Consider the following 72,089-nt stretch of genomic DNA (forward strand, 5'->3'; position numbering starts at 1 on the left):
TTGCTAGTTACTTTTCAGTTTCAGATGAATAATACAAATGTGATCAACAAATAAATTGAGTTATTCTTGTAGGTTAAGATAAAATTGATCCCCAGGAGGAAATTCACAGTAATTGAAATTAGCCCCACCTTTGTAAGGTGCAATATTAAAGTTATGTACATATTCATGCATGAATAATTATAATCCAATAAAATAATAATCATTATTCTGAAATGGGCCATTCTGTATAATGAGTAGTTTTATTTGTGGTACTTTAAGTATATTTTGATGTTAATACTTTTGTACTTTTACTCAAGTCAAAGTTTAAGTGCACAACTTGTAATATTGCTGTTTTACTGAGATCTGATGTCTTCCAACACAGTCACCAGGGCCAGTATACAACAGTGCATGTATACAGTCACTCAAAGTCAAAAATTAGGTCCTAAACCTGTCAAAATACCTTTGTTCTTATTCTTAGAATTAACAGCAGTCCGTTTACAGTAACCAGCAGGGGCAGCAAATACACACTTTCCATATTTTCCATATTTTTTCAATGTATGATGATCAATCAAATGTTTACATGTTAGTGTGATTCCTATTGATGTTCACAGTAAACGCATTTAAATGCACCCTAAAAAGTGCAATAATTACTATATAAATTGCTGAGCTGTGAAATACAAGAATTCAGCTGAGTTTGAAATACAAAGAATAATAAAACATAAAAATTACAAATTAAACAGGTAAATATATAAACTTCTCAGTATAAACTTTTCATGGTTTTCAGGTCAACCCCTGAGTTCTTAAACATGCATCTGATTGACATCTGTCTTTAAATGGTTACTATATCCTCCTTTAATCTTGTATGAATAATATCTCGTACAGCATACACTGATAATGTCAGCATAACTGTTGGGGAAATATCTTTCACAAGCTTCTTGCATGTTTCAGTATATTGAGGCATATGTTGGATACAATGAATAATGGGTACTGTTAATACACGCATACGCATGAAGCTGTGATGCAGCTCTGATAACCTTTGGAGGCTTGCTATTGTCTGATTCAGAGGGAGGTATTGTGGGTAGACATAATTGTAGTCCTTATTTAGCAGCACTTAATCAGCACTTACAATCAACGTTGATCAGAATTAGTTTGGGTTTGGCATTGTGAGATGTTTTGACTCATAAGTCAAAGATTAAGACAATTCTTTTAACACCATTTCTTTGAAGTTTTATTCTTTTTTTTTTTTTTACCTAAATTTACGTTCTGACTCAAATTTCTTTAGATTTAAAGCATTCTTAAATTTTAGAAAGGTCTTTTAAGTTGGTTAGTTTACAGGCTCTTAGATGGCAGAGGTGAGCACACAACTTATATGACATTATTTGGAAAGACTACAAAATATTATTCATGAAGAACAATACATCATCTGCAACCAAATGTAGAATTTAGAATACAGCTGTTTAATCTTAATATTTGCAGCTGCTGCTTTCTTGTGAGCTGTTATCCTATCTCACACATCTGATAGGATGTTACATCAATTTTTCATTCCTCGGAGGCTGCAAACAACAAGAATGAAGCTGGCACTGCTTTTCCTTATAATTACAGTCCATTCACCTTCATCATCTGCACTTGACAACATGGTACAAAATACTCCTCATTATAAGTTTGTTCTGATACTTACACTATACCAGCAGCAGAAATGTGCTGCAGCATCCACATTACCATATTTCAGTGATATACGGTGTGTGTCCACATTAGCTGTCCATGTGAAAGTAATTCCAAAAAGTACAGCCAGGTGGCAGCATAACACAACAGAATGTGCCTCCTCTACACGGTGCATTTTAAAACCGAGCCTGCACAAAAACTGGCTATCTATATGTTTGCACAGATTCACTAAACAATTAGTTTTTGTTCAGTGCTAATTTACCTTTGATGTCTATAATCTTGCAAGATTTGAAACTGCTTAATTAAAAAAAAAAGTGGAAATAACATGAATTGCATAACTTGTATGGAGTAAAGTATGGTGCATAGTAAGGGACTACATTTCCCATCAATCTTTTTTTTTTTTTTTTTTTTTTTAACGTCACATGAAGATGATCCAAGCAGGTCTACAGTGTGGAGTGACCCAGAAGCTACTTCATTTGCATAAATGTAGTATTCAAAACCATGAAATACAACGTAATACACAAAGTAAAGGAAACCAGACGATACACTTTTTCAGAATATGTTTGATTTCACATTATAGGAACAAATTATGTATTTTATGTTATTAAAGCTAAAACACTCTACTCATATTTAGAATGTGTTTGTAAGCTGTGACATATTACTTACATGCTCACAGTGCATACATGTAATGAAACTGTAGCCCATCATCACTGGAGATGCTGTGCTGGTAATCACACAGGGCAGTGTAGTGAATCAGCAATATGCAAAGCTCCCATGTATCAAAATTATACAGATAAGAATGAATGTATTCTGTGTCTGCCTGGTTTGCCTAATGTTCACTGTCAGGGTATGAGGAACAGGGAGGCATGCTGGGAAAACCTACCCATCACCAAAAGGTCACAGGTTTGATTACAGCAACAGACACATGTTCTGGTAGGATTTAACTGAGGATCATCTCTAGGTATGATCATGCATCGCGAGGACATTATTCAACCTTGTCATTGGATGATCATATCTGCTTATGATCATCAGTCATCATATTTGCGTGGCTCTTTATTTACTCTGTGTTTGGCTGGTGTACATAGAGCGCCCTCTAGTGGATAGCTTCTCAGAAAAAATGGCTTTCATTTAGCAGTTAGCTCCACCTCACTGACATCATTGTCATAAATCCAGACATGGAGGAAACCTGATTGCTTCGTACTTCCTGTATGGTTGATTCTTCCACACTGCAGTTATTTGTAGCTGAATAAAGCCAGAGTTTTTACAATGTGCACAGTATATAGATAGTTGTTAGTTATTGGATTTTGGATGCATGATCATTTCATCTGCACACACAGTGAAGATTTTATTTCAGTGACATTGGTAAGATATAATAAGCTGTATACATGTGTAAAGGTAGTAAATATACTGTAAGTACTGTAATACTTTACTACAATGAGTCAATATTTGAGAAATGAAGCAACATCTACTGTTGCATTGTGTTTAAATTTGTTTTTTTAATTAAATTTAAGTCATTTTAAATATATAGCACATTTCATTAGGCCTTATACTGAATGTGCTGTGCATTAAAATGAACACAGCAACAAGTAACATGTACAGAAGAATATAAGTAATAAAATACCAGTAAATGCAACAATAACAAAAGAAAAGAAGGGAGATACAATAAAAAAAATATGTGAAAAACCAACCAAAACCCCCCAAGATAATGACAAACCCCACAGAATATTTTTTTCAGTTTTTCATAACCAGCTTCAGATATGAATGCTCTCATTTTTGATTGAAAGTTGCCATAGTTCTGTTTCTGATTTGACTTTCACAGTCACATCCACATCAGTGATTCCAAGCTTCCTGACTTGATCGCTGTATTTCAGAGACAGACTCAAAGTGTGAATACATTCTGCCTCTGATTTTCTTCTGTTTCTAATTGAGACCACATTTCCCATAAACCCTGTTGCTTCCTGATCCCTCCCCTTTGCTGGCATTTGAAAGTGTTTGGGGAAAGTGGTTTCTCAGTCAGCCTCCAGCTGCCAGGATCTCTGCAATACAGCTCTGTGATCATTAGAGGCTGACAGTCTTTTTGCTGATCACATTTTGGTGATGGATATGATGTGATTTATAGATGCTAACATGCTACATGCAGCAAATTTAAGCTCATCCCTAAAACAGTGTTAAATACAGTCAGTGAGAACCAGAGATGTAGACACAACAGTAGATGCTGAACTAGTCTCCCGCCCCCCACCCCTGGTGCAACGCCCCAATATCATGACACTGGTGTATTTCCTGCAGTTAGGTCCACTTTTTGGCATCTGTCTATTTATCTGTCTAACCAGCCACCCGACCTGTCAGGTGGACCCAAATGCAAAAGACAGCAGGCAGATGTGATCAAACGCAGAATATTTATTGAAAAAGTCAACAGAAGTTGAGACACAGGAACAAAGCAGACTAAGCAGAACAGATCAAACTGTACTTCAATACAAACTGATAAGATAACTAATCAGACAACAAGGAACAGGTGGCAAGACACAACGGCAGGTTGGGAAAAAGACACTGGAAGCAGGGCAGGGCAAACGAACATGATCAAGGGCAGGTGTGAAGGTGACTGTAGTGCAAAGTATTTTATATTTCCAGGGATTGTTGCTAAAACCAAGCAGCTTATAAACATAAGAATGCAAACCGAGAAGACGTTTACAAAGAAAAGAAATGCAAGCAAAGAGGCTTGGGAGTAATTTTAGTATTATAATATTGTTTTTTTTCATGGGCTTAAGTCTGCCACCTCACTGCCCACATTGGGGGGGTGTTGAAGTCTACCTATATGTTATAAGTCTACCTATGTTTTAAAGTGGTGTCATTTTTTATATGTATACATAATTGGTTTGGACAGGAACTTCTATAAGTTGTTTAATTGATTCACAATGGAAAATTGATACATTTAAAAAAAAAAAAAAGTTTGACAGAGACAAGGATGTTCACAACCTCCAGTTGTTATATCCCAATTAGTGGAATGAGCTAACTATACTTATGACTACCGACTTATAAAGGAAAAGGTAAACACATTTATTGTTTCAGTGGAAAAACATTCATTACTGTTTGTACAAAAAGAAGAAAGGCATTGTTGATGATAAAAACATTAAAAAAAAAAAAAAAGAATGACTTGGTTGTCTGGAAGATCTCCTCCTCTCATCTTGCAACAGCTGGTGGATGATGGTAGCCGTTGCTGTTCCCGACATTGACTGTAGATAAAGAATTATTATGTAGTATATAAATATTTTTATACAGTCAATGATCCCGACAGATGCTGATCAGAAACCATGGTGATGAAAAGTTATGACAGTTGCTGTTTCCGCTGGAGAGAGTGAAGTTCGTCCCGTATTTATACCCTACACATTAAAGAGGGGAACTTCATTCAGCTGTGAGTGTGACTACAAACAGAGTGCACTTGGTGATGAACCACAACCATAACTGTGTCTGCAGTTTCACCTCTGACAAAGTACATCTACCATCACAGTAAAATCATAGAATACACAGTTCAACACCCATACTGTACATAGAGGGGCACAGGGTCAGCAGTGGCACCACACCTAAAGAAGTCATAAAAGCTATGAACTAACTAGTCTAAATTTCTCATTTACTGTCACAGAAAGTTTACTAAGCCACATTGAGCTTTGTTTTGGCCACTTGTATTTCAGTCAGTATAAAATTACAGTTCAGCTTGCTCTACAACATCACAAGTCTTGTGCCCTGCATGTGGGAATATGTCTTTTATTTTCTTCAGAGTTGTTTTTCTTGGAAGGGTCTCCATTCCAAGAAAAACAACTCTGTCTCTTTAGAATCAGTTTGTTTTCACTATTGTTCTGCAGCTTTATCTCAAAATCACACTTAACTCTCTGCACTTCATAGAGAAATAAGATTAAAAAAATAAACATGTTTCTCTCTTCTTGCACCTGACTTCTTATGCTGGTTCACTTACCTGCAGGTGTGTCTCCTGTGGAGGAAAAAATGACATTAGAAATGATTACAATATTATTGTATTAATACTTTGATAATCATTAATCCAGTGTAGAAGTATACTCAACAGATCAATTTTGCCTTTAAAAGAACATGATACACTCTTGACATTATCAATGAGCTTTTATATGCTGTAACCACTTTGTTCTGTTTTAAGTAAGATGTCTTTGTCGAGATGTCTCGCACCTTGTTTGTGTAGATGAAATAAGTGTCTGTTAGGAGCGTAGACTGTAAAATTTATGGACGTAGTCACTATGATGTCACCCACTGGTTTGTGGACTGCCATTTTGAAGCCTCGAGTTTAGCGATTTGACCGTCACCATCTTGGGTTTGACCATCACCACCATATTTGGAAGAAAGGGTGGAGTTGACCCTAGAGCTAGCTGCTAACTTGGTTAGCACAGAGCATTTACAGTCTATGGTTAACTGTGATAATGCTAATGCCAATTTTCACTTTTGAAAAAAAGGCCTAAAACCATTACAACAAAATGTACTTACTGGAAAAACTGAACATCCGACTCCTTAGAGGGTCTTTTATCACAACCAAACACTGAACAAGACTTTTTTAGGCGACCAAAATGTTACAATTAACCTTCATGAACTGAAAACACTGTGAAATAGCAGCAGGCTATGCCTATACTCTGTGAATCTGGGGTTATGCATTGGTTACGTTACATAATAAACATTTTCGCCATGGTAGCGACTTCTCAATCAAAAGTTAACCACATCTTAAAGCATACACTGCTTTATCTCTATTTTACTTTAAATGTGGCCATCATTTACAAAATGAACATCATGATGTATTGAAGAAGACTTGAAACTAGCGATTGAACCATAAACTCATTGGCAAAGTGTTTACTGGGGTAATAAATTAAGTGAGAAGCAGGGTCATTTTCTCATAGACTTCCATATGATCAGACATCTGGCCATTAGAGAGAATGCAGGTTTAAGGCACTTCCGAATTGGTTTCACTTTTAAAACCAGGCACTACCATGGATGTATTATAAGAGCTGGATACCGAACCGAAAATGGTGCCCGTTCAGCTCAATAAGAATTGCTCGGCTGGCACCAAAAAAAGTTTCTAGCTTCCGGTTTTGCTTCCACATTATACAGCAAAAGAATACTTTGTCCCTGGTATTTAGTTGCCTTTCTCACTTAATTAGACAAGTTGATATTTCAGCTACAATGACATTACTATCTGTTTTCATAACTAGAGGTTCCCTGCACGTTCATACTTACGTGGAAGGCACACAAAGATCGGACCACTTGAGTACATGTCTTTCCTCCACTAATGTGGAGGAATGTAATCTGTTAACTGACAGAAACCTTGTCCAAACAACAGTGAGTACTGAAAAACAACTGGAACCTGACTATACCGGTTTCATATAGATATTTCTCCCTCTCAGGCAGTTACTGTATCACAGAGATAGCCCTGTGCAAAAATTGAATTTATCCAGATCAGCAGTTACTCTTGTAAAAAAACACTTCTGGTACTGTTATTTGCAGTGGATCCACAGTACTGCCACATTTTGATATATACAATATTTTGCATATAGATAAATATTGGTAAAATATTGGTTTCATTTTATACAGTTCATAATTTATGAGTTTGATTCTAGGGTCCATATGTGACGGACTTCACCATATTTTGCGGTCTGCTGCGGTCACACTATGATCAAACCTTTTTCATAGATAGTATTTTTTTGCTCAACCTCTTTGGCAAAATCTAGTCATTCAACTCAAGGATTCACAAACAGAAATATCTCTTTGTTTGAGGGTTGGGACTGAAATTAGAAACATATGGGTTCAGTGACAAGTCTCAGTTTCCTCTGCGGAAGTTTGAACAAAGCCTAATTGGCACACGACTAGAAAAGACATTTTTTACAGAATGAGGCAAAAGTATTTTTTGGATTCTCTGTGGGGGTGGTGTAAAAGAAAACTGAATCACATGTTATCATTTGATGTATTTCTTCAATATATCATACATGTTTCAGACAGTGTTTAAATTCAGTTTAGTGTTAGTTAGTGTTTCACACATGTTCTAAATTCCTCTGTGCTATATCTATTCTAAACTTAGTTCTTTGCTGTGTAAGATGAGGCAGTTGTGTGTTTAACAGTTAAGTCTATTCTGTTATACCCTTACCTGAGCCAGTGATAAGATAAACTATATATATATATGCTCAACAGCCCAATTGTTTTGGACAGGAATTTCTATAAGTTGTTTAGATTGTTATCCTTCATATCTCCAGACAAGGATGTTCACAACCTCTGGTTGTTATATCCCAATTAGTGGAATGAACTAACTATACTTATGACTACAGACTTATAAAGGAAAAGGTAAACACATTCATTAATGTTTGTACACAAATGTAATTACCACAGATACATTCTATTAATGCACAACAGGCTTTCAATAATACTTGCAGTGTTACTGTGTATTGTATTGCCATTTGCTTGTGAAATTTGGCAAATGACAATATAACGCAGGATATTTCATGCACTTGTACAAAAGGATCACTATGCAAGGAATGTACTGATGTGGTCTATACCTAAGAAATGCATTTTGTGTTTTTGATAATAAAAAGACTAAATAAAAATGTCTTCACCTTCTGGAAGATGTCCTCTCATCTTGCAACAGCTGGTGGATGATGGCAGCAGTTGCCACCTCAACCATTGACAGTAGATAAAGATTAATTTTAAGTACATAAATATTTATCTACAGTCAACGATCCCGACATATGCTGATCGGAAACTATGGTGAAAAAAAGTTATGGCAGTTGCTGTTTCTCTTGAAATGGAGACTGTACCCGATACACAGTGGTGGAAGAAGTACTCATCCTCTCAGGTCTGGAGGATGGGATGCACCCACAGACGACGGGCAGAGCAGTGCTGTTACCGCCTCGAGTACATCAGGGCAATAGCTAGAGTGATGTTTCTCTCCATGCTGCAAATAATCTCTTATCAAGGAAAAAAATTATCATTTTAGCAGGATGACATCTCTTTGGCATCCCATCTCACTTCAGAGAACAGAGCTTATCTGATAGAAATTCACATTGGCCAAACAGGATGTTTCATTTTTGTGGTTTGCATTTCTGTGGGAAAATTAAAGTGTGTGGATTGATGAATATTAAATGGCATGTGAACCCAGAATGGCTAATTTGCACCAAGTTCAATACCAAATGTAAATTAGAGAGCTAATGCTCCATTTGATGAATGACAGCAAACAACAAATTGTAATCTGCCTTGTCAATTAAGTCAGAAAAGTATTATATAAGTACAGTCAATTTAAGATTTAGTGCTTTACAGACTTGTAGTAATGGCTACAGGGCATGAATTATGAATGATAGACATTAAAGCAGAGAGAGCTTTAATAGACACAAACATGTTGTCAAATTACTGACAGTGAGAGCAGTATTGCGCAATGCCACACACACCACCGATGGTTCAGACCAATCAGCGCCCTATGAGGATTCTTAGGAATCCAACTGCCTCACAAGATAAGATGGTGATAGACGGTGATAGAGAGTAATTCAGTAATCCAGACGATGACCTCTCAGACGGTTCTCTGTAACAAACCATCTGGTGCGTCAGGTTAAGCCCGAACAATGAACGGCCTGAATAACATCACCATCTACTGCATGAAAGGGCCACGAGGGGATGGTGGGGCCGTGTTGGTGAGATGATGAAATGTGATGAAGGGTGGCTGGTTTGAATAAGACATCCATGAGTTTTAAGCTCCAAAGAAGAAAGAAGAAACCAACACACTGCACATGGGTTTATGATAATATGAAATAGAGATGTACTGCAGTTACATTTTATCCTCTATGTCAACAGTAGAATTACATAATGCCTTGCAAATCCAAAAAAGACTAAATGTACTTCATTCTCAAGGTTTGATGTTCGTACTTGATCAACGGAAATCTTTGTTTCAACCAAAACTTGAGTGAGAACTGACTTTGTTTGTTTGTTGTTGATAATTTTAATATTTGTTCATTTTTAGTGTGTTTGTGTGTCTGTAAAATGGACGCTTTGTGTGACTGAATTCTTTTTGTAATGTTGTATACACTCACTGTGCACTTTATTAGGAGCATGTGCAATCTAATGCAATCCAATACAACAGCAAGCTTAATACCTCAATAATAAACATAAAGTAGAATTATCACCTTTCTGACAATGACCAAAGCTTCATAAAAGTAGAATTTACAGCAGAGCTGTTGTATTGGATTGCATTTGATAGCACAGGTGTTCTTAATAAAGTCTTCAGTGAGTGTATACAGTATGTCTGTTGTTTTTCAGTCTCTTTTGTAAAGGAGATCTCAATCTTAATGAGACTTCTCAAATATATAAACATAACTACATCATTTCCCAGCAATGTGCACTTGCATATTTGATTTGCCAATGCAGTGTATTGTCGGATGAAGTAAGTAGTGCTGGTCAACTCTGAATTCTTTTCTTTTCTTATTTTATTTTATTATATTCCATAGCGATCTGTGTCAGAGCCCTATTGTGCTAATCCAGAGGTTGCAAATAAATGAACGATGAAGCTCCATTTCCTGATGCAGTGTTACTTCTATTAAAGGGAAGTGTTCCTCACTTGGTGTCAAAACTCCCCTATAACACAAAACCGCAATTATATGACAACTTTACATCTTGTGAGCAAGCTACACCAATGATGCTCTAAACATTCAGAGTGAGAGTTCATTGTAGAGTTGTGGGGTGTGTAACTCATCCTGGTACTATGATTAGTGCAATATTCGTTGGATTTGTGGTAAACATAAGCATGCATTAAGGGCCTTGGAGTGGTTTTGTATAGCCAGCTAATGACAGTCATGTGCTTTTGTCTGTGTTAAATTCAGGCCTCAGTTTGTTAAAGCCACAACCTCTTTTACAATATCTCAACATGCCGTCACTCCTATGTCGTCTATTTACGTGTTTTCTCTGGCAAAAGATGTATACAGCTATGTAATTGCCTTATTAATCAGTTAAAAGTCACTTAGAGGGCGATAACCGAGACTGAGCAATACACAATACACCTGGTTATTATCTATGGATTAACACAGTCACGAGCAAATCTTAAATACCAAGAAACCAGAAATACACCTACTAATTATCACCTGCTTGAGTACCTTTCCACTGTCTAAGAACAATATTTTTTATGCACATTCTTTGCTAATGTCTCTGGGGTTTCTGGGGAATCTGTGATAGGAGAGACAAATATGACAAAAAGAATGAAACCGCATTTGTAGAGTGTGAGAATATCCTGCAAACAACACTGTGCACTCTGTGAGTTATCTCAAAAAGGATAAGTGGCCAGGTGAAATAATTACAGGCAAGGGCTAGCTGTCTGTCTCCTCCTATATGAAAATGAGGAGGGAGTTAGAGGTCCAACTCATGCATATAAATACAGGCTCCAAGACAGCTAGAGGAACTGTATCTTTGCAGACCTCAGGAAAACACTCAGGTAAGTGCTATCAGATTACTGTAGTAACAGGAAGGTATTTGTGTTTACTGCTGGTAGATAGGCCCTCCACATGATGAAATGACTCCTTTCTCACCACTAGACTCTGCCTTGGCACCTGACTGATACTTTGTGAATTTTTGACTTTTTTGCTACTAGATAAAAATCTGTTGGATTGTGTTTTTGTTGATTCTTCTCAACTGTATTCTTACTTCATTTCAGCCTTCATCACCACAAACACAATGGCAGGTTAGTGCACTGTTTATCACACTATAAGAACATAAAGGTATCATCATTATGGTGATTTGTATTATCATATGGCATGATTCATCCTGTCTATATCCACTATCTTTGAATATGCCAGCCTCAGTAATTGCACAGCATATTTCCTCTAAGCACTACAAGCTCATCCATTGATAATGTCTTTTTCTCTACAGATGCAAGCTTTAAGCAGGAGTTCCTGGAAACCCACAACACCTACAGGGCAAGGCACGGTGCGCAGCCGTTGACCTATAATAGTGAGCTGAACGCTGCAGCTCAGAAGTGGGCTGATCACCTGCTTCAAACCAACTCCAGTGAACACAGCAAGAGCGGAGAGAACATCTTTAATATGTCGAGCTCTGAACCCCTTAAACTGACAGGTGGATGATACACACAACCTGACTCTTTTGCATCCTTTCATCAATTCATTCTTTTATTAAACCTCTGCCTAATCACATTCATTCCAAGTTGATTGCTGGTTGATTCATTTGTTCACCTGCTAGCCTTTCAAAAACACAGCGCTTTTTAAAGTGAGACTGTTGCAAGAATAATATAAATATTCTCCTGTTAAAAATGAAAAGTTGAATTACTAAGCAATAAAACACACACCTTCGAATGTCAGCAAACTGGGGGGGTTTGCAACTACAGCCTAACTTGTTCTGCTATAACCAGTAGCTTATGGTGGCAGCTCTGTTTAAGCTGTAGAACTCAAACTCCCAAGCACCACTTCAAATGTGCATTTTGTGTTCATAATTTGCTATTATGCTTTTTTTCTCTCTTTCATGTTTCAGGAAAAGAAGCTGTTGAGTCATGGTACAATGAGATCAAGGATTACAACTGGGGCAGGCCTGGATTCAGTGGCAGTACTGGTAAAAACCCACCTGATGAGTTTCATATTCATGCCATAAATAGAGATTAAAATATGTAAATGAGTAAAAATGTATCACTTCATATTTATCACTTTAAGAATAAGACATGAGAAAAAGAAAGTTAAGGTACAAATGTGTTGCTCTGCAGTAATTTGTTGGGGATAGATTGATCAAAATCAAAGGTTTATGGTATTAACCTTAATTTTATGAATTACAAAAGTAGCTATACAACATTATGATGGCATGTTTTCCAACAGATGTAAAACATAGGTACAACTCCAAAATGCCTTTGCATTTAAAGCAGAATTAGTAGAAAATGAGTCTTCTTTTGCAATTTAGAATCACAGCAGCACACTCTGACAATACTGCACTGCTGTGTTTCTTCCTGCAGGTCATTTTACTCAGGTGGTGTGGAAAGAAAGCATTGAACTGGGTGTGGGCCTGGCCACTGATGGCAACAATGTCTTTGTGGTTGGGCAGTACCGGCCACCTGGTAACATGCTGGAATGCTTTGAGAAAAACGTTCTCCCACAAGGTAACATATTACCACAGTTTTACATATTTTACTGTCTGTACAGCAGAATAAATGCATGTTTCCAAAGGGAAACTATAAATGTATAAAATAAATGTATAGTTTAAAGAATACTTTTGTCAAATTAAGTACAATTTTAAATGCAGAGATGCAAAGATGTCTTTTTTATATTATTGTTATGGTTCACTTGAAGTTTTTGTACTGTTCACTGATACTAACCAGTATGAAATAACCAGCTTTGTATACATCTAAATTCATCCTCTGGGTTGCATACAGTGACTTTTCTCTCATGCAGTCGCTTTTCAGTCAGCTGACATATTGTTTTATTTTATTAATTGTATTTTATTTTTATCTGGTGCAGGTTTAAGAATATTCACATTTTTCCCGTGCTTCTCATGCTTTTAGCTGTAACATCTCACCTGTATTCACTGAAATTTTTCCAGCATAAAGGTTGTGCAATGTACAGCTGGAAGAGAGGCTGGTGGAGCAGACAACACCTCCAATGAGACAGCTGGAGTGAGCCCAAGAAAAATCTGCACGCTGCTGTAGAAGACCTGGACCATTCCTGCAACCATCAGACCCACATTACTAAATATTCCATGCTGTAAATAAGTTTGTTTTTTAAAGAACATCAAATAAAATACATTCTGTTTCTTAATTGTCCTGTTTCCGAATGATTTTAACTGAACTAAGGTGCAACATAAAGCTTGTACATCAATGTGTCTTGGTGTTTCTAAATATTTGAGAAAATCTCAAATTATGCACTACATTTTGTTTATATTTATGCACTAAAGTCCATAAATTCTGTTGAAAAATATAGTAGTTAAAGTTTATGAGCAATCAGTGTTGAGTTACGTTAACATTCACATTTTAATAGATCTACAGACAGATTAAAGGAAAGACCTGAAAACCCAAACTTTACTCATGCATGTATGTCCATTTTATTCTTGTACTCCACTACAATTCAGATGAAGTATTTTACTTTTTACTCCACTACATTCATCTGATAACTTAAATTGCTAGTTACTTTTCAGTTTCAGATGAATAATACAAATGTGATCAACAAATAAATTGAGTTATTCTTGTAGGTTAAGATAAAATTGATCCCCAGGAGGAAATTCACGGTAATTGAAATTAGCCCCACCTTTATAAGGTGCAATATTAAAGTGATGTATATATTCATGCATGAATAATTATAATCCAATAAAATAATAATCATTATTCTGAAATGGGCCATTCTGTATAATGAGTAGTTTTATTTGTGGTACTTTAAGTATATCTTGATGTTAATACTTTTGTACTTTTACTCAAGTCAAAGTTTAAGTGCACGACTTGTAATATTGCTGTTTTACTGAGATCTGATGTCTTCCAACACAGTCACCAGGGCCAGTATACAACAGTGCATGTATACAGTCACTCAAAGTCAAAAATTAGGTCCTAAACCTGTCAAAATTCTAATATCTTTGTTCTTTTTCTTAAAATTAACAGCAGTCAGTTTACAGTAACCAGCAGGGGCAGCAAATACACACTTTCCATATTTTCCATATTTTTTCAATGTATGATGATCAATCAAATGTTTACATGTTAGTGTGATTCCTCTTGATGTTCACAGTAAACGCATTTAAATGCACCCTAAAAAGTGCAATAATTACTATATAAATTGCTGAGCTGTGAAATACAAGAATTCAGCTGAGTTTGAAATACAAAGAATAATAAAACATAAAAATTACAGATTAAACAGGTAAATATATAAACTTCTCAGTATAAACTTTTCATGGTTTTCAGGTCAACCCTTGAGTTCTTAAACATGCATCTGATTGACATCTGTCTTTAAATGATTACTATATCCTCCTTTAATCTTGTATGAATAATATCTCGTACAGCATACACTGATAATGTCAGCATAACTGTTAGGGAAATATCTTTCACAAGCTTCTTGCATGTTTCAGTATATTGAAGCATATGTTGGATATAATGAATAATGGGTACTGTTAATATACGCATACGCATGAAGCTGTGATGCAGCTCTGATAACCTTTGGAGGCTTGCTTTTGTCTGATTCAGAGGGAGGTATTGTGGGTAGACATAATTGTAATCCTTATTTAGCAACACTTAATCAGCACTTAAAATCAACTTTGATCAGAATTAGTTTGGGTTTGGCACTGTGATATGTTTTGACTCATAAATCAAAGATTAAGACTTATAACACCATTTCTTTGAAGTTTTATTCATACCAGCCAAAGGTCTGTATTTATTTTTTTTTTTTTTTTTTTTTTTTTTTTACCTAAATTTACATTCTGACTCAAATTTCTTTTGATTTAAAGCATTCTTCTTCAGACTACAAAATATTATTCATGAAGAACAATACATCATCTGCAACCAAATGTAGAATTTAGAATACAGCTGTTTAATCTTAATATTTGCAGCTGCTGCTTTCTTGTGAGCTGTTATCCTATCTCACACATTTGCTGGGTTGTTACATCAATTTTTCATTCCTCGGAGGCTGCAAACAACAAGAATGAAGCTGGCACTGCTTTTCCTTATAATTACATTCCATTCACCTTCATCATCTGCACTTGACAACATGGTACAAAATACTCCTCATTATAAGTTTGTTCTGATACTTACTCTATACCAGCAGCAGAATTCCCTGTGAAAATGGATAATTTCATACTTCAAGTACTGTAAACCATGTAATGTGCTGCAGCATCTACATTACCATATTTCAGTGATATACTGTGTGTGTCCACATTAGCTGTCCATGTGAAAATAATTCCAAAAAGTACAGCCAGGTGGCAGCATAACACAACAGAATGTGCCTCCTCTACACGGTGCATTTTAAAACACAGAGCCTACACAAATACTGGCTATCTATGTGTTTGCACAGATTCACTACACAATTAGTTTTTATTCAGTGCTAATTTACCTTTGATGTCTATAATCTTGCAAGATTTGAAACTGCTTAATTAAAAAGTGGAAATAACATGAATTGCATAACTTATATGGAGTAAAGTATGGTGCATAGTAAGGGACTACATTTCCCATCAAGCTTTTTTTTTTTTTTTTTTTTTAAAGTCACATGAAGATGATCCAAGCAGGTGTACAGTGTGGAGTGACCCAGAAGCTACTTCATTTGCATAAATTTAGTATTCAAAACCATGAAATACAATGTAATACACAAAGTAAAGGAAACCAGACGATACACTTTTTCAGAATATGTTTGATTTCACATTATAGGAACAAATGATGTGTTTTATGTTATTAAAGCTAAAACTCATATTTAGAATGTGTTTGTAAGCTCTGACATATTACTTACATGCTCACATTGCATACATGTAATGAAACTGTAGCCCATCATCACTGGAGATGCTGTGCTGGTAATCACACAGGGCAGTGTAGTGAATCAGCAATATGCAAAGCTCCCATGTATCAAAATTATACAGATAAGAATGAATGTATTCTATGTCTGCCTGTTTTACCTAATGTTCACTGTCAGGGTATGAGGAACAGGGGGGCATGCTGGGAAAACCTACCCATCACCAAAAGGTCACAGGTTTGATTACAGCAACAGACACATGTTCTGGTAGGATTTAACTGAGGATCATCTCTAGGTATGATTATGCATTGAGTTATTCAACCTTGTCATTGGATGATCATGTCTGGCTATGATCATCAGAACATCATATTTGCATGGCCCTTTATTTACTCTGTGTTTGGCTGGTGTACATAGAGCGCCCTCTAGTGGATAGCTTCTCAGAAAAAATGGCTTTCATTTAGCAGTTAGCTCCACCTCACTGACATCATTGTCATAAATCCAGACATGGAGGAAACCTGATTGCTTCGTACTTCCTGTATGGTTGATTCTTCCACACTGCAGTTATTTGTAGCTGAATAAAGCCAGAGTTTTTACAATGTGCACAGTATATAGATAGTTGTTAGTTACTGGATTTTGGATGCATGATCATTTCATCTGCACACACAGTGAAGATTTTATTTCAGTGACATTGGTAAGATATAATAAGCTGTATACATGTGTAAATGTAGTAAATATACTGTAAGTACTGCAATACTTTACTACAATGAGTCAATATTTGAGAAATGAAGCAACATCTACTGTTGCATTGTGTTTAAATTTGTTTTTTTAATTAAATTTAAGTCATTTTAAATATATAGCACATTTCATTAGGCCTTAAACTGAATGTGCTGTGCATTAAAATGAACACAGCAACAAGTAACATGTACAGAAGAATATAAGTAATAAAATACCAGTAAATGCAACAATAACAAAAGAAAAGAAGGGAGATACAATAGAAAAATATGTGAAAAACCAACCAAAACCCCCCAAGATACTGACAAACCTCACAGAATATTTTTTTCAGTTTTTCATAACCAGCTTCAGATATGAATGCTCTCATTTTTGATTGAAAGTTGCCATAGTTCTGTTTCTGATTTGACTTTCAGAGTCACATCCACATCAGTGATTCCAGGCTTCCTGACTTGATCGCTGTATTTCAGAGACAGACTCAAAGTGTGAATACATTCTGCCTCTGATTTTCTTCTGTTTCTAATTGAGACCACATTTCCCATAAACCCTGTTGCTTCCTGATCCCTCCCCTTTGCTGGCATTTGAAAGTGTTTGAGGGAAGTGGTTTCTCAGTCAGCCTCCAGCTGCCAGGATCTCTGCAATGCAGCTCTGTGATCATTAGAGGCTGACTGTCTTTTTGCTGATCACATTTTGGTGATGGATATGATGTGATTTATAGATGCTAACATGCTACATGCAGCAAATTTAAGCTCATCCCTAAAACAGTGTTAAATACAGTCAGTGAGAACCAGAGATGTAGACACAACAGTAGATGCTGAACTAGTCCGCCCCCCAACCCTGGTGCAATGCCCCAACATCATGACACTGGTGTATTTCCTGCAGTTAGGTCCACTTTTTGGCATCTATCTATTTATCTATCTAACCAGCCACTCGACCCACTGTCACAAGGAGAGCGGAGCAGGTGGACCCAAATGCAAAAGACAGCAGGCAGATGTGATCAAACGCAGAATATTTATTGAAAAAGTCAACAGAAGTTGAGACAAAGGAACAAAGCAGACTAAGCAGAACAGATCAAACTGTACTTAAATACAAACTGATAAGATAACTAATCAGACAACAAGGAACAGGTGGCAAGACACAACGGCAGGTTGGGAAGAAGACACAGGAAGCAGGGCAGGGCAAACGAACATGATCAAGGGCAGGTGTGAAGGTGACTGTAGTGCAAAGTATTTTATATTTCCAAGGATTGTTGCTAAAACCAAGCAGCTTATAAACATAAGAATGCAAACCGACGTTTGCAAAGAAAAGAAATGCAAGCAAAGAGGCTTGGGAGTAATTTTAGTATTATAATATTGTTTTTTTTCATGGGCTTAAGCCACCTCACTGCCCACATTGGGGGGGTGTTGAAGTCTACCTATATGTTATAAGTCTACCTATGTTTTAAAGTGGTGTCATTTTTTATATGTATACATAATTGGTTTGGACAGGAACTTCTATAAGTTGTTTAATTGATTCACAATGGAAAATTGATACATTTAAAAAAAAAAAAAGTTTGACAGAGACAAGGATGTTCACAACCTCCAGTTGTAATATCCCAATTAGTGGAATGAGCTAACTATACTTATGACTACAGACTTACAAAGGAAAAGGTAAACACATTTATTGTTTCAGTGGAAAAACATTCATTACTGTTAGTACAAAAAGAAGAAAGGCATTGTTGATGATAAAAACATTAAAAAAAAAAAAAAGAATGACTTGGTTGTCTGGAAGATCTCCTCCTCTCATCTTGCAACAGCTGGTGGATGATGGCAGCCGTTGCTGCTCCCGACATTGACTGTAGATAAAGATTTATTATGTAGTATATAAATATTTTTATACAGTCAATGATCCCGACAGATGCTGATCAGAAACCATGGTGATGAAAAGTTATGATAGTTGCTGTTTCCGCTGGAGAGAGTGAAGTTCGTCCCGTATTTATACCCTACACATTAAAGAAGGGAACTTCATTCAGCTGTGAGTGTGACTACAAACAGAGTGCACTTGGTGATGAACCACAACCATAACTGTGTCTGCAGTTTCACCTCTGACAAAGTACATCTACCATCACAGTAAAATCATAGAATACACAGTTCAACACCCATACTGTACATAGAGGGGCACAGGGTCAGCAGTGGCACCACACCTAAAGAAGTCATAAAAGCTATGAACTAACTAGTCTAAATTTCTCATTTACTGTCACAGAAAGTTTACTAAGCCACATTGAGATTTGTTTTGGCCACTTGTATTTCAGTCAGTATAAAATTACAGTTCAGCTTGCTCTACAACATCACAAGTCTTGTGCCCTGCATGTGGGAATATGTCTTTTATTTTCTTCAGAGTTGTTTTTCTTGGAAGGGTCTCCATTCCAAGAAAAACAACTCTGTCTCTTTAGAATCAGTTTGTTTTCACTATTGTTCTGCAGCTTTATCTCAAAATCACACTTAACTCTCTGCACTTCATAGAGAAATAAGATTAAAAAAATAAACATGTTTCTCTCTTCTTGCACCTGACTTCTTATGCTGGTTCACTTACCTGCAGGTGTGTCTCCTGTGGAGGAAAAAATGACATTAGAAATGATTACTATATTATTGTATTAATACTTTGATAATCATTAATCCAGTGTAGAAGTATACTCAACAGATCATTTTTGCCTTTAAAAGAACATGATACACTCTTGACCTTATCTATGAGCTTTTATATGCTGTAACCACATTGTTCTGTTTTAAGTAAGATGTCTTTGTCGAGATGTCTCGCACCTTGTTTGTGTAGATGAAATAAGTGTCTGTTAGGAGCATAGACTGTAAAAATTATGGACGTAGTCACTATGACGTCACCCACTGGTTTGTGGACTGCCATTTTGAAGCCTCGAGTTTAGCGATTTGACCGTCGCCATCTTGGGTTTGACCATCACCATCTTTGATTTTTGGAGCCAGAAGTGACCATATTTGGACGAGAGGGTGGAGTTGACCCTAGAGCTAGCTGCTAACTTGGTTAGCACAGAGCATTTACAGTCTATGGTTAACTGTGATAATGCTAATGCCAATTTTCACTTTTGAAAAACAGGCCTAAAACCATTACAACAAAATGTACTTACTGGAAAAACTGAACATCCGACTCCTTAGAGGGTCTTTTATCACAACCAAACACTGAACAAGACTTTTTTAGGCAACCAAAATGTTACAATTAACCTTCATGAACTGAAAACACTGTGAAACAGCAGCAGCTATGCCTATCCTCTGTGAATCTGGGGTTATGCATTGGTTACGTTATGTAATCAACATTTTCACCATGGTAGCGACTTCTCAATCAAAAGTTAACCACATCCAAAAGCATACACTGCTTTATCTCTATTTTACTTTAAATGTGGCCATAATTTACAAAATGAACATCATGATGTATTGAAGAAGACTTGAAACTAGCGATTGAACCATAAACTCATTGGCAAAGTGTTTACTGGGGTAATAAATTAAGTGAGAAGCAGGGTCATTTTCTCATAGACTTCCATACGATCAGACATCTGGCCATTAGAGAGAATGCAGGTTTAAGGCACTTCCGAATTGGCTTCACTTTTAAAACCAGGCACTACCATGGATGTATTATAAGAGCTGGATACCGAACCGAAAATGGTGCCCATTCAGCTCAATAAGAATTCCTCAGCTGGCGCCAAAAAAAGTTTCTAGCTTCCGGTTTTGCTTCCGCATTGTACAGCAAAAGAATACTGTGTCCCTGGTATATAGTTGCCTTTCTCACCTAACTAGACAAGTTGATATTTCAGCTGCAATGACATTACTATCTGTTTTCATATCTAGAGGTTCCCTGCACGTTTATACTTACGTGGAAGGCACACAAACATCGGACCACTTGAGTACGTGTCTGTCCTCCACTAATGTGGAGGAATGTAATCTGTTAACTGACAGAAACCTTGTCCAAACAACAGTGAGTACTGAAAAACAACTGGAACCTGACTATACCAGTTTCATATAGATATTTCTCCCTCTCAAGCAGTTACTGTATCACAGAGATAGCCCTGTGTAAAAATTGAATTTATCCAGATCAGCATTTACTCTTGTAAAAAAACACTTCTGGTACTTTTATTTGCAGTGGATCCATCTGCAAATGTGATACAGTCTGAAGTTTTAATGTTCAATTCTACATTGAATATGAAATTTTCTGGTACAAATACTGCCACATTTTGATACATACAGTATTTTGCATATAGATAAATATTGGTAAAAAGAAATGTCAGCTATGGTCAAAAATATTGGTTTCATTTTATACTGTTCATAATTTATGAGTTTGATTCTAGGGTCCATATGTGACGGACTTCACCATATTTTGTGGTCTGCTGCGGTCACACTATGATCAAACCTTTTTCATAGATAGTATTTTTTTGCTCAACCTCTTTGGTTGTCATCCAACTCAAGGATTCACAAACAGAAATATCTCTTTGTTTGAGGGCTGGGACTGAAATTAGAAACATATGGGTTCAGTGACAAGTCTCAGTTTCCTCTGCAGAAGTTTGAACAAAGGCTAATTGGCACATGACTACAAAAAGACATTTTTTACAGAATGAGGCAAAAGTATTTTTTGGATTCTCTGTGGGGGTGGTGACGACTGGTTGGACATATTTGTTCTCACATGGTGACAGCGGGTGGTCCGCTGGATGGAAACAGATTTTAAGTCTGTATCAGTTGTAAACATAGTGATTATGAAGTTTGATTATGTACAGAAGAATATAGAACCTTTGCTGAAAATCTTTTGAAATGTTCAATAAAAAAATGGGCTTGTTTTTACTGTGGTTCTATGATCACCCTTTTAAACTTCATTTTGTGTTTTCCTGTTAGTCACATAACCTGATGTCAATAAAAATGCATCCATCATTCCATGATGTATATCAGCCCTTGACCTCCCACAACAACAGTGTCCCTGCTGCACAGTAGAGATTTCGATAGTAGTCTCCATTCACTCTCACACAAACAATCAAGAACAGAAAGACAAGACAAACAGAATTAACACCAACGTCTTAGAAGCAAAGTTAGAAGGTGCTAACACACAGATCTTACAGACCAGATGTTTGTCTGCTATTCAGGTTCATCTTTAAATGTTAATTCCAAACTTATTACAATTCATCACTGTGATTGTGAAGCAACAACAAATATATCACCTGCAAGATTTAGAGACACCTGATCCTGTTACTGAATAGGTCACATTAATCTTTTTGAATTCTGTTTTAATCCCAGCACGGTCACATGATCCAGCACCAGATGGGCTGGGGGTTAGTCAGGTTATAGCTTGATTGAAACACATTTTATGTTAGAATATGCTTTATATAAACATAATATTTACAGAAATATTTAAGATGCTAGAACTAGATTTTGAAAAAGGTCCATTCTGCAAGACAGGGCCTCAAAAATAGGTGGAAACCTGGGTGACATGATAAAGACTGGCCCATTTCAGTTTATATTGTTCTTTATCACATGTTACCAAAAATTTGCAATTAATAAAATGACTACAAAGTTTTTGCTGCCTAGTTGGTAATCATTGGTATTCATTATCATCAAGTTCCCTCCATATTAATTTCATTTCATTCTCACTTAGTGTTTGGTCATGAAGGTACTTGCACAAGGTTCAAGTCACACTAAACTTTTTAGGCCCCTTCACTTTCTATCCAGCATTATATTAGAATTAAGAAGTCCACCTTGGATGCAAGTACATTTAAGTACATTGTGCGGATAATGCCTCTCTTTCACTTCAAATTTGAATGCAGGACTTTTACAATATTTTTACCATGCAGTATTAATAGTTTTACTTTACTAACTTACTTATTGAAAGGTTTTGGTAGTTCTTCTACCATTGCCGATACAAACATTCCCATTTAGAGAGAGGGGGCCCCCAAATCACTAAATCCATCCCTGGGCAGAGGGCTGGAGGATGATGATGAATGAGGGGGAAATGGCATGGGTTGGCTGGTGGTGGCAGGTGGTAATGGGTTGGACAGCAGGTAGGCAAGTAGGCAGGGTTGTAAGTCCAACACCTTGTAACCTTGTCTGAAATGTGTACTACCAGTGTGCCTGAAACAACAAACTGGCGACGAATGGGCAAAGAGGCGGAGTAGATGGGCCTTTTCCAAAATAGCCCCTACACCCTCTCCCGACCCACCTCCACTCCATTTACACGTTAATGTGGAGGGTCCACCATATTAAGTGCCAGCCCAAACCAACGTGCAACACCTATTGTGTTCGTCATGGGAGACGCTCAGTACAAATGTTAAATTCCATACGACCACCCATACAAACATTTACTCATAAACTGCTCAAACTTACATAGACATTTAATATTGCCACGCAGGTGTTAAAAAATGAAAGGTTACATTGCATTTAAGATAAAATATACCGTTCTCTGGTCTAGAAAACAGTAGACATACTCATTTAATGGCAAAGTATTGTATATTTACAGGGATTGTTGCTAAACCGTGCAGCTTCAACATAAGAATGCAAAACGAGAAGACATTTACAAAGAAAAGAAATGCAAACCAAGAGGCTTGGGAGTAATTTTAGTATTATAATATTAGTATTTATTTTTTTCCATGGGCTTAGACCTACTGTGGAGTGAATGTAATAAGTCATCTCATCTCACTGCCCACACTGGGGGATGTTGAAGTCTACCTATGTTTTAAAGTAGTGTCATTTATATATATATATATATATATATATATATATATATATATATATATATATATATATATATATATATATATATATATATATATATATATATGCTCAACAGCCCAACTGTTTTGGACAGGAATTTCTATAAGTTGTTTAGATTGTTATCCTTCATATCTCTTAGATACCTAAGAAATGCATTTTGTGTTTTTGATAATAAAAAGACTAAAAAAAAATGTCTTCGCCTTCTGGAAGATGTCCTCTCATCTTTCAACAGCTGGTGGATGATGGCAGAAGTTGCCACCTCAACCATTGACAGTAGATAAAGATTCATTTTAAGTACATAAATATTTATCTACAGTCAACGATCCCCACATATGCTGATCGGAAACTATGGTGAAAAAGAGTTATGGCAGTTGCTGTTTCTCTTGGAATGGAGACTGTACCCGATACACAGTGGTAGAAGAAGTACTCATCCTCCAGAGTCTGGAGGATGGGATGCACCCACGACGGGCAGAGCAGTGCTGTTACCGCCTCAAGTACATCAGGGCAATAGCTAGAGTGATGTTTCTCTCCATGCCACAAATAATCTCTTATCAAGGAAAAAAATTATCATTTTAGCAGGATGACATCTCTTTGGCATCCCATCTCACTTCAGAGAACAGAGCCTATCAGATAGAAAGTCACAAACACACACACACATTGGCCAAACAGGATGTTTCATTTTTGTGGTTTGCATTTCTGTGGGAAAATTAAAGTGTGTGGATTGATGAATATTAAATGGCATGTGAACCCAGAATGGCTAATTTGCACCAAGTTCAATGTCAAATGTAAATTAGAGAGCTAATGCTCCATTTGATGAATGACAGCAAACAACAAATTGTGATCTGCCTTGTCAATTAAGTCAGAAAAGTATTATATAAGTACAGTCAATTTAAGATTTAGAGCTTTACAGACTTGTAGTAATGGCTGCAGGGCATGAATTATGAATGATAGACATTAAAGCAGAGAGAGCTTTAATAGACACCAACATGTTGTCAAATTACTGACAGTGAGAGCAGTATTGCGCAATGCCACACACACCACCGATGGTTCAGACCAATCAGCGTCCTATGAGGATTCTTAGGAATCCAACTGCCTCACAAGATAAGATGGTGATAGACGGTGATAGAGAGTCCAATCACCTGCCAAGTACTTTTTGAAAGTGCCTGCCTTTTTCCAAACAGTTTCCAAGGATGACCTCTCAGACGGTTCTGCACATTGGTTTATAATAATATGAAATAGAGATGTACTGCAGTTACATTTTATCCTCTATGTCAACAGTAGAATTACATAATGCCTTGCAAATCCAAAAAAGACTAAATGTACTTCATTCTCAAGGTTTGATGTTCGTACTTGATCAACGGAAATCTTTGTTTCAACCAAAACTTGAGTGAGAACTGACTTTGTTTGTTTGTTGTTGATAATTTTAATATTTGTTCATTTTTAGTGTGTTTGTGTGTCTGTAAAATGGACGCTTTGTGTGACTGAATTCTTTTTGTAATGTTGTATACACTCACTGTGCAATTTATTAGGAGCATGTGCAATCTAATGCAATCCAATACAACAGCAAGCTTAATACCTCAATAATAAACATAAAGTAGAATTATCACCTTTCTGACAATGACCAAAGCTTCATAAAAGTAGAATTTACAGCAGAGCTGTTGTATTGGATTGCATTAATCAGCACAGGTGTTCTTAATAAAGTCCTCAGTGAGTGTATACAGTATGTCTGTTGTTTTTCAGTCTCTTTTGTAAAGGAGATCTCAATCTTAATGAGACTTCTCAAATATATAAACATAACTAAATCATTTCCCAGCAATGTGCACTTGCATATTTGATTTGCCAATGCAGTGTATTGTCGGATGAAGTAAGTAGTGCTGGTCAACTCTGAATTCTTTTCTTTTCTTATTTTATTTTATTATATTCCATAGCGATCTGTGTCAGAGCCCTATTGTGCTAATCCAGAGGTTGCAAATAAATGAACGATGAAGCTCCATTTCCTGATGCAGTGTTACTTCTATTAAAGGGAAGTGTTCCTCACTTGGTGTCAAAACTCCCCTGTAACACAAAACCACAATTATATAACAACTTTACATTTTGTGAGCAAGCTACACCAATGATGTTCTAAACATTCAGAGTGAGAGTTCATTGTAGAGTTGTGGGGTGTGCAACTCATCCTGGTACTATGATTAGTGCAATATTCGTTGGATTTGTGGTAAACATAAGCATGCATTAAGGGCCTTGGAGTGGTTTTGTATAGCCAGCTAATGACAGTCATGTGCTTTTGTCTGTGTTAAATTCAGGCCTCAGTTTGTTAAAGCCACAACCTCTTTTACAATATCTCAACATGCCTTCACTCCTATGTCGTCTATTTACGTGTTTTCTTTGGCAAAAGATGTATACATCTATGTAATTGCCTTATTAATCAGTTAAAAGTCACTTAGGGGGTGATAACCGAGACTGAGCAATACACAATACACCTGGTTATTATCTATGGATTAACACAGTCACGAGCAAATCTTAAATACCAAGAAACCAGAAATACACCTACTAATTATCACCTGCTTGAGTACCTTTCCACTGTCTAAAAACAATATTTTTTATGCACATTCTTTGCTAATGTCTCTGGGGACAAATATGACAAAAAGAATGAAACCGCATTTGCAGAATGTGAGAATATCCTGCAAACAACACTGTGCACTCTGTGAGTTATCTCAAAAAGGATAAGTGGCCAGGTGAAATAATTACAGGCAAGGGCTGGCTGTCTGTCTCCTCCTATATGAAAATGAGGAGGGAGTTAGAGGTCCAACTCATGCATATAAATACAGGCTCCAAGACAGCTAGAGGAACTGTATCTTTGCAGACCTCAGGAAAACACTCAGGTAAGTGCTATCAGATTACTGTAGTAACAGGAAGGTATTTGTGTTTACTGCTGGTAGATAGGCCCTCCACATGATGAAATGACTCCTTTCTCACCACTAGACTCTGCCTTGGCACCTGGCTGATACTTTGTGAATTTTTGACTTTTTTGATACTAGATAAAAATCTGTTGGATTGTGTTTTTGTTGATTCTTCTCAACTGTATTCTTACTTCATTTCAGCCTTCATCACCACAAACACAATGGCAGGTTAGTGCACTGTTTATCACACTATAAGAACATAAAGGTATCATCATTATGGTGATTTGTATTATCATATGGCATGATTCATCCTGTCTATATCCACTATCTTTGAATATGCCAGCCTCAGTAATTGCACAGCATATTTCCTCTAAGCACTAAAAGCTCATCCATTGATAATGTCTTTTTCTACAGATGCAAGCTTTAAGCGGGAGTTCCTGGAAACCCACAACGCCTACAGGGCAAAGCACGGTGCGCAGCCGTTGACCTATAATAGTGAGCTGAACGCTGCAGCTCAGAAGTGGGCTGATCACCTGCTTCAAACCGGCTCCATGAAACACAGCAAGAGCGGAGAGAACATCTTTAATAAATGGACCTCTGCACCCCTTAAACTGACAGGTGGATGATACACACAACCTGACTCTTTTGCATCCTTTCATCAATTCATTCTTTTATTAAACCTCCTAATCACATTCATTCCAAGTTGATTGCTGGTTGATTCATTTGTTCACCTGCTAGCCTTTCAAAATCACAGCACTTTTTAAAGTGAGACTGTGGAACTTTTGCAAGAATAATATAAATATTCTCCTGTTAAAAATGAAAAGTTGAATTACTAAGCAATAAAACACACACCTTCGAATGTCAGCAAACTGGGGGGGTTTGCAGCTACAGCCTAACTTGTTCTGCTATAACCAGTAGCTTATGGCGGCAGCTCTGTTTAAGCTGTAGAACTCAAACTCCCAAGCACCACTTCAAATGTGCATTTTGCGTTCATAATTTGCTATTATGCTTTTTTTCTCTCTTTCATGTTTCAGGAAAAGAAGCTGTTGAGTCATGGTACAATGAGATCAAGGATTACAACTGGAGCAGGCCTGGATACAGTGACAGTACTGGTAAAAACCCACCTGATGAGTTTCATATTCATGCCATAAATAGAGATTAAAATATGTAAATGAGTAAAAATGTATCACTTCATATTTATCACTTTAAGAATAAGACATGAGAAAAAGAAAGTTAAGGTACAAATGTGTTGCTCTGCAGTAATTTGTTGGGGACAGATTGATCAAAATCGAAGGTTTATGGTATTAACCTTAATTTTATGAATTACAAAAGTAGACATACAACATTATGATGGCATGTTTTCCGACAGATGTAAAACATAGGTACAACTCCAAAATGCTTTTGCATTTAAAGCAGAATTAGTAGAAAATTAGTCTTCTTTTGCAAGTTAGAATCACAGCAGCACACTCTGACAACACTGCACTGCTGTGTTTCTTCCTGCAGGTCATTTTACTCAGGTGGTGTGGAAAGAAAGCACTGAACTGGGTGTGGGCCTGGCCACTGATGGCAACAATGTCTTTGTGGTTGGGCAGTACCGGCCACCTGGTAACATGAACATGCCGGGATACTTTGAGAAAAACGTCCTCCCGCAAGGTAACATATTACCACAGTTTTACATATTTTACTGTCTGTACAGCAGAATAAATGCATGTTTCCAAAGGGAAACTATAAATGTATAAAATAAATGTATAGTTTAAAGAATACTTTCGTCAAATTAAGTACAATTTTAAATGCAGAGATGCAAAGATGTCTTTTTTATATTATTGTTATGGTTCACTTGAAGTTTTTGTACTGTTCACTGATACTAACCAGTATGAAATAACCAGCTTTGTATACATCTAAATTCATCCTCTGGGTTGCATACAGTGACTTTTCTCTCATGCAGTCTCTTTTCAGTCAGCTGACATATTGTTTTATTTTATTAATTGTATTTTATTTTTATCTGGTGCAGGTTTAAGAATATTCACATTTTTCCCGTGCTTCTCATGCTTTTAGCTGTAACATCTCACCTGTATTCACTGAAATTTTTCCAGCATAAAGGTTGTGCAATTTACAGCTGGAAGAGAGGCTGGTGGAGCAGACAACACCTCCAATGAGACAGCTGGAGTGAGCCCAAGAAAAATCTGCACGCTGCTGTAGAAGACCTGGACCATTCCTGCAACCATCAAACCCACATTACTAAATATTCCATGCTGTAAATAAGTTTGTTTTTTTAAAAACATCAAATAAAATACATTCTGTTTCTAAGTTGTCCTGATTCCGAATGATTTTAACTGAACTAAGGTGCAACATAAAGCTTGTACATCAATGTGGCATTGGTGTTTCTGTTTCTAAATATTTGAGAAGATCTCAAATTATGCACTACATTTTGTTTATATTTATGCACTAAAGTCCATAAATTCTGTTGAAAAATATAGTAGTTAAAGTTTATGAGCCATCAGTGTTGAGCTACATTAACATTCACATTTAATAGATCTACAGACAGATTAAAGGAAAGACCTGAAAACCCAAACTTTACTCATGCAAGTATGTCCATTTTATTCTTGTACTCCACTACAATTCAGATGAAGTATTTTACTTTGTACTCCACTACATTCATCTGATAACTTAAATTGCTAGTTACTTTTCAGTTTCAGATGAATAATACAAATGTGATCAACAAATAAATTGAGTTATTATTGTAGGTTAGCCCCACCTTTATAAGGTGCAATATTAAAGTGATGTATATATTCATGCATGAATAATTATAATCCAATAAAATAATAATCATTATTCTGAAATGGGCCATTCTGTATAATGAGTAGTTTTATTTGTGGTACTTTAAGTATATTTTGATGTTAATACTTTTGTACTTTTACTCAAGTCAAAGTTTAAGTGCACAACTTGTAATATTGCTGTTTTACTGAGATCTGATGTCTTCCAACACCGTCACCAGGGCCAGTATACAACAGTGCATGTATACAGTCACCAAAAGTTAAAAATTAGGTCCTAAACCTGTCAAAATTCTAATATCTTTGTTCTTATTCTTAAAATTAACAGCAGTCAGTTTACAGTAACCAGCAGGGGCAGCAAATACACACTTTCCATATTTTCCATATTTTTTCAATGTATGATGATCAATCAAATGTTTACATGTTAGTGTGATTCCTATTGATGTTCACAGTAAACGCATTTAAATGTATCCTAAAAAGTGCAATAATTACTATATAAATTGCTGAGCTGTGAAATACAAGAATTCAGCTGAGTTTGAAATACAACGAATAATAAAACATAAAAATTACAAATTAAACAGGTAAATATATAAACTTCTCAGTATAAGCTTTTCATGGTTTTCAGGTCAACCCCTGAGTTATTAAACATGCATCTGATTGACACCTGTCTTTAAATGGTTACTATATCCTCCTTTAATCTTGTATGAATAATATCTCGTACAGCATACACTGATAATGTCAGCATAACTGTTGGGGAAATATCTTTCACAAGCTTCTTGCATGTTTCAGTATATTGAGGCATATGTTGGATATAATGAATAATGGGTACTGTTAATATACGCATACGCATGAAGCTGTGATGCAGCTCTGATAACTTTTGGAGGCTTGCTATTGTCTGATTCAGAGGGAGGTATTGTGGGTAGACATAATTGTAGTTCTTATTTAGCAGCACTTAATCAGCACTTAAAATCAACTTTGATCAGAATTAGTTTGGGTTTGGCAATGTGATATGTTTTGACTCATAAATCAAAGATTAAGACTTATAGCACCATTTCTTTGAAGTTTTATTCATACCAGCCAAAGGTCTGTATTTTTTTTTTTTTTTTTTTTACCTAAATTTACATTCTGACTCAAATTTCTTTTGATTTAAAGCATTCTTCTTCAGACTACAAAATATTATTCATGAAGAACAATACATCATCTGCAACCAAATGTAGAATTTAGAATATAGCTGTTTAATCTTAATATTTGCAGCTGCTGCTTTCTTGTGAGCTGTTATCCTATCTCACACATTTGCTGGGTTGTTACATCAATTTTTCATTCCTCGGGGGCTGCAAACAACAAGAATGAAGCTGGCACTGCTTTTCCTTATAATTACATTCCATTCACCTTCATCATCTGCACTTGACAACATGGTACAAAATACTCCTCATTATAAGTTTGTTCTGATACTTACTCTATACCAGCAGCAGAATTCCCTGTGAAAATGGATAATTTCATACTTCATGTACTGTAAACCATGTAATGTGCTGCAGCATCTACATTACCATATTTCAGTGATATACTGTGTGTGTCCACATTAGCTGCATTTGAAAGTAATTCCAAAAAGTACAGCCAGGTGGCAGCATAACACAACAGAATGTGCCTCCTCTACATGGTGCATTTTAAAACAGAGCCTACACAAAAACTGGCTATCTATGTGTTTGCACAGATTCACTACACAATTAGTTTTTATTCAGTGCTAATTTACCTTTGATGTCTATAATCTTGCAAGATTTGAAACTGCTTAATTAAAAAGTGGAAATAACATGAATTGCATAACTTGTATGGAGTAAAGTATGGTGCATAGTAAGGGACTACATTTCCCATCAATCTTTTTTTTTTTTTTTTTAAAGTCACATGAAGATGATCCAAGCAGGTGTACAGTGTGGAGTGACCCAGAAGCTACTTCATTTGCATGAATTTAGTATTCAAAACCATGAAATACAACGTAATACACAAAGTAAAGGAAACCAGACGATACACTTTTTCAGAATATGTTTGATTTCACATTATAGGAACAAATGATGTGTTTTATGTTATTAAAGCTAAAACACTGTACTCATATTTAGAATGTGTTTGTAAGCTCTGACATATTACTTACATGCTCACATTGCATACATGTAATGAAACTGTAGTCCATCATCACTGGAGATGCTGTGCTGGTAATCACACAGGGCAGTGTAGTGAATCAGCAATATGCAAAGCTCCCATGTATCAAAATTATACAGATAAGAATGAATGTATTCTGTGTCTGCCTGTTTTGCCTAATGTTCACTGTCAGGGTATGAGGAACAGGGAGGCATGCTGGGAAAACCTACCCATCACCAAAAGGTCACAGGTTTGATTACAGTAACAGACACATGTTCTGGTAGGATTTAACTGAGGATCATCTCTAGGTATGATTATGCATTGAGTTATTCAACCTTGTCATTGGATGATCATGTCTGGCTATGATCATCAGAACATCATATTTGCATGGCCCTTTATTTACTCTGTGTTTGGCTGGTGTACATAGAGCGCCCTCTAGTGGATAGCTTCTCAGAAAAATGGCTTTCATTTAGCAGTTAGCTCCACCTCACTGACATCATTGTCATAAATCCAGACATGGAGGAAACCTGATTGCTTCGTACTTCCTGTATGGTTGACTCTTCCACACTGCAGTTATTTGTAGCTGAATAAAGCCAGAGTTTTTACAATGTGCACAGTATATAGATAGTTCCTCTGTGTTGTGGGTTTGCCTTTTGTATTAGCAGGATTTTGGATGCATGATCATTTCATCTGCACACACAGTGAAGATTTTATTTCAGTGACATTGGTAAGATATAATAAGCTGTATACATGTGTAAAGGTAGTAAATATACTGTAAGTACTGTAATATTTTACTACAATGAGTCAATATTTGAGAAATGAAGCAACATCTACTGTTGCATTGTGTTTAAATTTGTTTTGGTTTTTTTTTTATTAAATTTAAGTAATTTTAAATATATAGCACATTTCATTAGGCCTTAAACTGAATGTGCTGTGCATTAAAATGAACACAGCAACAAGTAACATGTACAGAAGAATATAAGTAATAAAATACCAGTAAATGCAACAATAACAAAAGAAAAATATGTGAAAAACCAACCAAAACCCCCCAAGATACTGACAAACCCCACAGAATATTTTTTTCAGTTTTTCATAACCAGCTTCAGATATGAATGCTCTCATTTTTGATGGAAAGTTGCCATAGTTCTGTTTCTGATTTGACTTTCACAGTCACATCCACATCAGTGATTCCAAGCTTCCTGACTTGATCGCTGTATTTCAGAGACAGACTCAAAGTGTGAATACATTCTGCCTCTGATTTTCTTCTGTTTCTAATTGAGACCACATTTCCCATAAACCCTGTTGCTTCCTGATCCCTCCCCTTTGCTGACATTTTAATGTGTTGGGGGAAGTGGTTTCTCAGTCAGCCTCCAGCTGCCAGGATCTCTGCAATGCAGCTCTGTGATCATTAGAGGCGGACAGTCTTTTTGCTGATCACATTTTGGTGATGGATATGATGTGATTTATAGATGCTAACATGCTACATGCAGCAAATTAAAACAGTGTTAAATACAGTCAGTGAGAACCAGAGATGTAGACACAACAGTAGATGCTTAACTAGTCCCCCGCCCCCCACCCCTGGTGCAACGCCCCAACATCATGACACTGGTGTATTTCTGTAACATAATATCCTGTGCTTGCAGGGTGGGCGGATGCATCGTGGACTTCCCCCGGATCAGGCTTATGGACCATCATGCTCAGTAACTGTGGGGCTGTGGCTGTGCATAGCCTGCTGGTGACTGTCTGGCTGCATTAGCTTCCTGACTCAACTCTCTGGAGAGCAGCCAGAGAGATACAGCACTCTTAAAGACCCATTACACATAGTGAGTTATTGGGAAAAATCAATGGAAGGAAGGAAGCATCTCTAGATCATGGCTGATAGAAACATTTACTACATTTTTCATAGACAAATATGTATTTATCTTCTTTGGCCAAATATGGTATATTATCTTCCGGGAATGTGAGCAGGAAATACAGTATCTACAAACAAAATGTTCTTTCAGCTCTCTTTTCCATTTTAGCTCATGTTTTAAAGAAATTTAACTGTATTTTGATTATTTATGGTCCAATGTCTGCCCATCTACTATTCAGATGTATAATGAATCAATATGATAAATTAATCTACAATTTAACACATTTAAAGATGTGGCTTAACCACCAAATTGTATGATTTCCACAGAAGCAGTTATGGATACCCTGCTAAGCTAGTTAGCTTTAGCAGTAGTTTAGCTGTAGCTTAACTATGCTTCATTTAGTTTAAACAAATTACAATAATATTTTTTATTTACAGATGAAAAACTGCTAGCGAAAAATCAGCCTTTGCTAAGGCTAGCTGTGGCTATCTCTTGCTAGGGCTAGCCATAGCTAGCTTTACTCACTAGCTCTTTTACTGCATCTTCAGCTGTCACTATGTGAAGACAGAGCAGGATGTGTGATTCTGAACTTCTAGAGCCCACTAATTACCGAACCAGGATGCAGTTTAGTTTTTAGCTCCATTTTGTGGTTACTGCAAATACTGTGAGGCACAAAGATTATAAATCTCATTATTATACATCTCTATGGCATAACACTTGGTTAAATAGATGTCAAAAAGTCAGATTACTGGTTATTGTACTTGACTTTGTAGGGCAGCATTGGTTACAATGGAGTTTTTAAGTATCCATGTACCTCTAAACACTGTTAATGAGCTATCAGTGCCCTAAATCCAAAATATCAGTATCAAGCTTCAAACATACATCTCTGTAAAATGTCTATTCATTCTGCTTCTTTCCCACCTGAGCCATTGTATTTTCCATCCTCATTTACAATGCTAGCTCTGGGTGTAACCTGCATTCAAATGGACACAGTATGTCGTGACACACTGATTGTGTATAATGTGTGTCTGCAGACTGAAAGGACTGTGGTTCGCAGCAGAATGTGAGCTTGGCTGAATGGTGCTGCATTGGGGAGTCAGTAACCTGATATGAGAGTGAATCAGCACACATACTGTACATGAGTCCAGCTGTTCCTGTCTAACACCTGTCCATCCTGATAACCCGTTACCCACAATATCTACTGTATGTAACAGTGCCAGTCCCCCAGCTGGTACAAATCAATACTCTGTTGTTCTCAATATTCATTTAGGTGTTTTTCTGTGAGTTCCTGTGTGTGCATAACTATTCTTCACAAGCTGAAGTAACAATATTGCATTTAATATGTTGAAAAACAATTGACAGCAATATTATAACATAATATGGGGCTTCATGTCCACATCTGTATTTTCACTCTCTGATCTCTGATCTGTATTTAACTCTGTTTTGTATTTACTTCTGACCTGAGGCGTCGTTTTACACTACATACCAGCGCATTGTTCACACCCAGTGTTTCCCAGCCTCCAGGGCGTGCACACCATGAGGGGAGGAGACATTGCAGGGGAAGCACACATGACCAGGGGGGGAGAAATGTGGAACACAACAAAACTTGATTTATTTGGGAATAGAAACCAGCTTGATTTACTCAAAAAGCAAAACAACAATAACAGCGCAAGATGGGTTTTGACAAAGAAGAAAAGAAAAATTAGTGATGTTTATCAAGCAAACACATCAGTCCAATCCAAAATATGAAAAAGCCTCGTGTTTATTGTCCAAAAATATGGTATTTATGAGCAAAATTTTGGTGCAGTTTGGATTTACACAACAGACACAAATAAAAACATTAGTGAAACGAAACATGTTCATGTTCTTTATGATTGTTCAGTCAAATTCAACTTGGCTTCTTTGGTTACTAGCTGATGAGAATTCAATTGATTTCTACGTTGGAGGGGTGGTGGGGTGGGGGCCTTAAAGTCCCCCTCCTCTGCAAAATGTGTTTTGCTTATTGTTACTTCACTTTAATGTTTAAGCTTTAATGTATAATAAAAAATAATATCATTCATTAATCTTTACCTATCTGCACTTCCTACTATGTCGTACTGAAGTGATGTGGAGGTAAATTCCATTAGCTGGCTTTTTCACTTCTACAAAATATAGCAAATCTTGGATTCAGAACAACAATGAACACCTATAATGTAACGTGTTTAGACTCTTCATCATAATCCTGTGTTGTGTAAATATTCTGGAGCTGTGAGATACTGCTGGTTTATGTAATAACTTTATGGTCTGTCTGTATTAGCATATTCAAAGCAAGGTACATAAAATGAGGATGTTGAAAGTCCAATACCAATTTTGATCACTGAAAATATTAAAATGACATCTGAACACTATGTTCCCTCTCAGATCTCCTTCCTGTTAGACAGTGACAGTGTTTGTAATGCTTTCTGTGGACATATTGTATGATCAAATTACATCACTGACTTCACAGGTAATTTTGTTAAAGCATTACAACATTTGAGCAGGATTGATGTGGGGCGTGTCTCTCCCGGCAGCATCTGCTTCCTTTATGTAATATTGATCTGGCTGCTGGAGGCTGAGTGCTGAATGCTGCAGTGTCCTGACAGAAGCTGAGTCAGGGGGAGCAGCACTGGTTCAACAGGGCTTCACAGAGACACACTGCGTGTAAGCACACTGTGGAAAGTGCTTCATCATGAGGTACCGGATTCATAAAACGCATCAAATGGCAAAATCTCCTCCCAGTGCACTGAAAAGGTTTTCATGCATTAAGCTCTAGCTCACCTACTCAAGCTGTCACCACAAACCACTCAATGTGCACACATCATCCTCCCAAAGAACAGGTTCAATGAATAATTGATCAGTTATGGCACAAAGGCAACAGACTGCAGAGGAACAAAACTGAGCGAGATCAAAGAAAATATCTACCAACTCTAGAGACTCTGTCTACAACAAACACATAACTGTCTGGCTCAGTGCTATTACTGGAATATGTTTTATTGTTTGTCTTATAAAAATAGAACAGGTCAGATCTTTTATCTTCATACAAAAAGACAAAGAGGCAGTTTTATAAAGCAACCACATTTCATACTCTAAATGTCTACATACTTTTGTTCATGGTTTGGGCCCCTTAGTTCCAGTGAAGGGAAATCTTAATGCTACAGCATACAATAGTATTTTATACACCAGTGTGCTACCAACTTTGTGGGAACAGATTATGTTTGTTTGTTTCCTATTTTAACATGACAATGCTCTGAGCACATAGCCAGATTCATGGAGAAATGGTTTTCCCATTTTGGTGTGGAAGATTTTGACTGATCTGAGACAACTTTCATTTTTGGGATGAACCGGAATACTGATCATAAGCAGCATATTAATGCCCTTAGCAGTAATCATATATGGGTGTAATGTTCAGGCATCTGCATACTTTATTGACCATGTGTAACTCATGAGCAGAAAATTAATTCTAAATTAAAACTAAATTAATTCTAAATTCAATTAGAAGGTGAATTAATAAGATTATATGACAAAATTATCATTTGACATTGTTACATGAGAAGAGCTCAGGTGACAGAGTAGGTCTGAATCAAAGGCTTCAGCAGCTGCACATCAGGAAAACCAGTAAACTCATTTGGTCAAATATTTAAAAATGTGACAGTTTGAACCAGCTAAGAACATACTGTAACACATGCTTGGATTATATGAGGTAGCCAACTGCTAACAGCTAACATCATTGGTGATGCCTTTCATGGATGTTCCCTTCAATCCAATGTTGTAGCCTTTGGTTTAGGCCTTCATGCCTAAATTGGCTAACTACTCTTTTGTTACAGTACCAACAGATAATTTTAGAGTATATTTCCTTTTAAATGTTGACTTGAAGACAGTGTATTTCCAGTATGTTTTGTTCCCTCATGTCAAATATGGCTGATGTTTAACAATTACATTATACTGAAGATTTCTGAAAACTGTTTAGGGAAAGATCATTGTGTTGGTTAAATATATTATGTATATGTTAAATGGTTTTGTAGAAATTGGTTTGTGCTGTGTGAATAAAGCACATCCTTTCTCTGGCCCCAGGGACAGAAGAGAACCCCTGCAGCTGGTGGCAGATTCAGTGACTGCAGCAGTGATGGGCTGTGAATCTTGGTCCTTAGCTAAGAGGTGCTCTCCAGACCTACTATACCTCCCAGCGACATCCAATAATTACACATCAGCTGTTGCAGGGTTATAATTCATCAGCTTCCGTCGCAGGATAGTTTTGCCAAATCCTAATGGATAAAATCACTGACTACAGTGCAAGATAGCAAAGCTGAACACTATGGGTCTGTATAACCAAATGTCTGCATGTCAACTTAATACAGTGTCGGCAATACAGTGACACACCTGAAAACATAAAACTACAAATCACAAGGCCTAGATTATAGACAAGGGAGCAGCACTAAAAGCTAGATGATCATGCTTGCATCAAGACTCATCCTCTGTGTGACATATCTGTCATGGAGCACACAGAGGAGGTCTTTGTGTGTCATATTACAATGCACACACAGTAGAGACTATGAGAGTGACCTACATACAGTATAATATGATAAGCATAGCAGTGGTGTTCCTGTAAAAAACACAAAGGCCCAGGCTGATGAATTTATAATGACACTACTTAGATTTAATGAGAAGCACTCAGTGAATCACTATTCATTTATCCCCAGAAAGCCTTCACTAGTCTGCAAAAGAGCTAATCTACATAAAAACTCATGGCATGCATCGATACTGCTCTAAGGGCTGGGTAGGTCCATGGAAAGCTTATTTAAAGCCCTGTACTAATGCACAGAAGTCTGCAACACCCAGTGGGAAAGCCTAATCATCATGGCGACAACCACCTGGGAGTGATGTTTCCCCCCGCAGTCCTTAGAGACACAGCCGTGGCAACTGCACCATGCAGGAGAGCTGGCGTCGCAGCCACATTCTTGCCTGGCATTCAGATTAACTATTAATAAGCTCATCTGCCCTCATTCCACAACTCTGCTTTACAGCAGTCAGTGCAGTCCACACCTATCTACAGCCTTTTTCTTTCCTCCAGACATCCGGTGTCTGAGTCAGCCCCTGTACAATGTTATGTTTGATCTTCACAGAGGTTGAATTCTTATATTGCATTTCACATATTATAATCAGAATTGAGCAAGAATCTGCAAAATGTTCTGTCTGAGATGGAGTCTGACAGGTTAAGGGCTCATATTTAGACTGGACAAAATACGGACTATTGGTAGTATGTTCATCTTGTATAGAAGTGATCCCCATGCTATTAGTTTTAGAGTGACCTGGCTCTTGATTTTGATCATCAAATCTGTCTTAAACTACTGCAACCACATATGATGATTACCATTATGTGTCATATTTATCAGGGAATTGCGGGTCTCTTTTTGTTGGCTCCCTTGTTGATAATCCTATAGGCCTACTGTTCACTGTGATATAAGCTCAGTGCCTAAAATGTATACATTCCTCAAATACTTATTTTTATCTTTACTTTGCCATAACACCATACAATTCTATATTCATTGAGATTTACAGTACATATATGTCATTGCTTGTGGTTTCTGTTATACACCATCAATGCTGACAATTTAGCTTTACATTCCAAACATGTACCCAAGCTCATTACTGACCCATGAAAAAGGAGACCTAATCTGTGAAATGAGCTGCTGCTGTGTTTAGCTGGAATGAAAAGCTGCAAAATCTCTGAGGCACATGACTGAAAATCAGTGCTGTAGCCATGCACACTCATGGCCAGTTCTGGTGGGGCAGTTTCCGCTAGCGAAACTTCTGCTAAACTGGACCATTGTACTCAATTAGTCAGCCACGTGGACTATGGATAACTAGCAGACAACGAGGGTTACTCCCTTATAACTGATCAAAACGAAATATTTTCAAATGATCGACGAGATAAAATGTTTCGCTGTCTATATCATAGTCTATACCGCGGATGTGACATGCAGAATAAAATCTGTTGTCAGTGTCGCATTTTCATTCCGCCATCATGAGGGAAGTAGGCCAACGTCTCTACATTATATATTAGTCACACGTTTGAGATGAAAGTGATTGACAGTCGAATTTGGCCAATGGTGAATAAGCCTTTAAAATCTGATTGGTCTAAAATTATGTCTGCAAAGGATCCTTGCGAGTATCAGCCAATAGATATTCGAGCTGAGGAGCAGAGGGCGGGCCTAGATCTGATATAAAATAGAGAGCTGAGGTACTGAGCGCGCACATAAAGAAATCCGAAGTCATTCGTTGAAGGGTCCATCCTACCTCCAGACAAAATGAGGGAAATTGTGCATCTTCAAGCCGGCCAGTGCGGAAACCAGATTGGTGCCAAGGTAAGCAAACCTATTTGTGTATTATGAGTACTAAATTTAGTTATTTTATCCCGAAACACCGTGTTTTCTGCTCGATGAGCCGGTGCTTTGTGCCAGTTGGCGTCCCAGAAACCACACCCTAGGAATATGAATGTGCCCTATTTATGAAAACTGCCATCTAACCTTAAATCTAAACATAATGTGTTTTGGAGATGCATTTAAGACACTAATACGTCGAGATATAGCCGAATTAAAAACAATTTAAGCATTTTTTTGGCATCTTCTAAAATGTATCTGTTGAAATCAGTTAGCCAGCTCATCTGTATTAAACACTCGTAGTTAACCGTTAACGTTACTGGCAGGATTAACGGTAACGTTAACTGAAATGGCTTAACGTCACCATTGTTCATTCGACAAACGTTGCTGCAATGCGAAAAAAGGAAGTGGGGATTGCAGATTGGAGGGAGGAGGGAGGGGGGTGGGGGGGGGGCGTAATAAGCTTTGTTGTCGGATGAAATAACGTCATGAGAAATACAACTGTATGTGTGAAACAATTTTTCGACGGTAAATTCAGCTGCTTTTGTAACATTGTTCCCGGCTGGCTGAGGCCTACTTGGCGTTGCTTTTTGAACAGCGCCCGGCTTTTGCCGGGAGTGGGCGGTGTTGGCGGTTAGTGACGTAGCAAGGAATTTTCAAACTCATAACCCATGGGTCACAGCCAATAGGGGGTCAGGCCGCGCGCGCTCAAAGCGGCACGGCGGGAAATTTAAGTTTGAGCTAGTAAACATTAATCTTCACATATGCATTAAACCCTACTCTAAAAAAAAAAAAAACACAATTAACGCAGTAAATAAACCAGACTTGATTATGGAAAAAATGTTTGTTTCTGATATTTTATTTATTACTCGGAGCTAATTTTATATATCTGATTTCTAATACAGTTTTGGGAGGTGATCAGTGATGAGCACGGCATTGACCCAACTGGTACATACCATGGTGACAGTGACCTGCAGCTGGACAGGATCAATGTCTACTACAATGAAGCCTCAGGTATGTTGACATCAGCTGTGATTTTTTGTTTTGTTTTGTTTTTTTTTTTAAAATTGCATAGACGATACAGATGTGGTTTTTTGTTTTTTTTTTTCTATCTTCCCTCACCTCTTCTTTGCATTTGTAGGTGGTAAATATGTGCCCCGTGCCGTGCTGGTCGATCTGGAGCCAGGCACCATGGACTCTGTGAGGTCTGGACCTTTCGGCCAGGTCTTCAGGCCAGACAACTTTGTTTTCGGTAAGTTTTTCTCTTGTGTACATTAGTTCAGAAACTTTCGGCCATTACCCATGAGGCCCCCAGAGTGCTGCAAAGCTTAATCTTGATTCTTCTCTTGCAGGCCAGAGTGGTGCTGGCAACAACTGGGCCAAGGGTCACTACACAGAGGGTGCAGAGCTGGTGGACTCTGTCCTGGATGTGGTGAGGAAGGAGGCAGAGAGCTGTGACTGCCTGCAGGGCTTCCAGCTCACACACTCCCTGGGTGGTGGTACTGGCTCCGGTATGGGCACCCTGCTCATCAGTAAAATCCGTGAAGAGTACCCCGACCGCATCATGAACACCTTCAGTGTGGTGCCTTCCCCAAAAGTGTCAGACACAGTCGTTGAGCCCTACAACGCCACACTATCAGTCCACCAGCTTGTAGAAAACACAGATGAGACCTACTGCATCGACAATGAGGCCCTATACGACATCTGTTTCCGCACCCTCAAACTCACAACCCCCTCATACGGTGACCTCAACCACTTGGTCTCTGCAACCATGAGCGGTGTCACTACCTGCCTCAGGTTCCCCGGACAGCTCAACGCTGACCTGCGTAAGCTGGCTGTAAACATGGTGCCATTCCCCCGTCTGCACTTCTTCATGCCAGGCTTCGCTCCCCTCACAAGCCGAGGCAGCCAGCAGTACAGATCACTCACTGTCCCAGAGCTCACCCAGCAGATGTTCGACGCCAAGAACATGATGGCTGCCTGCGACCCACGCCATGGCCGCTACCTGACTGTGGCTGCTATCTTCCGTGGCCGCATGTCCATGAAGGAGGTGGATGAGCAGATGCTGAACGTGCAGAACAAGAACAGCAGCTACTTCGTTGAATGGATCCCCAACAACGTCAAGACCGCAGTGTGTGACATTCCTCCCCGTGGCCTCAAGATGGCCGCCACCTTCATCGGCAACAGCACAGCCATCCAGGAGCTGTTCAAGCGCATCTCCGAGCAGTTCACAGCCATGTTCAGGCGCAAAGCTTTCCTCCACTGGTACACTGGCGAGGGTATGGATGAGATGGAGTTCACCGAGGCAGAGAGCAACATGAACGACCTGGTGTCTGAGTACCAGCAGTACCAGGACGCCACCGCTGAGGAGGAGGGAGAGTTTGAGGAGGAGGGTGAGGAGGAGCTGGCCTAAATGTATCATTTTTACAAAGTTCTGCTAAATCTTTGCAGTGAAATGTAACGTTCCAAGTCTTTCCAGTTTTCAGTGTTCTGTCTGCTGTTCATGTTAATAAAAGTCCTGCATATTTGAGGTTTGTCTCTGTGGTTTTAATTGAATATCGCAACTCTCCATGACTTAGCATTTCTATCTGGTTAAAGGTTTATTTTACCAAATGATCTACACTGTACATAAAGTGTAGGTGCATTACTGCTTTATTTACATAAATGCTACATTTCCTGCCATTAGTTCTAACTGTAGATGAGAAAACAATTAGCTTCAAGTAGGCTTGAACTCCAGTGTACTTGGGTCTTACTTGATACTTTAATTTACTTCCTTATTAGTCTGAAGAAAACATACTTGGCCTAATGGCAATCATACTTGAGGATTTCAGCCTGGTGACACCGCAGCACTAATCCTGAGTACATGGTAGACTTTGTACACAGCTGACATGGAGCTCAGAACAGATTTAATTTATAATACCAGATCAAAGTACATATACTGCTGCAAACATTGTTAGCTCACTTCTCTTCAGCATGTGATTGGCTTAAGTGCTCCTTACAGCAAAGGTTTGTATATCTGGTACAACATTAGCTACATGCTACAAATTATATTTACAGCAGGGTATGGAGTACTGACATATTAGTGTTTGTGTGTGTGTGTATATATATATATATATATATATATTGGAATACATCCATGGTTTATACAGATTTTAATGATACAGCAGGCCTATAAAACCTCAGTAGACACTGATATTAGAGCAGCTGTTTGGAGAGTTTCTGGTTCTGGCCACTAGATGGCAGTGTTGGCTAAGCCATTCTTTTCCACAGGCAGTAGGTGAGGATGCTTATGGCCAATGCTACGAGTGTCCAACAGCACACTTTCTTCACCTGGCCCTCCAGGTTCTGCTTCTCTCCAAAGCGTGACACAAAACCACCCTGCCAGAGACAAGAAATAGATTTGAGTGTCAAGTAGTATGAAATATTGCATGTTTTTTACAAAATACTGAGAGAATATGGCGTTAACATTTTTTGGAGTGGAGTTCCATTCTTAATGCATAAAGAGGTCATTCACATATCAGTAAAGACAAGAGTGTAATCTGATGGAGAGAAAACTCTGTGATCGATTGTTTTGAATTGTTATTTTTAATTGTTGAAACAGAATGAGGAAACCAATAATGATTCTTTTGTTTGTTTTTTCAGAAATTTTTGTATCTGTATTTTTAAATCAGTGTTTTTGACATGGAAATTTGTCCAAAGAGGTCAATTTTTCACACAACTGGCTTCATTTAAAAGTCACCACAGACCAGCATTTTTAATGGCATCTTGTTTCTAAACTGAATGTATTTCAGTGTATCTATTTTAAACAGGTTGCTGATGTACAACAACGCTGGACATGGCACAGCACAAAAATTCTGGGCCCCAGGTTTCAATGTGTGACAGTTTGTTGTAATTTCATTAATTGTAAGTTTGTTTGGAACTATAAACTGAAACTGAAATAATAGGGGCCTTTCGTTTTAACAGACGGGGTCACAAAACAACAGTCAGGTTACCAAATGAACAGTGAAACCTGTTTTTCTTGCTGTAATCATTCCTCCTGTTCATACTGACCATTAGAAGATCCCTTCATAATGACCTTACAATGGAAGTGATGGGGGACAAAATCCACAGTCCTCCTTCTGTGCAAAAATGTATTTCAAAGTTTATCTGAAGCTAATATGAAACTTCAGCGTTCAAATGAGTCAAATCAAGTAGATATCTTTCAATGTAACAATCTTTTTAGTGTCAAAGTCCCTCTTTTTGTTACTATACTTCCACCTGCAGCTCAACAGGGAAACACAAAGAGGGAATTTGATGCTAAAAAGACTGTAACTGTTTCAGATATCCACTTGATATGACTAACTCAGACTGCTGAAGCTGAATATAAGCTTCACATCAACTTTTAAATGACTGTGTGGACACACTGTGGATTTTGGCCTCCATCACTTACATTGAAAGCACATTTGAAGGATCTTTTAATATCTAGTATGAACAGGAGGAATGATTACAGCGAGGAAAACCTCTTTCACTGACATAAAAATTGTGAATCTGTCCTTAAAGTAATTTTGATGCACTGTCTTGAGGCCCTATGTCATAATCTACTTTTAAAACCTTCATTAATTCAGCTGACATTGTGCTTACATTGTGTATATGTATACATTTGTGTATGTTTAATCAAATTGCCACAGACTAATTGACACACAGCAAACCTGGAGCAGGATGGTACTCCGCAATAGTAGTCCCAGTTGGTTTCTGGGGGTTTGGGCACAATGGGTTTAAGTAGGTTTGACATGGTAGAGCAGGGCTGTAAGGCTGTGGATGGGTGAATTGTTCCAGTCTGTGTTGTATAAAGGTCATCTGGTTGCTTACAGGTTTAAATACATGTGTGCTGTATAAAGGAGAATCAGCTCATATTTTCACACATGAACTCTTACCCATCCTCCCTTGTCTTGTATCTCAGGGCAGATGACCCTCTCCACATATGCCCCCACACACTCCTTCAACCGGGGCAGGACTGCAACCATGCCCCTCTCATGGCAGTGCAGGGCCATCTGGCCAGCCAGGACATACACTGACAGCACGGCACTCCAGGCCAGGTCCCTGCGCCGCCCCCCTGTGATGGGGGGGAAGAAGTGTTCATCCAGGAGGCTCATGAGCATGGGGCACGCTGTGTTCTCCGTCACATCCTGGAAGACACGAGGCCAGCGCCTGAAGAAGATGGGGAAGCGAATGAGGAGTTCGTCGCCTGCGTGGCGCAGGGCTGCAGTGCAGGCTGTAGGGGCTGGACCCATGGTGCCATCTGCCCCCCCTGTGGTTACATAGTCTATGTAGTCATGAGCCATCAGGAAAGCCTCTCTCACCAGTGGGTCAGGACTGTTCAGGCCAAGCCTGGCCTCTGGCACTTCAGACTGACACATGGCCACCTCTGACAGCCACTTCACTAATCACCAAGCTGTATTCTCAGTAGGCCGCAGATGACAGCTGCATTGCCAAGCAGCAAAACCATTCTCTAAGTCACATCAAGCTGTCACAGTGGCTCGGGGATGCTGTTAATATTACATTTTTAAAAATCACATTAGTATAGAGAGCAGGTAATGCATACTGCAGTGTCATCTCAAATGAGGAAATAAAGTATTCACCACTCACCTCCTCTTCATTGAGAAACACAGGTGGTAAACATATACACTGAAAGAAAATACACAGCCAGCAGGTGAAGTAGCGTCGGGGTCCAGAGGAGTGTGTGTGTGTGTTGCGGCAAGACTGGGTCACCCAGTCCCCTCAGCGGCTAAATATAGAGCCCTTGTTGGAAACTGACACTGATCTCCAACCTCATATGCACAATCATAGCCGTCCTGTCACACATCCCCATTCCAACACAAGCAGCAGGGCTAAATACAGACCCTGCAGACAGAGGAGAAACAGGTTAGCTTTACAAGAACAAACAATCAGAGGCAACGTACGCTGCTGATGGGTTACAGCTGGCGGTGAGGCAATAAAATTATGCACATAATCAGGGATATGAAAACTATGAAACTTTTCTCATGTGAGTTTTCTGTGTTTAAAAGCTTCTTTTTGGTTTTTAGTATTAAGCTCATATTGGAAGTGTGCACTTCCACAGGGAATAAATAAATAATGGATTTTACACATTTTACTTCTTTTATCCTGCTTAAAAATTAAAATGATATTTTTTTGTCATACTACCAGATGAGCTTGTACTCCTGAATATTTGGAATAATTTGGAGAATGTTTGTATCATGCAAGGGGACTGAAGTTTTAAAGGGTCTACATTTTCATCAGAACGACTATCTGACAAAGAAATAGTCCCTGTGTTGACAGCATGTTTAAAGGAACTATTTCTTCAGTTGAAAACTGTTCACAGTAGCTGACTGAATGGACAGGATAAAACACCACTTCACTATACTAAAGGTCAGTTGTTAAAATGAACGCCACTTTGAACTCGCCTCTTACCTGTAACTACGGGTGGGACATTATTAACCGGGCTATTTGACAACACAACCTGTCTGTATTTTACATACATACATTCAGCCTGTTTATAGTCCATGGATTGGTAGCGCAAGTCTTTTTTCTGCTTACATTCTGTGTTGTAGTACTGTGTTGACCAGACCAAAGCCATCCTATTAATTTAGATCCCTTAAAGAATACATTCACCATTTTTCAAGTGTGTCTTAAAACAACAGTCAGGTGTCCATATGAACAGTGAAAGAGGTTTTCCTCGCTGTAATCATCAAATCAGCAGTGTGTCCACACAGTCGTTTTGTGCAAAAATGCATTTAAAAGTTGATATGAAGCTTATATGAGGCTTCAGCAGTCTGAGTTAGTCATATCAAGTGGATATCTGACACATTTACTGTCTTTTTAGCATCTGATAAGCTGCTATGGAAGTATAGTAACAACTTTTAAATACATTTTTGCACAGGAGGAATTATTTTGAATCTTTTAATGCTACAGAACTGAATTTTCACTTAACATGAATCCATAGTCCAGAGGAAATAGTCCAATCAGAACTGCTGACTGTAACACAGGGACAGTGATTCTATTTTCAATGCTGTTTGCACCTTAAATTGAAATTCCACTCACGTCCAACGTATTGGGGTGAGACAAAAATGTAGAGATGTGTGCAAATAAAACCAAAACTATCTGTGTGGATCAATATCAGTAGAGGGAGCTGAGACAGTATGTAGTTCTTATTTGGGTGAAGTGACCCTTTAAAGTGCAGCCAGACTTAAATTTCACCACATGGGAGCAGTGGTGTATCACTGGAGACACACTGCTATGTATGTGTGTGTGTGTGTGTGTGTGTGTGTGTGTGTGTGTGTGTGTGTGTGTGTGTGTGTGTGTGTGTGTGTGTGTGTGTGTGCGTGTGCGTGTGCATGTGCATGTGTGTGCGTGCATGTGTGTGTGTGGGTGTGTGGAATCTGATAGGTCTCCCTTGGATTTGAGCACACAACCACTTGTTTACAACTTTTTTTTAAAAACAGCTGTTTTAGCATTGAGTCATACATGCATGGATATTAGTAATCTTAACTCTCCGTAAACTAAAAATATATGTAAAGCCATTCTAATGAGATTCAGGTAAATGTATTTGAAATGTAGATAACTATGCATGTGAGATCTCTCCTGTGGACTAACACTCAGGCACGCATGGCTAAACCTACATTGTCCTTTAAGTGTTTCCTCTCCTTTTATGAAATGGCTTTATGCGTCACATGGGGATCTATCAAACGCTCCGTGTATGGCATTTATGTTCGTTGTTAATATACTGATTTATAGACCAGCAAAGACATGATCAAGTGGTACCATTAGCGGCTCTGTGTTCTCTGGCCATCTGGCACAGCATACATTGTGAATGTGCATGGGAGGGAAGATAAGGCTAACCATCCAGAAAGAACCCTAACCCCACCCCCTGCACACACACGCACACACACACACACACACATGCACACACATTTATAGTACACACTACTTTAGATGGACTATCAGAGTGAGTGTGTAAAATGGCTACCTAGTTGTTCCTCATTGCTGAGCCAGGGAACAGGGGAAGTGACATGGTTGATAGAGACTCCTATCAGGCCTCTCATATGTTCATGTTGCAACATGTGTGAGTGGTGGGGGGGGGGGCTTCCTGTCTCCAGTAGAGAGGTTTTTGATGTGTAGACGGTTGCACTGGAAAGGAAGGTGCAAGATTAAGAGGAAACATGCGCTAACACACTGTTGCCACTGACTCCTCAGAGTATATCTCCTGCTAAAACTTGCTTAGGAATCATTTGCCAGACATCACAGCCAGATTAACCTGCTAGGGGGGGGGCTCAGGGCAAAGACTTGTTGTTGTAACCCTACTGACCCCCCCACTGTTCATGGCAGCTTCATTGTTTCCCCCAGAATCCAACCAGTAATCTGAAACGATTGGTCGATTAATCTATTAATTTGCAAATGTTATTTGTAAATGAGGCTTTGTTTAAGTCATTTACATGCTACTTTCTGTTCTCTTATGGCTGTATTGTGTTTACACTCTATACTCTGTAGTCATCATCTGGAGTCAATGAATAAATCTAAATCTAATTTACTGAAAATTAATCAGCAACAATTTTGATAACTGATTAATGATCATTTAAGTCGTTTTTTTAAGAACAAAAATGCTCAAAAAATTGGGGAACTGGGCATTGGGGAATTTTTACTGACATTTAATACACTAAATAATTGATAACTAATCAATAATGAACATAATCATTAACTGCTGCCCCACAGTACTACTATGCTGGAATAATAGCGTGTCCCAGCAAATTCCTAAACAAATTTACAATTGATCAAATTATAATCAATTGATATGGAGTGAACTTGGGGCTTTGGGAGCTCCTGGTGGTCTGGGGTCTGGGGGACTGGAGCAGGAGTCTGGTTGGTGAACCAGCCTGACTTAACATGTGTCCTTAGTTGATTTATATATGTGCATGTTGTATTTTCAGTTTGTACTCCTCTCCTCTTGGTGAATTTTATATATTTTCTTCCCATGGTTAATTCAAATTTACCAGAGGAAAAAGAATCAATTAGAAAGTATTATCAACGATAAAACAGCAGCGTAGCTTTAACCTTGAGTCAGAGGATAAGAGTTTCACCCAACAAAGAATGAGTTGATAAGGGCCAGAAAGGGCCTGTATGGGTGGATACTATTATAATGGTGCAGACCCCCCTCCTCCTGTTGAACACAATGCTTCCATTTCTGTCATTTTCATCCCTGCTGAGGTGTTTCTGTCAGTGTGTATATATGCTTCAGGACACCACACACACAAAGTACCTGCTATAATTTAATCCAAAGCGTTACGAAATGTACCCTCTCTGCTAATAGAGGAACACAATGCAAATGGCAGAGTTGCAGAGGAGTTTTTAACTGAACACTGATCAGTGAGATGAAGCGTGCATTGCCACCAAGCAAATGTAACCGCTTTGCAAAGTAGAAATGGAACAATGCAGCGTGTGTGTGTGTTTTTGCCTGTTATCTGTCAGCAGCATAAGAGTATCTCTCGCTCTCAGGAAGTAGCTTATCAACATCTACACAGAAGTTGAAATGCACTTTGAAGTTCCTACCCATTGAAAAAAAAAAGAAAGCTCCAATAAAAGCTGCAAGGTGACAGAGAAAGGTTGAACAAGGCAGACGGATGAAAACCGACCTCCTCCTGCTCCTCCCCACCAACCCGCAGTCAAACAATCGCGATCTCCACGCCTCTTTGTTCAGGACTCCCATCAGCCTCGCAGTGGGAGGTGTGGTCAGAAAGAGGAGGAAATTGCCCTGAATTTGCAGGTAATTGAAAACACCTATATCCCCCTGTGTCTCCATCTCTACCTGCTTTAAAAACCTCCACACCCCGTTTTCCTCCCTGGCGCCCACCGTAATGCACTGCTAATGGCACCCCTTCCCCATCCTGTCCTCCATCTCCCACTGGACTGAATTGATGCAAACGATCGCGCGCCCAATTGCTGTCTGGAGGAGAGGTGACCCACTTGTGTGGTTTTGCTCGCTGTCTCCTGCTCCACCTTCTCCCAATTGCAGGTATTGATGCCCCACCATTGTTTCCCCCTGCCCAGGGGGTGGAGTGGTTTGTGGGAAAATTGGGGGACCCCTCAGGTGTTTGATGGCTTTTATCGATTCGCACCAGACTCTCCAGCTCCCATTTACCCTCTGCTACAAGCTTTTTAGAAAGCGGCTGTATCTGCAGAGGTGGCTATTGTTAAGCGGTATTATTCTGTTCTACTGATGCATAAGCACACTTTTTTTTTCTTTCTCATGTGTGGCTGATCAATGCAGACAGAAGGAAATGCTGTGGCGTTTCTGCATCTCAAATTAAACCTGCTCTACTTTCAAATGTCTCTCATTAATTGCAAGCGTCTGTTCTCTGTGTCTTTTCCAGGTTCTTCAAACAACATCCAGTAGTTAAAGGTATATTTTAAGAACACCAAAGTCTTGACCTTTTCACTTTAATTTTGGTTGTGTACAATGAAATGTGGTAAATTAAAGTTTAAGCTGCTGTGGCATTGCATTTAATTATGCCTGGAAAAGAGAGTCATCTAGTAAATGCATAAAATGTAAAATGTTGATTGATTTTTAAAAAATGATTGTTTGAATTTTGGTATAAAGACAGTCGTTTAAAACTAAAACGTTTGGAATAAGAAAACATTGATAATTGACCAACCCAAAGATGCAGCGGTCCTAAAATTCAAAGTTCAGTCACTAATATTTTGCTGACTCTTAATGCAATTTTACCATAATATACTGTATATATCGGCAGATGTTTCTTCTCTTTTACCTTATTGGCTGATGAGATATCAAGCTTTCCCAAAGCCTCCCACACAATGTGCAAAAACAGCACTTTGTTGCACGTCACACTGTACAATATCACTGTTGAGGCACGTTAGATTGTGTAATGAATGCCTGATGATCATACAATATTTAAGAGTAACTTAACAGCTGGCTTAAAAGCAGTGTTTCTCTGTTTTCTCTGGTTGAAAGTCTGTTTCACCTCTGACCACAGCCCGCAGTGATTTGTTGTACCTGTAATCACACCCAACCGTGATGTCATAGGCTCCTGGAGTACACCTGTACATCACTGCAGCAAGGTGAGAAGAAGAAGATGAATCACTGAAGGTCAGCAAAGTTATTCTCTAATACAAAAAAATATATATAAGCAGAGACAAGTATCATCCATCTGTGCTGTTCTCATGTTTTGTAAGTGAAGCAGCTACTTCGGTGTCCTAAAAGTAGAAAATTCATAACTGTTCCCTGTGCAACAACAGACATTATACCATCTTTGCATTCAAAAATGTACTATATATTGGAAATTTTTATCACAATAACAGATTAAAGGATATGTGATGCTGCAAGTTAAAGGTGGTGGTACTATCAGTGGAGCTTCAATTAATAGGGGATGATAAGCTTGATAAAAAAAACTGCCGTGTAGCATTTACAGAGCATTTTTCTATTAAGCTCTCAATCTCCATAGACAATGTTTTAGTTCTAGTTTGGTCTGTCATCATAGATGCAAATATGAGTATCGCGTCGATTTAGTGTGTCTAATTTGATGCAAATGAACCTAAGATGGGCATCTATTTGAGTCCTTATAGCTATCATATAATGTAGTCAGCTTTGTTAAACATTAGTTAAACAATAATCTCAACGTAGCTTTTTGTCATCACATGACCTGAGATGTGGTTGAAAGCTCAGAAAGGACCTTTGAGATTATTTTGCCACACAAACTGTTGCCAAGAATGAACGTCCACGCTCAAATCTCACTTTGGGGCATTTCACCGATTAAGTATAACACTGTCAGACTCACGGTGTTAAAAAAGGCTCAAAATCAATGCAGCATATCCTAAGATATTGTCTTGTTTTATTCCACACTTTCTTCCTCCTTGTCAATACCTGACACCTACATTACTCACGATGCAACTCGACTCGATTCGCTCGAATGTACAGATTCAGGTGCGTTAAGGTCGTAGCGGCTAATGTAGCCTGGAGCTGCTAGCCTCCAGCAGAGATGAGGAGCTACAGAGGTCTGCTAACCTCACTTCTCTCTAACTCCACACCACAGATTTTTTTTTTTTTACTTTTCAAACTTGTAGTCTTCAGACCCAACCAACGCTGACTCAGGTGACATCGCTTGAGGCAATTTATCAGATTTCACATAGCTCCCTCTGGAGACACAAAAGGCTTTATACTGCTTTCTTTTACACACGCAGTAGTACTCCTCAACACCTGGAAACACACACTGATGTGTAAAATTGGTGGAGTTCCCCTTTAAAAATTCCTTAATTGATAAAAAGACAACGTTTCTCCATCATACATCAGGTGCTTGTCTTCTTTTTTTATTACATTTTTCTGGGTGGACTGTGTCTCTGTATCTAGAAACATTGCCTTGTCTTCACTACTTGGAATTCTGACTTGCTGCTCCTTCACACTTTTCCTCATAGGCAGTCAGACTTTGCAACTTTGACATGTCTGAAACATGAGCAGCAATAGCCACGCAGCTGAAGACACGAAAGCGTGCCACTTACAGAGACTCAAACTTCAAAATCCATAGAAAAAAAGATGTCGGAGTACCAGACACACTGATTGATCTTTGGGACGTGCAGAGCAAAACTGCAGTAATGAGCGCTTAGCACCAAACATGGAGACAAAGGAAAAAAGGAAAAATAACAAGGAGCTTGCAGATTACCACTTTAACAGCCTATTGAGATGTAGAACAATCAGCAGCAGCGTGATACAATTGGAGCATACAGAAATAGAGTTTTAGAGGCTGTTGTGTTCATTGTTGTGAAGGAGAGGCGAGGTGAGAATTGACTCTCCGGTGCAGAGAGCAGGCTCTCCATGCCAATAACCACCTCTTCATCTGCACCCCTTTGACACCAGCGTTCACCCACTGGAATATATATCACTTTCAAAAGCATGCCGCCTGCTCTCCAAATATTTAATTTTCAACTTGAGGTGTACCTCTTGTTTATATAACAAAAGCCTCCTCTCAATTAGAGCACCCGGGGGTGGGAGGAAGCGAGGGTGCATATCTGTACACCCATCCCACCCAACCCCCTCCCGCTCTCTCCCTCCCTTCTTTCTCTTCTCTCGCTCTCAAACACACTCATTTATGAACAGTCACACACACACACACAAGCACGGAGCACATGCACGGACACACACACACAATCTCTCGCTCTGTTTCTCACAAACTCTTCCTCTTTCTCTCTCTTCCTACATAGCTGTTTTGGAGATAATGAGATTAAAAATCTATTTTTGTCAGTCAGTTACCTGCAAGTGATGTGTTAGTGGAAACATTCTGCAACACCATGGCTATTACCAAAATGAATGGGAATGAAATTGCTTTTCCCTTTTCCGCACTTTAATGCCTGTCAGACTTACACAGTTGTTAGCAGTGGCTTAAGCTGGGCTCAGACTACAGGAGCTTGGACCAATTTATCCCCCATTCACCCCTTCGGACAATCGGAGGAGAAATCTGGTCTGGGACCTTGGTCGGTACTGATGTTCAGCCCAGATTATCTGGTAAAGGAAGCAGCATGTGAAGCTGGGGAAGCAAGTTTCTGACTCACTGACCATCAGCACCCGTTCCCCTCCAGGCTGCGTCCTCTCTCCACCTCTCTTCTCCCTGTACAGCCAAAGCTGCACCTCCAGTCACCAGTCCATCAAGCTCCTGAAGCTGGCGGATGACACCACCCTCACTGGACTCATCTGTGGTGGAGATGAGACCACCTACAGGGGGGAGATTGATCATCTGGTGACTTGGTGTGGACAAAACAACTTGGAGCTAAGTGCTTTAGTGTGGAGATGGTTGTGGACTTCAGAAGGAACACAGCCTCAACCACCCCCATCGTTCTGTGTGAGTCCCCAGTCGACACCGTGGAGTCCTTTCACTTCGTGGGAACCATCATCACCCAGGACGTCAAGTGGGAGCAGAACATCAGCGGCCTCACCAACAAGGTTCAGCAGAGGATGTACTTTCTGCACCAGCTGAAGAAGTTCAACCTCCCAAAGTCAATGATGGTGCACTTCTACACCGCCATCACTGAATCCATCCTCACCTCCTCCATCACCATCCGGTACGCTGCTGCTACTGTCAAGGACAAAAGCAGACTGCAGCGTATTATTCACTGTGCCGAAAAGGAGATCTGGTGCAATCTGCCATCCCTCCGGGACCTGCATGCCTCCAGGACACTGAGGAGAGCAGGAAAGATCATGGCCGACCCCTCCCACCCTGCTCCCCTTCGGCAAGAGGCTGACGTCTGTCGAGACCAAAACCTCACACTACAAGAGGAGTTTCTTCCCGTCTGCAGCAGGCCTCATCAACAAGGCCTGGGACCTCCCATGGACCTTATTTATGTAACACACCATCCTACAATCCTACATGGTGCGTTACATTAATGCAACTGTTTTACTTATTGTACATTATGCATAATGAATACACTATTTACTCCTGGTCAAAACTTTGTACCTTGTTCCCATTCTCTTCTATTTAAAATTTTAAATTTTAATCTGTAGCTGCTCCTCTCACCAGAATATATTTGATATTTTTATTTGATATTTTATATCCTATATTTTTCTTCTATTGTTCTTTTTATATTATTTAGGAACTCTTATTTTTGTGTATATTTTTGACCGCTCGATTCAATTCCGTTACACACCAGAACAACACCAAATCAAATTCCTCGTATGTAATCTGATTACCTACTAGGCAATAAAGCTGATCCTGGTTCTGATTCTAATGTGAGGAGTTAACAAATCCAATCTTAAACCTCCAGATTTGCTGTGTACTTGCCACATATCTGGCGAGAACAAAAGAACAAAGCTTCTTAAATATAACATTACATTGCAAACAAAGAACTTTGTCTTCTCTCACATGTTCTATGAATAAAATCTGCCACAAAAAAGGCTCCCTTCCTGAAATACAAGTCTTTTATAATCATCCAACCCAACAATAGTCAGAAATTAAGGACATTTTACAAAAGGTGTATCCTTTCTTCATGTAATGAGCAGCAAAACATAAAATAGACTTCTTCAATCTCAACAAAATCACATTCATTAAGAGAAGTCTGTCCTTTTTAGGGAAAGGATTAAACCTGGCTGATGGTAGTTTACCTGAATGTAACTGTGCACACGGGTTAAACTCACAAAAGACTCTACACACTGTTGTTGTTGTTTTTTGTCCATAATTTAGATTTGTACTAAATATCAACAGACCATCTCTCCTTGTACATGAGGAACAATGTGCACTGACCATCATGAATACTACACTGCAATCAGGTCACAGTAGAGATACAGAGAGGAACTGGTTAGGCAGAGAGAGCAAGGTACGACACGCAACAAAGGTCACCAGGTGGAATCAAATCAGGGCCGGAACCATCACAGTATGTGGTATACATCTTAAACACTAGGCCACAAAACATCCTATAGGCTACACTTTCACCTTTTTTGAAAGATAAAAAATGAAAGAATCATATAAATTGAAACCATCCAACCAACCATCACAAATAGCTTCATAAAATGTGCTTTTTACAATATATTGTATGTATGTTTTTCTGAACTGTTACTGAAGTTGTCGCGCTACTGTTTGCCTCTTGTCACTTTTTTTCCAGCCATAACTAGCTCTTCCAATTCTGGGATGTTATTGTGGTACAAAAGTATCCATCAGCACCACATTCAAAAATCAATTTATGCATTTAGATGCATCTTGGTATATATATACTATTTACTATACAGGTACACAAGCATACTTCAAATTGTCACCTTTGAAGTGTGAACATAGAGCTCTCCCAGCACATGCTGAGAATTACTGTACAGTCACTGAGGAGGACACATGGTATGTATTAGCAACCATGCTAAAGTCAGAGAGATCCAGCAGACAGCATTATATAATGTGCAACACAGACTTTGTTTCTTTGTTTGTTTGTATTTGGTTTGAACAACTAACAAAGCGGCCTATTGTAACTGCTGGTTGTTGCTATAATCAGACATCGGTGAGTCAGTGTCGTCTACCTCTGATAGGATGAAGGTAAACACACGGCTACAGCCAGTGAATATGTTTTATTCATATTAAGCATACATTTCATCCCAGTGTGGTGTGGGAGGATTTACTCAACAGTTTGAAAGACTTTCAGCATTGCTTATGATATAATTATTCATTAAAAGTATCATACGGTTACATTATTAAACACCAGCGTTGGGCAAGTTACTTGAAAATCTTTGTTACTGATCACTCACTGAAAAAGCAGCCATGTGTAAGATTTAGTGGCATGGACTTGGCAGGAATGGAATATTCATAAGTATGTTTTAATTAGTGCATAATCACCTGATAATAAGTATTGTTGTGCTTTATTACCTTAGAATGAGCCCTTTATATCTACATAGAAAGCATTTCCTCTTCCACGGAGGCCACAATGTTGCACTCACAGACTGTAAAAAAATAATGGACATAGCCACCATGATGTTACCCATTGGTCTCTCATTTTGAAGCCTACATACAAACTACATACTACATATTCATACATTCAAATAAGATCACACTAACCCCAGTTGTCAGTCTGTCCCCTTGGACAGATGATTCCATTCAAGGCCATAGAAAAGATTTTAGAAAGGCTGTGTGTAGATGTTCACTACCCTCACATGAAGGAGCTATAAACCATGCTCAATCAACTCATCAAGGATGCAAGAGTGGTATATTTCTCTGGCCTGATTAACAATAATAAGCATACTCCTAGGTTTTTGTTTAATTCTATCACCCAGCTTCTGGATGCTGCCCATTCTGGATTTCCTGCCATCTCCTCTGATGACTGTGATCAGTGATCAGATTTGAACCTTGCAGTTTTTCACTCTGTTCCAGTTACCTGCCTTGTTCTGCTGTCTGAATTCAACCCTATTTCCATGCAAGATCTCTTGGATATAGTTTCTCATATGTGTCCATTGTCCTGCCCTGCTGATATAATTCCAACTAAATTTCTTAAAGAAGTCCCGCCAGTCATTGCCCCCTGCCTTCTTTCTATTGTCAATCAATCTCTCTCCTCCAGCTGCATACCTGACTATTTCAAGGCAGCTAGTGTCTTCCCTCTCCTCAAAAAACCTTCCCTTGATACCATTGATTTAGTTAACTAAGGGCCTATTTCTAAACTTCCCTTCATTTCTAAAATTCTTGAAAAAGTTGTCGCTCACCAGCTTCTCCGACTGGTTGAGGGACACAATATCTCAGATAAATTTCAACCTGGCTTCCATTGAAAACATAGCACTGCTTAAAGTAACCAACGACATTCTTATACGTGCAGATAAAGGTGAATATCCATTTTACTTATCTACTGCCTTTGACACCATTGATCATGCTGTTTTATGATAGACTACTGGACTGGGTTGGTATCTCTATTACTACACTCAAATGGACACTTCGATGTTCACATTAACATGTTTTTCTCTGCTCCTCTCTTATGTGGAGTCCAACAAGGGTCAACCCTTGGACTTATTCTGTTTTAAATATATATGCTACCTCTGGGCCATCTGCTTAACTCCTCTGGTGGTGTCTCTTACCATTGCTATGCCGATGACATGCAGCTTTACTTCTTAGTTAAATCTAATAACCTCCATAACCTTACTACCCTTCATGACTTGTGGTCCTTGTTACCAGCCCCAATTGTTTTACTAAGGAGGTCAGTCATTATATTGGCCCCCTCGCTAGCAACATCAAGACTGCCTGTAAGAATCTTGGTGTCCTTTTTGACCGATATTTGAACTGAACCTCATATTACTAAGCTCATTCAGTCTTTCTTTCAGTTGAGAAATATTGCAAAAATCAAATCTATACTATCAGCCAAAAACATGGAACTTCTAGTGCATTCCTTAATCTTTTCTCGCTTTGCCTCCTTTCAATGGCTTCCAGTAAAACACAGAATTGACTTTAAAGTTTTACTCACCCCTTCATATATAGCAGAGTTGTTGAGTCCCTATTCTAGCTGTCGGCAACTCTGATCATCTTATCAAAGCCTTTTTATCTCTTCCCTGTTCCTATTTTAAATCCTAAGGTGACCATGCTTTTGTGGTTGTTGCTCCTAAACTTTGGAACAGCCTTCCCCCGTTCCATCAGATCTGCTGAATCTTTGGTTTGTTTTAAGCAGCTGCTGTGAAGCACTTTGTAACTGTGTGTTTTAAAAAGTGCTATATAAATAAAATTATTATTATGTATTTATATTTATAAATATTATATTCTTATCTTCCCATCAACAAAACCAGATTATTCCTGAATGTAAACTTACTGGTCGCTGGCTAGCTGCTAGAAGGTACAACATCTAAATAAAACAACTCTGGAGCTACTGATGGAAGGTGTACTCCTTTACTTTCAACAGAGGCTATCCGTCTTCCTCCAGCTCTAGCCCCTTATAACTTCTCCTGTAAATTCTCCCCGTATAATTGCAGCCTTGGTCCATGCATGGATTACAACTGGGAAAATAAGCAGGCAGCTGCCTTTAGGTCCCAAACCTAAGGGAGTCCTTAAAGCACCAGGCTTACTGTGTCACAAGTGTGTGCTAATTAGGGATGCAACAATTAGTTGATTAATCAATTAGTTGATCAACAGAAAATTAATCTATTTTCTATCTATTTTAATAATTGAATAGTTGTTTAAGCTTCTCCAATGGGAGAACTGACTGCTTTTCCTTGTGTTACATTCTAGTAAATTAAATATTTTGGGGGGTTTTGACAGCTGCTTAGAGAAAACAAGACAGCTCTTTCCTAATGTTTTATAGACCAAATGACTAATCTAAAAAATAATGAATCAATTAATTGATAATAAAAGTAATCATTAGTTGCAGCCCTAGTGCTAATTTAATATAAATCTGCACCACTAAAGTAAAACTGACACAATAAGGGCCTTAAGGTGGGTCCTGTTTTATTACCTGATCTGAAGGCCCAGTCTTGTTCTTACACGTTTATTTATAAATTTGTGCTATTCAAAAAAAACACACAGCAAACCTCGGTCCAGGTAGTATTACAGCATGCTAGAGACTGGGAGGAAAAGGAGGTTAACAGGAGCTCAGCTCATTTTTGCCTCAGGGCCCCTTGTAGGTCAGTCCATCCATGCTCTGGATCAGTGTTGGATGAATCAACAGATTTATATCCACACAACCAAAATAAATCTTTGGAGTGCTGATAATGTAATGATATCAGAAATACTACTACACTATAAGTGTCCAGCGTTGACCACCCAGTGAGTTCACAGATCAAAGAGCTCACTTACTGATCCAGACAGTACTGAGCATCACACAGCCGGCAGGTTCACCTATGTGATGATCCAGCTGCACCCGCTTCACATTATGACAGGTTGTGATAGTTTGTTCTGCTTTGAGGTAATGTATTGTATTAGTATGAGTGTTGGGCAGCAAGCTGTGCAAACAGAGTCAGCAGGATGTGCTGGGATTGATCTGAGGCTAAAGGTGGGGTAGTGGTGCCAACAGGTCTGGACCCCACAGAGTGGAACCAGTCAAATTTGCCATTATTTGAGTTTAAACTGAGCAAAGGTTAATGGAGTTTGTGACTTTGGGAATGTAACTTTACTGTTGTTATGTTAGATGGTAAAGCAAGACCTCATTTGTGGAGAGATGAAGTTTAAAACACGTTGCTACTTTCTGCCTGTATTGTAGCTGTTTTAAGCTAATAACTGTCTATTTTTCAAGGTTTTATTGTCATTTCAACACATTATACGTGTAAAGCAACTAAATTCACATTACTCTGGTCCTTGTATAATAAGATAGATAATAATAAAAGAGATAAACAATAATATAACAAATAAAAAACAGCACACATTAAAATCACATAAAATATGAGAACTTTATTACCTTCTCTATTGCATTCTCCCAACACATTGTTATAATCCCACATAACACATGGAGGTTTGCTGTCAGGTATATACCATCCTCATTTATCATTCACATATCTAAACTAAGTGAGTCTATCTGCACCCATTTTCAAATATTATCTGTCAGTGTATCACATATGCATACTACAAAAATAGTAACGATGCCATTTTTCAGATGAGGAGTCTGGCTTAAGAAGACTTTGAGACAACACATCTATGCACAGGTGCATAAAATGCTAAATGTTTTATTCATCTTTAGTTCTACGATGTGTCTGATGTGTCTCTCATTATCTCATTCACTACTCACATATAATAGACAGTCAAAAGTTTTGTCATGTAATAAACAGTCAATTAAATCATCATCCTTTTGCATCATCACTGACAGCTGTAGTGTCACATGACTGTAGTTTTCACATCTATCACACTGTGTGAGCATTGTGGGATTGTACATTTTGGTAACACTATGGTAAGGGTACATGAATTATCATGAATTAATGCATAACTAACTTCATGCATGAAAAAGCATGACTTCATTAATGTAATACCTCATGAACTATCAGGAATAAGAATCAACAGTATCTCATGCATGTCTTAATGCAAGAACAATATGTTCATTTCATGCAACAGCTACAGTATTTCTATCATAATAAACTATATGTATGGCTGGATATATCACTGTCTGTAACTAGTAGTTGCAACACTGCAACAACTTGTACAAGTCTCTGACTCAGCCAACACCCCATCATCCCAAACACACAGCTCACACTTCTCAGCTAAATATCAGAACTAGGAAAAGCAGCTGGTAAGTATTTTTATTCAACAACATCATTGGCTTCCTTCTATCATTTTTGCTCGGTCCTTCCTGACTACTACTTTCAATTTCTTTAGACTCTGTCTGAAGTTTCACTTCAGTATTTCATTTTCCTAATCTTAGGTATGAATGTTGCATACAGCTTCTCAAATGAAGGCCTCAGCCAAAGGGTTTATTTATAATGCAGCCATTAAGGGAAGGCTTAGGCATAAGCCGCGCCTACAGTTTTTTTACGCGTTGGTGTAGAGGTGTAGTTTAGGTTTCATGTTATGAGTTCAGCTTAGGTGGTCTCGGTGTTAGTGGGGCCGTGGGCTGAGCAGGCAGCTTGGGGAGCTTAGCTGGGAAGGAGCTGCTATCCCGCTGCCTCACCAAACAGCAAATCAAACCAGATGGGCTCATTTATGGCCAATTAGCAGTGTGCTGTGAACGGAGCGCCATTGACTCACCTAGCATTGCTATTATTACAGCTTTTATCTGAGCTCAAGAGAAACCTGGCGGCTACTAAGTTGGGGTTTTGATGCTTGTATGACCCCAGATGCATGAGGAAATTGGAGACCTGGTCCTGAGAATTGGAACAGAGGCGGGAAGGTGATGAATAGCTCCAGGAATGCAGAGAGTTATCTGTGCTGCGCTGAGTTGTAGCTCAGATTTGGAAAATAGGTTAAAAATGACACACACACTAGTAGCAGATGTGAATGCTCTGTGTTACCAGTGAACAGGAAAACACAAAAGAAAAGGTAGCAGGGCTGCTTCTAACTGGCTCTGCACTTTTCTCATGTGACGCTCTCCCTGCAGAGACATGAGTGTCCTGTTACTGAAAGGGGGGATCGAGTCCTACACAGGAATGTTGCTCTTGCCTCCCCCCTCTTTCATCCCCCTCTCACTCTCCTCTAATCGTTCCCTCCATCACTTACTTGGCCTTTGCTTGACTCCCTCTGTGATGGTCCACTTCACTTAGCTCATAAACAATGCCCCCAGCCCCATCCACACCTTCATATTTCTGTCTGCCTACGAGCTCCAGCCTCTCACTGCCTGCCTACCTCCAAGTTATATCAGACCTTTCAACAGTAATTAGTTGAGGGGCTGCAGCACAGCGAGATATTTCCCTAATTCATCCCCATCTCTGGGAGAAGGAGAAAGGTAAGGTAAAGCTGTGTTGGTTGCAGCCTGCTGAGATAATGACAGGCTCATCATACACATCCAAACAAAGCCAAGACTTGGTGGGGAAGAAGGCTATTTGTTGTGTTTATTGTGTGCAACTGGCCTCACAACAGAACTACATGAAAAGGAACAGAAAGAATAAAACCAGCTGCAGCTCGCATCTATTGTCTGAGTGCATACTGAGGTTGAACACTGTTCAGATCAATGCAATTACAACTATGAAAAAGACTAGTTCTTTGGAAAGGTTGTTGCTGCACCCAAACACTGCACTTTACCTCTGAGCAGGGGTGTTCTCTGAGTGAGGAGGAGGGAGTCATGTTCAGTGCAATGGTATGTCCCGAGGGGTATCAGCCACCAATGACAGCACAGCGTCGTTTGAAAGCCTCTCAATGAAAACTCCTACCTCTAATTGTCCCTGCAATGCTTATCAACGCTGCCAATCCCAACTAGAGCGGAAAGACAGAGCAATTTTCCCATTACAGCGGGAGCAGAAAATGGAGGAGAGACGAGGAGGCGAGGGAGCCCGGTGTCTCCAGAGAGCAGTGCAGATGGCTTCATCTCCAAGTTCAAAAACACAGACAGGAGGGATGGGGGCAAGGGACGCAGCACACGCACACTCACAGGCACTTGATGATTATGTCCTTGTGCACAGATACGCATGTTCACGCGCACAGGCGGAGACACGATTCATGCACTCCGACAACATGCAATCAATTAGCTTTTAACCTCCTTTCTGCAGCCAGTCTCTTTCAAGGCCACAGTTGCACAGAACTCGGCCATGGAGGATTCATTTCAACGAGCACTGAGATCATAGCTGTTTTAAGCTTACTGACCCCCTGCCACAGCGGTTAGATAAGCCAGCTTCAACACTGTCTGTCCTGTGCTTTGATCTCCCACAACCAGAGCAGAGGCTCTGCAGGCATCCACGTGTTTAGATTTCCTCTCCCAATATGGAGATTTACATTAAACTTGAAGGAAGAGCTGAATTTCCTCCTCAGTCTGCAGTTGTCAGGGTGCAAGAATGCAGCGCCACCGTGCTCGGATGCTTATGACAACAAATGGCGTCCTGATAACATCGCACAGACCAGGATTCAACCTGAGCTTTACCCGTCATCCAAGCAGTGATGAGATTAATCTGTTTACCTGCTTTCTTGAAGGAATGTTTATTCAGACACATGCAACTGTGTATACAGTTCACCGTAGGAGCGCAGACCCTCAAGCACTAGTTAAAAATGATACAGTAAGTGTTTCGTGTGTGTGTGTATGTTTGGAGGGGAGGTTGCCTATACCAAACTCTCCCTTTATTATCAATGCAGACATCTTTAAGTGTCTGCCGTCTGGCTCCACTAGGCTTATCAGTTCCTCATTGGCTTACGCAATTATAGAAAACACACACAAAAGTGTGTAGCTGCGCATACACTCGAAGCCATGCTTGTGTGCACACATACACACACATTCAAAGAGGCATTTAGCAGCCCACTTAAATCCAAAATAGATCAACTTAACCTCTTCGAGGCAGCAGAGTGGTTGCACAGACCATCACAGCACAAGTCTCACAGGCCTAACAGACAGCGACAACAAAGTGTTTCTTTTTATAACAAAAATCCCTCATTGCATTCACCTCCAAGCACAGAAATGGTGCTCTGTTTCAGCTCCCTCCTACTTCTGAGGTCACGACCAGCAGAGTAAGCAAACAGAGCAAAAGATGGGGCCAGAGATTGGTGGGGGGCTGTTGGCCCAATCTCTTATCTAGCAACACCTTTGCTCACCTCCAGTGCAAATAGAAAGTTCAGTTCAACAGCAGATACAGTCAGAGACACACTGACTCGACAAACCTCAAACTGTCAGGACTGAGACATGCTCCTTCACACATTCATGAGTTCAACAAACCAGGACTGGGCCACTGGTCTACCAGTTGTCTGTCTGTCTGTTTGCCTCCCCCCACAACTACCACCACACAGAAACACCTCTATGGCCTCCTATTGTGGTGGCTGTGCAGGTGTACGGGTGCTGATAAGAAGCATAGGTGCCCCATGGTTCATCAATGTGAAGCCACGTTGTGCAAGCTCTGCCCTCGGCCCTACACTGGCATTTCGAACTGGGGGAGGTTCTGCCGTGGAGGGCAGAAGCAGCAACGCTTATCAAGCCAGAGACTGAGGACCAGGCACCCAGTAGAGCCACGGGGACTTGAACCCCTAGCCTGCATCCCAGCATGTCACCTAATATTGTCTGGCAGCAGGGCCTCGCTCAAGTCAGGAAAACCACAGTCCACCATTCTCAGGGTGAGACTGAACAGCCCCCACCCTCTCTTAAATCAGCGCTCTACACCTCTCACCCTGCTCTGCAATGATATCTCTTTCTGAAATGCCAAACCTCATACACACACACGCGTACACAAACCACACGCTGACATTTCAGCTTCACTTCTTCTGATACTCCTCTGCTTGCACTTAGCTCTTCAGAATAATATAGATGGTTGAGTGGTTGTAGGTTGTAGGTGGAGTGTTAAGTTATCCTTGCATCAAATGTGTAATCAAAAGAATTGGATTGTACTCGTCAATAAAAGGACAGTTTTACGTGATATTTATTTTATAAAGGGCGCTCCAGTCTTTATCAGTATTTGTGGATAAGTGGTCCACTTCTGTCTTATAGATTGTAGTGTAAAAGTGTGCTCAGGTTAAACATGAACCTGGATGCAAAATGGACACAGATTCTCTCCAAGTGGCATGAACTGAGGTAAAGATGCGTTGTTGTGAGTTCAAAATGTTTTGATTCCAGTGAAAATTTTCAATTATAGCAATGCTATAGGGAGAGTAGGGAGAAAAAGGAGAGAACCTCGCGGAAAATAACGGAACGAAATTGAGCATAGCATTAGTTCAGGCAGAGCACTGAAGTAGTGCTTGCATTAGTTGATTGGCATCAGCTGTTTCATTCATGCTTGCAATCACTGGCTCATTGTGGCTATCAGCTGACAAGTAATGTCCAATCACATTCATAATCTGACACTTTTCACAATTACGCTGCTGATAAAACTCATAACCCTCTCCTCTGTATGTGCTGTATTTTGCTGTTGTTAACTTAAAACATGTATGTTTATTAAGGGGGTTAGTTCTCCAGCAGAATTTATTGTTGCAACAATAGGCTGGTGTGGCAAATAAACCTGTACTGTACAAACAGTTCTGAGGTCAAATTTGCAAGAATAAAGCGAGGAGAAATTTTGTGTTGAATCTAAATGCTCCTTAATAGTTGGTCCTTCAACTGCCCTTCAAAATGAATCATAAAGAGTTGTTGAACCAGGTCCCTCCATGGTTTTCTGGAAGTTACTCACTGCTTCTTCCGTTTTTCCCACCAAAACAAACGGTGAATTTCCCGCTGCTGTAACTGAGGCAAACAGAGAGATTGCATGAGTGCTTAACTGGTGGTTAAGAAAATGTTAACACTTGAATACTTGAAAACTGTCTAGACTGACACACTGACTGTATGCGTCCAAATTGGCAAACCTGCAGTGAACAGCCCACTTACACTATGTTAGCATTAGGCTATCACTGCTGCTCAACACTGTCCGCTGATTCTCCTCATCACGCTTCTATTTTCAGCCCAAACACTATCACACTGATTTGTTATATAATGAAACACATTTCCAAATGTGATTTCCTGCTTGGCAATCATAAAACACTAGTGGGTGTCAGCTTACTAACTGGTCCCCAGTTGATGAAATGGTGTTAAGTTATGAAATTCACTGTGAACTTCAAAGCTGCTAGGGTTACGCCTTCATTCACATGCTTGTCGTCTGAGAACTCACAGCCAGATATCAAAATGACTGAGTAAACATAACAAGGAAGTCATTTTCCGGCAGCAAGCAGTGTTAAAATTGCTATAATATTTTCAGCTTGACAAGGATGTCTGGGATATTAAGGCCCATTCAGATGATTGTTTTAAATGACTTCTTTTGGAATGTATTTGCTTGAACAATGATTGACTGGTCTAAAAAAGCTAATTCCATTGATGCCTGTTGACTGGTTTTAAAGTTTCTAATAATTATGCATTATTTTTCCATCCTGATGATGACTTTGGAGCTCAGTTAGGGTTAGCTCAGAGGGTGTTTGCAGCCCCATGCTGAGCCTAAACACAACGTGGCAGTCCGAACCCCACCTGCTCCCCCAGTTCAGAGGCCTCAATTAGGGAACAAGGCTGGGATGTTGTGAGTTAACTTTAATGGGCAATAAGGGGATAGTGGCTTTAAAGCCTGGCCCTCTGGTAGAAAGCAGTTGGGGTTGGAAAACTCACGTGGCGGGGAATTTTAGACAAAACAACCTACTAGTTTAGAAAACAGATGTGTTTAGAGAAGGTTTATGTCTGTAACAGTGTGGGTACGAAATTTGCCTTATATTAGTACTGATTTCCATGTTCCAGATGCAAACTGCTGTAAACTGAGAAAACTGTCCAGCGTGAAATGTTCTGTTGGATAACCTCTGAAATGCAAATAATCATTTTGTTTGCCTCTTAAAGTTAGCATTTGGTAATTGACACTGGACAAAGAAAATAACTGAGTGTAACTAATGAGATGTCATCACTGTAGTAAGTGTAGTTCTGTCTCAACGCTGTCTGGCAACCTCATTATGACGAGACTGTGGCAAGCTGCACATTTTTACTGTAAAAGGCTGTTGTTCACCAAGAAATACTTGCAGCACGTAACTAAGCTACTAAATGTCCTTTTTACATTTTTGTTTGTGGATTAAAGAAACCACTTTCATGTTAATTATACACAGGCTTTACAGGCATCGGTAGGTCAGACATGACATCATTCTTTTCTTTTCTTTTTTTTTTTTTGATATGTCAAAATAAATCAAAACATCTCACTCTTGAAAACAAAATGCATTCCCAAAATGTAGTAATTACAATTATTACTTGGCTTTTGCGTATGAAATGTATTGGATTCATTGGCTTGGACAGAAACAAAATGTTCTAAGCATGAATTTTTCCAGAATTTCAGAGTCACTTTACACTCAGGCTTAAAGGGGCTGCTGATATTAAGTGGTAACAGGAACAGCAATATGTCCATCAGCATTTTTTTTTTGTTTCCTTCAGCAAGACGCTGAACTCCCTCCCATCTGCTTTGGTTGTTAATGATAAAAAAGTTCAGTCTCTCATACTAGTAAAAATCTCAACCCAGATCCACAGACAGGGCATTTTTCTGGCTCCTGCAGTTCACTTGCATCCACTTCCTCTGAGATAAAAATAGTCTGACATAAGGGGAATGATATATGATCTCAGTCATTCATCTAAATTGGACAAATGAGGCCCACACGTCTGAGCTGCGAAAGACCCCCCCGATAGGACTGAGTGAATGGGCCAAAGAGTGGGAGGGGGTGCATGTGGGAGTACATGCACACACATTCAGTATGTATTTTCATGTGTTTGTCTGTCTGCATGAATGTCTGCCAGTATGTGTATATGTATGTATGAATATACACATTAACATTGCTTTCATAACTTTCCATAGCATTAGCAGGAGTGTCTGTGTATTTTCAGAATGTGTGTGTGTCTCAGCCTTTATGCACAGCTCTTTGTGTGTAAGTGTGTGTGTGAGAGAGAGAGAGAGAGAGAGAGTGAAAGGTGGCATTGTTGCATCTGCTCCTCATTAAAGGGCGCTAATGAACGCACGTGTGTTCCACCTGGTTTGGTGGAGTGGGGGGTTGATGAGGGCCTGGCCTTTCCCAGCTCTCCTATCGTAAAAGCGGTCTCAAGACAAACAGCGGAGCTCCATCCCCAGACGCTCATCTGACAACAGTTTGGCGGTTCCTCCTCTAATGATGAAGGTGATGCTCAGCGGCGGCCCTGCTGAGCAAGACTGTGTCTCTACCTGGAAAAAATAAGATTCCCATTATAGAGGAGGACCTGAAAGGAACCAGGGAAATGTCTGTTTGTCTCAGGGGTATGAGATTCTGAACACTGATACTAATGTTTTTTAACCAATAACATGGCATCATATGTGTCAGAGTAGGAAATTTGCTGAAGACAGACATTATATCAAGTAGGCTGTACAATAAATGTTTGACAATTTTGTCCTTTGCTTACACAACAACATGCCATAGCCTACGCTGAACAAAGTCACTCACAGGGCTTTCATTGCTTTTAGGATTTGTGAAGGATCAGTTCCAGCAAATCACAAAAATCACATGCAGGTAGTTTTGTTTTTATTTTTCCAGACATCATCATTGTGCGTCATCACTCACAGGTGTAGAGGTGGTGTAGAGACGCACAACAGTAATTTTCACTTCTATAAAATGAGGCACACTACAACGTGGGATTGTTAGTAGAAAGTAGTGTACATGCCATGAACACTACTTGTTTTGTTCCACTGAGGATTTTTTGAGCGCACTATACAGTGGATACATTTGCACACTCAGGATTCAGACACAAGTAAAATAGCACAAGGTAAATCTAGTGCACTATACTGTATAGTAAGAAGGGAATGATTTTGGACACAGCCCTGATGTCTGTGGATTATCCAGAGTAATTGAGACACTGTTTCTGGGAAGAAATTGGTTGTTAAATTGAAGGCTGTTGAATTGTGAGCCATTCTAGCTCTTTGGTAGATTGCCATGAAATTTTGTTCAAACATTAATGGTCCCCAAAAGATGAATCCTTTTTTAAAGAAAAGATTATTTATTTGGCATTTTTGCCTTCATCAGACAGTTGACAGTGAGGTGACAGACAGGAAACAAAGGGAGAGAGATGACATGCAGCAAAGCTCCCTGGCTAGAATCGAACCAGGGACATTGTGCTTATGTGGCATGTGCAGTAGCCATTCAGCTGCAGGGATGCTCCTAGAAGGTGAATCCAAATGACTTTTGTGGTTCCCTGACTTTTCCCGTAGTGCCACCAGCAGGTCAAATTGTTCACTTATTCGGTGAGATACCCCTATCACAGCATCTACTGGACAGATTAGCACAACAGAGAATGTATCCTAATGACTTCCTCTAGCTTCCTCGTCTAGTCTAGCACCACCATGATCTTGACATTTGTGGTTCTCAGTGATATATGGCTCGACAACTATTGGATGGATTGCCAATTTTCACATCCAGCACCGTCATCAGGTCAACATTTTAATGTGTCAGATATATTTATGGGCAAACAGCTGGAAAGTGAGTGACACTCATCAGCCTCGGCATTATACCCCCTAAATATCAGCATGTTAGCATTGTCGCTGCTATCTGGAGATCAGTCATGTGAGTTAAACGTTCAATACATCATTCTTTATTTGACAAAATTGACAACTCTTTTTCAACATTTCCAAAATCCACCTTAAGTGAGCATAAAAACCTTTTTTGCAAAATTGCGTTTTTTTGAATTTTGGCATTTTCATTAAGCTTTTCTAATGTGATACTTGAATACTAAAATGCACATAAAAATAATTGAATGGAAACATGGCTAATGTACCAACTGTATCAACATTAGTTTTAAGCTAGCTGGCCAATAACACGCCGTGGACTGTAAAAAAAAAAATGGACGTAGCTACCATGACATCACCCATTGGTTTGTGGACTCCCATTTTGAAGCCTCGAGTATGGCCTTTTGACCATCGCCATCTTGGTTTTTTGGAGCCAGAAGTGATAAGAAGTGACCATATTTGGATGCGAGTATGGAGCTGGGGAGGAGCTCCCCAGGGTCCAACTACAGCACCTTACGCGCTGCCATGGTAGTTACTTGTCAATCACAAGGAAGTCATACCCTAAATCATACCATGCTTTATCATCTATTTTACTCTAAACGGGGCCATAATTTACAAAATGAACATCATGATGTATTGAAGGAGACTTGAAACTAGTGATTGAGACAATGAACTCATTAGGAAAGTGTTAACTGAGGTAATAAATCAAGTAATTTTCCTAGACTTCTGTACAATTGGACCTCTTTTCGGAGCCAGTGGACTCGCCCCCTACTGGCCATTAGAGAGAATACACTTTCGCATTGGCTTCACTTTTCACAGTTTTTTGCATTACTGTTCACCAGTCTCTGCTTTTCTCTTGTCTCTGTACGTTTCTGAGGCAGATTCATAAAGCTGATGGATAAGCTCAAATTTTTCACTCAAGATGATACATTTCCAATCCACGCAGGTGTGTCCTCACATCAATTTGCACCGTCCCAGGCAAATTTGCGCATTGTGTCTTTGCATTGACTTAGTGTGCAATCACAATGCCTAAATTTTGCTTTGCTTCCTGTCTGAACACTGTTAGTCTTTTTGATCTTCTGTGTATATGAAATTATTTCCTCACGTTTCATTTAGTATCTATCCACTCTGAGGACTGCTTTAAAAAAGCTGTTTTCAGTTTTAGTGTGGACACACTCTTGGTTGAAACTGTTGTTCGAGATTGGAAGACTTGAGAGGCAGTGACCCAAAGTACTACCCCATGTTCTCTGATTGGTTTACACCTGCCACTCTCAGTTGAATGTCAATGAATGTTTCCCAGACTTAAATCCAAAAGCAAGTTTAGGACATGTATTCTGGCTTTGTCAAGGCTCAGTATCAGTCCAGTATTTGGCAGTATTATCAGTCTACTTCCTGTCTCTGACCTCTTGAAGAATGGATTCCTGCATTAAACTTGGACTAAAGGCTGATTGGATTTCTTTATTACATCAATTCAGCTCATCGAGATAGAAATGTGTTTTCTTTAAGAGAGATATGAGAATAAATAACTTTCATTACAGCAACAAATATAGTTCCAACCATGCAGTACAGTACAGTAGAAATATATTCTCTAGATTCACATAATTCCACTTGTTTTCCAGCACATTACCCTGAAAAATAACTTTATTTATGAAGCACTTTATGGAGACAAAGTTATAAAGTGCCATACAAGGAAAACAATAAACCAAAATGAAAAAGTGATAAAACTGCAATGATAAAATGAACAGATTATAAATCACCATGAGCAGTAATAAAATGAACACATAATAACATGACAATCAGAAAGATGATGGTAATCAATCAAACACAAAAACAAAGTAAAAGCCAGATTTTAAAAGTTTCTGGAGTGATTTGCAGGAAGTGGCAGCTTCTCACACAGAGCTGGTGCCCTGCTGAGGAGGCCCACGCCATTAACCCAGTTGTTTCAAGGTTTTGTTTCTAATTAAGTGACATGGTATGCTTTAATAATTATTTATAATAATTTCAATATTTATTTGCTTCATTCGGGGAAAAATTCTCAAAACAGGTGAAACCACAACGGAAACAATGACCATTTTTCACAAGATAAACTTTCTTTTCAAGATGCAAGATGTGAAGTTTACATTAATCAATCAAACCCAAGACAATGTTCAGTATCACTGCTGTAGAATCACAGGAGAGGACAAAGCAAACTACTATCATCTCTACTATCATCATGCTTTGCTGTCTGGATATTGAGCTGATGCTGTGTTTTTTATCAGCAGAAGACTTCGGGGAGAAGGCATGTAAACCGGTGCTTCAATCACTTTGCAAACAGCCTGATGCTGTTGCTCTGCAGCTGTCTGTGAGTCTCTGCGGTGAGAAGCCTTCCCTCGAGTTTCTTCCACAGCCTGCTAAGGGTGGTATTGATACAACACCCTTGTGTGCTCACTTTACACCGGGCACAAGTGGGAACATAGTCATCACAATCACACAGAGCTGAGGTGCAACCTTTTAAATATGCCTTGATCGTGGACTCATGATGACAGACACCAATAAAGATATATATTTTGATATTATTGATAGCTGATAATTGGTGCCAATATTCCATAGGTTTAAAGTGGTAATCATGGAGAATGGTGCTATGTGGTCATTACTATTATTTCCTTGGAAAGATGAGTCACAGACCTCAGCCCTCATTGTTTAACACTGCCTGGAGGGCTCCAAAAGAAGTTTTTGTTCAATTTCAGTGTCTGAAAAGGTTTTGCCATACCAGTATGATTGCATGTTTTAGCTCTATATATTACATTTTTGCTAACTTTTTGTAAAATGCAAGCTATACAGTTTTACTGTTGTTGCTTGTCATACTAAACATAAATGACTAGAAATCAATGGAGAAAGAAATACAAGAAATACATTCAGATTTCCAAAACACAGCAGCAGTGTTTGCAAAATGGTGAACTGTGATGTGAAGTATATGTGATTGGTAGCAAATTAGCTAAAATACGCAAAACCACTGGTATGGTCCATTAAACTTCCAGTGAAAGGACATTTAGAGTGTCTTGCTCCTGTCATGTGACATAATTCTAAGTGCATTAGAATATGTTGATGGGGTATAATAAAGAGTTACTTGATCAAATAGTTTAGGGATTTGATATCATCGCTTAAGGGATAAGGAAGGCGGTTTTTTACACTTTTCCTATTGTCAACAATTCTCATGTGCAGAGCCAAACCAACAATGAACTCGTCCTACTTACGAGTATTGTGTGTGTATCCAAAGCCTGATATTTCATATTCCTCTGTGCCGTAGACCTCCTTTGTTGTCCAAAAACTATTAAAAACACGCCAATAAGCCACACCGCTGCACTGAGTGACATGTTCCTTCGTTCCTGAAGACGGTGTTTGCCGTAGCTTGTTTAGAAACGGTAAAAGCTAAAACTTTTAAAAGTTTGTGTGACTTAGCGAGAACAGCGAGGCT

At 39.0% G+C, this 72,089-nt stretch overlaps 4 protein-coding genes across 4 annotated transcripts; 3 read left to right on the plus strand and 1 right to left on the minus strand.

Moving 5' to 3' along the window:
* Nucleotides 1-9,251: 9,251 nt before the first annotated feature.
* LOC122967489 (Golgi-associated plant pathogenesis-related protein 1-like) lies at nt 9,252-13,315 on the plus strand. Its single transcript, XM_044332168.1, has 5 exons — nt 9,252-9,306; nt 11,542-11,745; nt 12,157-12,234; nt 12,626-12,769; nt 13,233-13,315. The coding sequence occupies exons 1-5, from the start codon at nt 9,252-9,254 to the stop codon at nt 13,313-13,315; spliced, it is 564 nt and encodes a 187-aa protein (XP_044188103.1).
* A 13,540-nt stretch (nt 13,316-26,855) lies between these two features.
* Nucleotides 26,856-33,114, plus strand: LOC122967543 (Golgi-associated plant pathogenesis-related protein 1-like). Its single transcript, XM_044332241.1, has 5 exons — nt 26,856-27,075; nt 27,492-27,569; nt 27,961-28,110; nt 31,552-31,608; nt 33,002-33,114. Exons 1-5 carry the CDS (start codon nt 26,856-26,858, stop codon nt 33,112-33,114), a joined length of 618 nt encoding a protein of 205 aa, XP_044188176.1.
* A 6,344-nt stretch (nt 33,115-39,458) lies between these two features.
* Nucleotides 39,459-42,136, plus strand: LOC122989741 (tubulin beta-1 chain). Its single transcript, XM_044362779.1, has 4 exons — nt 39,459-39,591; nt 40,512-40,620; nt 40,748-40,858; nt 40,959-42,136. Exons 1-4 carry the CDS (start codon nt 39,535-39,537, stop codon nt 42,017-42,019), a joined length of 1,338 nt encoding a protein of 445 aa, XP_044218714.1. The 5' UTR covers nt 39,459-39,534; the 3' UTR covers nt 42,020-42,136.
* Nucleotides 42,137-42,713: 577 nt separating this feature from the next.
* bcl2l16 (BCL2 like 16) lies at nt 42,714-45,367 on the minus strand. The gene is made up of 3 exons (XM_044362780.1): nt 45,232-45,367; nt 44,520-45,131; nt 42,714-42,984 (listed from the first exon to the last, which is right to left on the minus strand). Exons 2-3 carry the CDS (start codon nt 45,000-45,002, stop codon nt 42,856-42,858), a joined length of 612 nt encoding a protein of 203 aa, XP_044218715.1. The 5' UTR covers nt 45,003-45,131; nt 45,232-45,367; the 3' UTR covers nt 42,714-42,855.
* Between the last annotated feature and the right edge of the window lie 26,722 nt (nt 45,368-72,089).

The sequence above is a fragment of the Thunnus albacares genome, chromosome 2 (assembly GCF_914725855.1).
Source record: "Thunnus albacares chromosome 2, fThuAlb1.1, whole genome shotgun sequence".
NCBI classification, from domain to species: domain Eukaryota; kingdom Metazoa; phylum Chordata; class Actinopteri; order Scombriformes; family Scombridae; genus Thunnus; species Thunnus albacares.

What these genes read in the sequence shown, in the direction of transcription:
- LOC122967489 (XM_044332168.1), top strand. Translation starts at nt 9,252, where the DNA reads ATGAACGGCCTGAATAACATCACCATCTACTGCATGAAAGGGCCACGA. An exon ending in GAAAGGGCCACGAGGGGATG is followed by an intron (nt 9,307 to 11,541) that starts GTGGGGCCGTGT and finishes TTTTCTCTACAG; the next exon opens with ATGCAAGCTTTAAGCAGGAG. An exon ending in GAAAAACGTTCTCCCACAAG is followed by an intron (nt 12,770 to 13,232) that starts GTAACATATTAC and finishes TGCAATGTACAG; the next exon opens with CTGGAAGAGAGGCTGGTGGA.
- LOC122967543 (XM_044332241.1), top strand. Translation starts at nt 26,856, where the DNA reads ATGTCTTTTTCTACAGATGCAAGCTTTAAGCGGGAGTTCCTGGAAACC. An exon ending in TGCACCCCTTAAACTGACAG is followed by an intron (nt 27,076 to 27,491) that starts GTGGATGATACA and finishes TTCATGTTTCAG; the next exon opens with GAAAAGAAGCTGTTGAGTCA. An exon ending in GAAAAACGTCCTCCCGCAAG is followed by an intron (nt 28,111 to 31,551) that starts GTAACATATTAC and finishes GTTCACTGTCAG; the next exon opens with GGTATGAGGAACAGGGAGGC.
- LOC122989741 (XM_044362779.1), top strand. Translation starts at nt 39,535, where the DNA reads ATGAGGGAAATTGTGCATCTTCAAGCCGGCCAGTGCGGAAACCAGATT. An exon ending in GAAACCAGATTGGTGCCAAG is followed by an intron (nt 39,592 to 40,511) that starts GTAAGCAAACCT and finishes TTTCTAATACAG; the next exon opens with TTTTGGGAGGTGATCAGTGA. An exon ending in CTACTACAATGAAGCCTCAG is followed by an intron (nt 40,621 to 40,747) that starts GTATGTTGACAT and finishes TTGCATTTGTAG; the next exon opens with GTGGTAAATATGTGCCCCGT.
- bcl2l16 (XM_044362780.1), bottom strand. Translation starts at nt 45,002, where the DNA reads ATGTGTCAGTCTGAAGTGCCAGAGGCCAGGCTTGGCCTGAACAGTCCT. An exon ending in TACAAGACAAGGGAGGATGG is followed by an intron (nt 42,985 to 44,519) that starts GTAAGAGTTCAT and finishes TGTCTCTGGCAG; the next exon opens with GGTGGTTTTGTGTCACGCTT.